Source organism: Empidonax traillii, unplaced genomic scaffold, assembly GCF_003031625.1.
Source record: "Empidonax traillii isolate 1590-97213 ecotype Southwest subspecies unplaced genomic scaffold, ASM303162v1 scaffold363:size828163, whole genome shotgun sequence".
Lineage (NCBI taxonomy): Eukaryota > Metazoa > Chordata > Aves > Passeriformes > Tyrannidae > Empidonax > Empidonax traillii.
Genome location: NW_020955556.1, coordinates 143,517 through 215,605, shown reverse-complemented (window position 1 = coordinate 215,605; position 72,089 = coordinate 143,517). Strand labels below are relative to the sequence as shown.

Below are 72,089 nucleotides of genomic sequence, written 5' to 3'. Positions count from 1 at the left end.
TGCTTATTTGTGGTGATGGCCAATATTTTCAAACCATCTGCGAAAGCATTGCCCAAAGAGATCCAGCAGGAAAGGCAAACAGGCACACAAATGTCAGGGAGTGAAGAATGCCACCAAATACCTTATATATAATTAAAATTACAGTCAGCTTGACCATCTCAGATGAATTACTGACAGCCCTTAGAGTTACCTAATTCAGTGAGTAAGGGCCTTAGCTATGAGCCCAAGAAGGCTCTACAGTTGCTGTGAAAGCCAGAACTGAAGGAGGTCTGGAAGCAAATTGTGAAGACTGGAACTACACAACATTTTTAACAGTGACAAGAAGCCTGTTATGCTTCAAAAGAAAACCAGTGCAGGTATTAGGAAGATGAGTCGTTAGGTTCAAATGAACAAAGATGACAAATGCAGGACAACAGTTGACATGAAGTGCAGAGAGCCTGGGTATGTTTTGGAAGATAAAGGCCAGAGAGATGCCGCACCCGAACAAGAACACTAGTGGAAAAGCTCGTAGCGGCTTGAGAAAGAAGACGAGGTGTGTGACCCCTGTAATGATATTTACACTACCAAGATCTGTCTTAGTAGCTGAACTAATACTGAAAAGACACCTTTTGGCTTCTGTTATATAACTTAAATGATGCATTCTGCTCCTGCAGCCCATGAGGGCTGTCACTCCAAATATGTTTGAGTTTGTTTTGTAATGTAGTAAAGAAATTATTTTCTGGGAAGGTAAGAATTTGGAAGAAGGGGAGATTACCAGTGGTAAAATACTTGGAGGTCCTTAGAATACAACTACAAATATTGCTGGTCTTTTACTGAACCCAAATAATTAACTACAAACTTCAGACCATACTGTATTGAACAAACATATTAGATATTTGTAACCTCTTTGGGGTAACAAAAATCAACAATACATTAACAATGACTTTTTCCATTTTATTTCATGTTTTCTCCGGGAAATGCTAAAACAGCTCACTAAGCTGCTTTAAAGACTTAAAACATGCACTTAAAATTACTTAAAATGTTAATAAAGCTCTAATGTAATGTAGCACATGAGATTAAACTAATGACAAATCTTTAGGGCCAAATCCTTAACTTCCACGTCTACCATAACTAACAAGGCTTTGAACAGCATGTTTAAGACTCTGTGGTGAACAACATGAAAATATTCCTGTCTGCCACTGGTACTTGTGATACAGATCCATGACTGCCTCCTTGATGCCAAAATGTAAACCTCAGGTACCTCTGTTTCGCCCAGATAAAGACAATATGCTATAATATGCCACCACTGTCTCCAGAGAGTTAATTTCTCAGAAACTGAATTAAGCAATTCCAAATTACTTGCTATTAATATCCAACCATTTTTAACCACTTTTATACCTACTGAATATATTTTAACTTCTTAATAGCAAATCACTTTTACTCTGGTATACATCTGAATAAGGATTATTTCTATAATGAGTTCCAGAATTTACTACTCAGTCATCTAGGGATTATATATGTGAAAACAACTCACATATAGATTTGGTTTTAAAAGGGAATAAGAATAACTTTACAGATTTAAAAAAATGAATTTTATTTTAAGCTTTGAAATAAAATTATCCCTTGGCTTGAAACCAAGAATTACAGCTCACATGGTAACTTTGAAAAAGTTCTGAGTATGAGAAGGCTTATGGAGAGTACTGGGAGAGAAAATTGTTTGCAGCTTAAAGTATACAATTTGTTAAGGAAGGAAAAAAAAAAAAAAACAAGAAGAAAGATACAAGATACTATATCTGTAAAAACAATTTTTCTGTTTTCATCCCCAAACCACTATCTCTGTTAATCTCTCTATTGTAGATAGGCACAGATGTGATTGAATTCAATGCAATATATATTCAGACCAAAAAATTAGAAACATTTGTTATCTGCAACCATTACCTGCATATGCCATGTTCTGAGCTCCTCAAAAAAAGCAGTAATGAAAGGATATAATGAAGGAATCCAGAAGTTTAATAGTAAAATTATGCAAGGCTTTAACATTCAAGCCTTTAGCCAGGAAAACACTTTCATTTGTGTTAAAATGTTTACCAACATGGTTTTCTGCACCAGGATGAGAATACAGAGCAGGTGGCAGTATGGAAAGCATAATCCTGGAAAATCTGACAGATATAAGCTAAAAATGCAACATTTGCCTGGAAGTCTATTCCAGTTATGTCCTCTCTTCTAAATTATTTCTTTGGTAATCTGTCTTGGAAAACTGTAGAGCTCAGAATAGCACCTGTTCTTTATTTAACAAATTATCTTGAGGTGTGTTTGCCAAATTCCCCGGGATCTCAGGAGGACAGATTGCATGTAGAAATTTTGCTTTAGTGGCTTCCAATGGAATTTCTTATTGTCAATACTATGCCTGTTATTCTGTATAAGTCTGCCACTCATAGAAAGCTGCTGGATCTGTAGCAAAGGAAACTGAGGATGGATTTATTCATGTGGGAGATATGCTATGATTAGTAAAACTTCTTTACCCTTCCTTAGCCTCTGCTCAAGGCCCCTTAATTTTAGGGGTTTGCACTCTTTCCAAGTTTTCACGTCTCCATCCTCACCTGATAGCCCCATCAGCATTTGCTCAAGTCATGGAAAGACTCTTCTTGTTTTTTAAAAGTTCCTGATTATGCAGTTTGGATAAGATCTACAAAGGACCAATAAAATCTCTGAAGCATCATGGTGCATTCTCTGTACCCATAGAAAATGAGGTCTGAAACCATCTGCACTTTGTCAACAAGCTTATTCTTAGTTACCACGATGCTCTGCGTGGCTGTCCTAAATTCCTTCATGCATCTTGCTTCAGTGCTTACACAGAGTACTATGTCCATAAATGACACCACAGATAGCTGATGCTTACATCTCTTCCATGGAGACCCCACAGGTAGGAATGGCCTAATTCAAGTAATGCCAGATGGGAACCGCTGCCTATCCCTGCTTGATCTTGAATCCATTCACCCTTAAAGCTTATTGCTGTCCTGCCATGGGGAGTCCTCCATAGAGCTTTTGAGGAGGAGCCAAGGAAACCTCCTGGGAAACTGGACATTGTGGCCTGAATATACGGACATTTTGGTTTCATCTGAAACAGTCTCTGGAGCACATTTAGTTGGTCCTTTTGGCTTAGCCACAGTACACAGCTGCAGTGAGGAGGTGAAGGAAAAAAGTCTTCTCATATAATCTTTCAAACTGAAGGAAGCAATTTCACCTGTATCTGTTTCTGGACTTCGTATCATTCTGTGTAGTATCTTCTGCACTCTGTATTATTCCATTGCTAAATCTATTTTGAAAATCTAGTTACATGAGTCAACATCTTGTAGACCTTAATGTGGTTTCTTCTCTCCAGGAATTTCAGAAATAAATCAGCAATAGTGCTGTATAAACTTGGTTCCCAAAGCAGTGTTTCAAAATACTGCTTTTGGAATATGTCTGTGGTTACATCTACTGCTATTTCTGACCCTTGTAGCCAGTTGCACACATTAATCAAACCCACTCTCAGCTTCTGCTTGTACTTGGTTATTGTTCTGATTCTTGCCCTTTCTTCCAGTTACGAGGAGCTTTCTCTAGCCCAGAATGACATCTACTTATAAAACAAGTTTCTAGTAGTTTTCTATGTAGAAGTGTATTTACTTTTACAAAGACAAACTTATCTGACCATAATCAGAACAAAGACAATTTATAAAATAAAATTCTTTTATGATGACGAGAGTCAAAAAAGCTATGCCAAAATATTTCTGGGAGAAGAAGAAAAGCCTGGCAGATATATGTTTCTATGTGTCTGGAATAGAAATTACTCCTATTTTCACAGTGTTTTGACTAGTCTTAATAGTCACATTCAAATGTGAGAGATGGGAAGATAGGCTTTGCAGTGATCATTATGCCTAACCCACTCAAATACCGAAAACTTCAGAGCTAGGTAGGATTTGCATGTTTGTGCTTTACATTTTACTTACTGGAGACTGATAGAAAGGCAAAAAAGATAAATAAGACACTGAGTGAACCCATGCATGATTTCTTCTTATTAAAATAAAGTTCAGAGCCACCATATTATTTATTAGTCAGCACCTTTAAAACAATTGACCATTTTTCAGAAGAAGATTTTCAAATTCTTGCATAAAAAGTTCAACATAGTTAATAGTGAGATTTTCCTTCTATGGAATAGATATCTTATGTATCTTTTTTTTATAAAGTTTTTTGGACCTCAGCATTTCTTCTTGAAATTGAGTTGGAAAACATTTGTCATAGTGGGGCATAAATAGGAAAGGAAGATGTAGCAGCTTTGCATCCCTATTTCTTGTGAAAGGAGAGTGGCAGTGGGCAGCCCTGCCATGCAGCACAGCCACTGCTCATGACAGGCCCTCCTTGCACTGATCCTGCAAGGCCCCAGGACAGAGGCTTGGCTGCGCCTGAACGTCTCTTGACCTGCCCACAGCTTTGGTCTACTTAGTTTAGCTGTCACAGCAATTTAGCTAATTGACCAGGCATCTCCAGCTTATTTGTTTGACTTTTTGCATGGTACAATCAGGGTTTAATAAAAACAATAGTAACAATCAATGGCTCTGTGGAGAACGAGGTATTGGCATGGCTATTGTGGAGAAATAATACAAACCTGGTACAACATCAGAGGCCTTGAGGAGTGGACAGGGAATGCAGCACAGAGGGGGAGAGGCACAGAATTATATAATCATTAATGCTGGATCATTGAGTCCCACCACTAACCCAACACTGCCGTGTTCACCACTACACCGTGCCCCCAGGTATCACACCCACATGCCTCGAGCACTTCCAGGGATGGGGACTCCAGCACTCCCCTAGGCAGTCTATTCCAATGTCTGACAACTCCTTCAGTGAAGAAATTTTTTCCTAATATCCAAGCTAAACCTCCTCTGATCCAACCTGAGGTTATTTCCTCTCATGCTATCCCTTGTTACCTGCACAAGAGGCTGATCCCCATCTGGCTACAACCTCCTTCAGGTAGTTGTAGAGAGCAATAAGGACTACCCGAGCCTCCTTTTCTCGAGGTTAACCAGGTACGGGCTGACAATACCCGTGGATAACCCTGCCTGGGTGCATTTTACAAGAGAGGTGCCAGCAGTCCTTACCAGAAGCTAGGATGTTTATGTCCCACAGAAATAAGGAGACCCTGACATGAAGCCATTCCGATTGTAACAACCACCAAGGAAACTCCACCAGAATTCTACAACAAACGCACCATTTTATCAAAATAAATTAAATTCATAGGAGAATTACAGGCACACTTGTTGACAATTTTCCTACTCAGCTGACACAGAGACATTAGTTTGCCACTTACATTCTTAATGTATCACACGTCTACCCTGTTATCAGAACTAAATTCCACATCCACCTCTGCACAGTCTGTTTTATGAGTATGAGTGCAAACAGCGTCTTGCATGATATAAGTTGGTTTATGTGGGAACACATGGGTTACTATTGGTTACCATGCATTAAAAACGAAGTTAAATCAGAAGTGTTGTTTTAAAAAGAAACAACAAAAAACCAGTTTCATTTTCACTATTTGCTTACAATCATTTTGTGAATGAGTTAGCTGCATGATGATGTGTATTAAGTACCTATTTTCTGTTCATTCAGCTCTTTCATCAAGGCACATTTCTATCTAACAAACACTCCGGTAATGACACTTCCCTGATCTAAGAGAAGTAAGATTTATTAATATATTCCGAATAAACCCATATTGGTTTCACATTTAGTTTTGACTGGTTTTCTAAATATTCAGGGCTTATCTGACCCACTTACTCTACCAAAGATATGGGCTTTAACACTGCTGATAAGTGCAATGCAATGTCATTTCCTAAGGCGTGGTTAGTGGTTGTTTCTTCCTAAAGAGATGGTTTATCATCATACCTAGTCTTTATCAAACACAAATAATAAGGGACATTTATGTGCTTATTTATGTTGTAAAAATAGTTTTCACTTACATGCAGAGATGGTATCCTTGGCTTACCATAGCAAGGAGAAGCTCACTAGTCCTTTAAATGGGGTAAGCATTCAGTGTTCCTGTCTCCCAGCCCAATACTGGGAACACCTCATTATAGTGCTCTGCTGTGTACCAAGACAGAGACGACAGGAAAAAAGACATTCCATGACAGATTTAATTCTAACGAAGATTTATATTCAGTTTAACTTGAATTTATAGCTCACATCAGTACAAACACACACAAAAAAAGTATTTTAAATCTAAAAAAAATGCTCAGGAGTGTTACTCATTAAGCGTAACTGCTGACATTTCTAGCACCTCACATGTTTGTTTTTAAACATTGAGAGATAGTGATGAGAAGATGACTACATCATGAATGATTGATTCCAGAAGTGACTTCCTTCTGTGTGAAATTACTATGCAAACAAAATACAGAAAAACATTGTGCGAGAATTCCGAAAAGCCACAAATATGAGTGCCTCATAGTTTAGTACTGAACAAGAACCTATTTTTTTATTTCTCAAGTCTAATTGATCAATAGGATTGGGTTTTTTGAGCTAATGTTGTTTAGATGGCTGGAGGGCATTGATGTTTTCCTAATCTTACTCACTGAGAACAGAGTTGAGCTTTTTGCTCATCTTTTTAATTTATAGTGATATTTTAAGGAAATTTTTTCTAAAAGCAATGTACATCATTGGGGAAGAGAAATCACATATAATACTAACAGATGACAATTACATACAATAAAAAACAGCCAGGAAAAATGAAGTGGGATCACACTAAAGCAGACCCAGTCAAATCACATTCCAGTAATGGCCATTAACTCCTTCTCTTGAGATTTCCCAGCTATATTGGAAATCTGCAGGAGCTGAGTAATAGCAACAGGCAAAAATCATGCTCCAAGTGCCTTAGATTTCACATGCAGAGATGCATAAAACAGTTTCAAAGGAAATTAAATTTATGTAAAAAAAATGAGGAAAGAAGAGGAAGATAAACAAAAAAGCTTTCTGAAGTTCATATAATTCCAAGGTTACACCTTTTACAGTTAGATAGAGCCAGATAATTTCAAATAAAATAGAAGATAACTGTGTGATGCAGAAGAATATCTGAACCTATTTGTCCCTTTTTTGTTTGTTTCTAATGCTTTTCTTTGCCACTAACATGAGTAACCAGAACCATAGCGAAAACAGATATGGGAGTAGATTGTATAATCTCCAGTAAATAAAATGTAAGGAAATATATTCATACAAAAATCAAGCTCAAAAAAATGGAAATAATCATCTTAAGTTAAGGAGGCTTATCTGAATCATCTGATCACATCTTAGACTACTCCAGAATTCTAAATGCTGCACTTCAAGCTCAGGCTGTTCAAAATGAATGATGTATGTTTGTTTCTATAATTATCTCTCTTATTCCTTACTAGCTAAACAAGTTTGTTTCAACCCTCCACACTTTGTTATCCTCCCTAGGAGTAGCATACAATTCCTATGCATACCCAGAGGTTTATACTATGGTATTCAGCTTTGATTATTTACATCAGTCTGTTCTGATAGATCAGAGGATGGAAATCCTTTATCAACTTATTTAACAATGGACCTCAACTTTCTGCTGAAGAAACAGATCCTAGACTAGGTGCTACATTTCAGCTTTTGGTTCTTTTTCAGGACTGCTAACACTGGTCCCCCTTTCCAGGAATTTTTGTGACAACTGGCCGTGACCCATTTTGTTGCTACTAGAAATATTTTAAAAGGAATAATAATCCTCATGGTCACTCACAACTTGAATCCAATCAATTGTGCAATGCAAATATTGCACTACAATATTTCAGTATAGTGAACTAGAAAAGAGAGTAAATACAGGAAACCAGAAGTTTTATTGTTAGAACTCTCAATAAATGCACTCCAAAGGGCTTTTCAAATAAGTGTTTTGGTGAATATACAGGAAGGAAACAAAACTTAAACCAACTTAAATTTTTAATTTTCAATATTTCTGTATAAACACTTGCTGTAGCTACATTCAGCTGAATCTGAAAATATGGCAGATAGATGCTTTAACAATACCTATGAAGAGCTAAAATTTATTATGTGTTATGTGCAGTAGTTGATGTGAGTGCACATATTGAGGAAGATGTAAAATGGCTGTAGGATAAACCAGTCTGCCATGATTGACCGTTTTATAGAGACTAATACAAACCCACAATTGTTATGTAATATTTTAGAAGTCTATGAAAAAGTTTAAGAATTGGACTGTTTTACTCAAAATGTCTGAAAAGTACCAGTGAGATACTGTGAGTTGCTGAATGACTAGAAGAAAGCTTGTAAAATCCACAGTGTGATACATAGGTCTGTGTTGCCAGGTGTCATCTCTTCAGCAGAAAACAGATGAAATGTTCACAGGGATCCAGGCAGCCTTTAAATCTCAGGGTAGGCATAGTTTTCAGAAATGACTGATTGCTGGCAATTTAGGGCCTTCATGCTCTATAAAGGTGACTGAGAAGTCATCTGCTGGGAGTACTCATCTGTGCTCCTCAAGTGATTTCTGGGCCTTGAATACCCATTCTGAGACTTGTGTGCTCAGTCTCTGTATAATCCTAATGTTTGAGTTTATGAGAACTGGAGTATTTTAATAATTATTGTCTTGTACACTTCAGTACCTCTGACTTAGAGATGAAAGAAAACCTCAGCTTTGCTTTGTTTTTAAGCAGTAATCATTTCATGACGAGGTTTTAAATACTTTACATGATTTGAATATTTCATGGAATGACAGCTGTAGCAGAAGTAGTTGCCTAGGAAATAAACCACCTTCTACAAGTGACCTACCTAAAATCCACCCTACCCAAACCACTGAGTAGAGGTCAAAACTATTTAGTTTCTTCCTGTGAACTTCCTCATCCTCCCTTACTCCATGAATACATCAAAGGGCTAAAATACAGCTTATACAGCTTCTGGCCAGGTGTGAAACAAGTTTTGCTGGAAACTCTCGGAATCTGGGATTTCAGGCTCTTCAGCATAGCTCCATCCAGAATTGTAGTTGCCCCAGCACCACAACTCTAGGTGAAGGGACTAGGACTACATGATTTCTATGATTTCTTAGTTCAAATTTCTCAGCATAATTTTTTGCTAAATGACTGCATCTCTTCTTTTCCTCTCCAAGCAAAGCATTATTCCGAGTTTACATCTTTAAAATAAGACATTATTTGGGAAAAGATTAATCTCCACATTCCATGATTTGTAGTGCTGAGGAAATTGAAGGTTGGGTATTGTGATGAACATTTAGCAGTAAAAGAGAAACCAGGACCGATTTTTGTGGTAAGGATAGTAGCACAGTCCTGGGCATAGCCCTGGGATTTAAACAATACAAATGGACAGCGTAGAAACATCAACAGCGTGAGAGAATCCAGGACACAGTTTTGTGAAAACATGTTCTGTTTCAATCGAGATGACTTTACTTAAAATGTGATTGGCAGTCCCCCAGAGAGAACAAAGATACTGTTAGACTGCCAGAGACACTATTCTCCTGCAAAGATGCAATCCTTTTACTCATGTGTCATATCTGCATACAGCATCCCTGCATCCACAGTGGGGACCTGGAATGTCTTGCCCTCACAGTGACCTATTACCAGCATGACTAATGTATGACCCATAGATTAAGGCAATTCTTTATGCACATCAGAGAATGACTTTAATTTGACTCTTCCTTAAATAAACAGTGCTGTTATGTAAACTAGCAAGCCTTGTTTCAGTCCTTCCCTGAGAGTTAGAACAGATTGGTGCCTTCAATGGACGACTCATTCTATATGCAAGTAGTTTATTAAATCTTTGCTGAAGGCTTTATAATTTCTATAGCCTACTTTGTATAAAAATGAAATTGGCCAGAGTTTTTTGACAAATAAATTTAAGTTTTTAATTGTATTTAAACTAATTAATTGTTAGCTATTCAGTACTGCTACAGGTCTTTTCCTTTATGCACTTTGTGGCTACTCTGATTATGCCTGTAAATGGTGATGCAACAGCAGGCAGATATAATTTTTATATAAATTATCAGCAGTGATAATTGACTCTTGGGTGAAGGTTCACAAAAAATTCTCGGGAATAGTTAAAATTAATTTTCACTCCTGTTTAACACTCGACATGGCAAAAACTTCAGTGGAAGAATGAGGTTTTTATGCAAATGTAGAGTGAGATACCAGTTTACAGATCTTTGCATGTTAAAAAAAAAATTCTGATCTAAATTAATAAATGCTTATTAGCATGTAGTGATTGCTGCCCTTTCTTTGCTTTGTGAAGATGCATTTCAAGTAATTTGAGACATACAAAGAGCCCCCTGAATGTTAAACACTCGTGGTTAAATGTATATGTAACTAATTAAAATCATAGCTACCTCATGCAGGCTTAGCTGGCCAATTGAGCAGGGATTGGACCAGATGACCTTCAAAAGTGCCCTCTAACTTCAAGTACTCTTCGTCTTGAAGTTTCAAGTTTGGATTCTGACTCTCTTAAGCCTCTTTTTCAACTAGGGAAAGTGGATTTATGTAGAGCAGTTTTGCACAATCTTGCAATGGCATTAATGTCAGAGTGGGAATATCTCAACCGTTGAGATTTCACATCAGTGTCTGAAACATTAACCTTCAAAGAATTATAATGTAATCTGCAAGGAGGTAAATAGATGTTTCTTTTCATATCTACATTACTAGATTTGAAAACTTTTTGTAGTCATAAAAATAAAAGCAGATTTCAATATGCATTTGGGTATAATCTAGGATTTAACAAATTTGTTTTGGACATTAAAAGCTCTTGAAAAATTTAGAGGATATAATCAGAAAGACTTATCCTAAAGTCTCAAGGAGATGAAAAGGACTTTGTCATTATAACTTTCATTAGTATTAATAGCATTGCATAGGTAAAGTCCTGGTCATGTGGATAGAGATGCACCTCAGATTGCTCTGGCTGGTGTGCAGGTTTACACAGAGACACATTTAGACAATAGCATACCCATACTAACTTATGGAATTCTGATAAAAGCTGGAATTCAGTGGCATTTGCCCCTAACTACATTGGCTGTGTTCTCTCTCCTCTGTCTCCCACTAATCTCTTGAAGTATTTGCTGGTTTTTGAGATGTGGAGTGCCAAAACGACTTGAAATGAGAGATTCGCAAACAAATAAGTAGGTATTTCTTTCATGCAAATAATTTCCAAGAAGAAATGGAAGTTTTAGTGACTTTTGGCCACTGTTCAATAAGGTTGTTCTAGATCTGAGAAAACCACTAGACAAACCTACTGCTAATCTTGCACTGTCTAGGACACCAAATTCTGCTAACTAGCTGTTTTGAAGTTTTCTCATTACACTGATGTTCAGTAACACACTGCCTTTATGAAAGAATGCATTTGATTTACTTTTTCTTTTCCATTCAGAAATTTACAGCCTTTTCAGAGAATGAATGTTTAATTGGTTATAAGACAGGAATGTGCCTTTCTATACATAAAGTTTTATTTCTTCATTCTCTTTGCATGGTTTGAAAACATATAATCTTGTGCCTTCTCTTTGCAAAGACTCTATTTAGAAAGGTGTTTTTTTTTCCTTCAAGAGAAAGAACTTGGCTTCAGTTATGCTCCTTTGAATTACAGTTAGAACTTTGAACTCCACACAGCTGAATAAACAGATTTCCCCAATTTAATTATATTGGCCTGTTTGTCAGTACGAGCAGAATACTATGTGGCACATATCCAATTAAAATCCTGCTTTTCACTGTCAGTAAAAGGTTCAGGCTTATGCAGCCGGAAGGAAGAAGTTGGGTTGCCAGTTCTTGACCTGGGAAGCTGAAGCTCCCAGGTTCATACCACTGGTGCTGGGTGGCTTAGGGCGCCTGGAGGCTGCTCTCAGTGGTGTTCAGTACATGTAATGAAGACACAGATTAATCAATCCAAGCTCAGCTCAATGCAGTGCAAGTCTGGCTGCCGCTTCATGCTACACATTCCCTGTGCACAGTCTCAGGCTGCTTCAAGTGTCACTGTACCAGGGAGCAGAGTCTCACATGGAGAGGCCCAGATGTGCTGTGGTTCTGTCCTGTTAGGTTGCACCCATAGGGAAGAAAGGACCCAAACCCTCCTTCATAATTCAGTTGTATTTGTGCAGTTGGTTTACAGCTCCCAAAGCCCAACACGGGAGAGCCTTCAGGCCATCCATTCTGAGCAGGTCCAAGCTGAATGCAGCAGGATAACACTGTAGGAAAGAGTGGGCACAACCTCAGCTGAGATTGCAGGTAACGGAGTGGTGCTCTCAGACTCTGGGACCACTCCTCCCTACACTACTGTACCCATGACCACAGTCAGCTGTGCCTCTTTCAATCTCATGTGCCAAGTGTAAGATGCAGGCCCCATGAGAATCTACTTCTCTGAGCTCTTTCCCACTCCTGTACAGATTCTGGCTGAGTGGGAAAATAAATTTTCTGCTTTTGACCCATTTGTATCCAAGTTCCACCCACTGGTTTAAGAAATTTGTAGTATCATTAAGATTTTTCATATCCAGCAGTGGTCAAACTTTGTCACAGAAGCAGGTCAGGAAAGACGGACACTGGTATTTTATGCAAAAAACAGTTGCCTAGCACTGTTCAGCTGATTACCACTGATATCCTGAAATTAAAATATTCTGTCATATTCTAAAGTAGTTTCTATATTCTCCTCTAGAACTGAAGGCACAGATTTTGAGAAAACAAAAAATCCATTATTCTGACTCCTAACTTGCCTTTTTTTTTTCTTTTTTTTTTTTTTTTTTTTTCCCTGTGCTAAGCAGGTTGAATTAGATCTGCTGTCATCCTGCTCAGTAGCAGAAAAAAAACAGCAGACAGACTTTTTATATTCTCTGGGTTCTGGTTAGCAAAAGTGAAAATGAAAACCCTTGGCAAAAATTTGTGCTGAACTTTCCAAAATCACAATAGGCTCAAGTTCATCAGAGTGGAGAAAAGCTGTGTGACAGTTAGTTTGAATGAATCTAATTATCAGTTGTGTCAGTTATGTGGTGCATCGAATCATTCTTTCCAAGAGAAGTAATGCAACAACCCTGTGTACATAATAAGTGATATTTTGGGGGAGAGTTGCATAAGCTGAGTGACAATTAGATTTGTTTCATAACAGGTCCCACCTGAGGCAGGGAGAGAAAAAATAGGCACGGCAAAGGTGATGAGCACTGATGTTCCTTCGAGTAGACAGAATATGGTATCAACTGTACTAGAAGGAAATGCTGCTCAAGTGAACTGTAACCTCAACTGTTACATGGCACCTTTACTGGGAGTCTCCTTTTATAAAGCAGGCAATTTTTCAATGTTTTGTACAGTATTATTAAAGCCTGAAGTGGGTGTATTTTGTCTCCCAAAAAAGTTACCTGCCAATTTGTATTTTTCAAGGCTATTTCTTAATTTTTTAATTCTTTAATTCTTTATCAGTTCCACCCAAAAGGGAGATGATGATTATGAAGATTACACTTCAAATAAGACTTGGGTTTTGACTCCTAAAGTCCACGAGAGTGATGTGACTCTTATTTTAAATGGCTTGTTGGAAGGATATGACAACAAGTTGAGACCTGACATAGGAGGTACGTTGGTTTTCTTTCTAGACCACTTTGGATTAAGCAGTGAGGAGAAATAATTTTCATGTCATATGATTGCACACAGGAAGCAGAATCCATTCAAAGTAGTTATGAGAATGAAATACAATGCAGTAAAACATCAGAGGCATGAAAAGTAGTCATGAATTTGGAAGCCGACATAACTTAAGATTGCTGAATCTATCCTAAAACATCTAATAAGACTGTTGTTACATTGGTGAATCAGGTTGCCTGTAGTAATCTGCCTGCATAGGAAGTTCTAAATTTAACTTCTGGGGACTGAAAAAGCAAGTTTTTATTTCCTTTTTATACCTAAGTGAGGGTGTTAGAGAATCACAAATAATATATTGAAAAGGAAGGTCAAAAAGACGATACCACAGCCAGATGCTGGTATGATGTGATAAATACAGAGCCTCCAACGGCAGCAGGTCTGCACTGACTGATGCAGCCTGGGCCGTCACTTGCACAGCAGGGCAAGAGGTGATGGAAATGAATGGGGCACAGAGAAAGAGGTTCACAAAAAATAAATGCAGTCAGCCAAGGCCAATCTCCCCAGATGTTTCCCACAGCCAGTATAGGTATATAGATCCAAACCTTGACTCGTAATGGAAGTCTTATCTGACTGAATCACATTTCACAGGAATCTTCCTCTCCGCTGATTAGTGAGGGAACTCAAAGAGAAAAATCTGCCTGAATTGCTCCAAGTCTGTTTGAGAAGCCCCATGTGTGCACAGCACAGGCAGACAATACCTCTGGAGAAGAGGATGCAGCAGTAATAAGATTATAGAAAAAATGCAGGCAGATTTCATGGCTGAGGAAGCACAGGAAAGCAGAGAACAGCAAGGTTAATGAAGGAACCTATTTGAAACAAGTTTACAGAGGCTTGTAAAGCAAGGAATTTTTCACAGTGGGGGATAACATGAGTCTTTAACCTTCAATGTACATATACAGTGTAAATTAGCAGAGGAACTCACCTTATTCTCCTAATCCAAGACTTCAGAAACAGAGAGGAAGTAGACATTCTTAAAAGCAATTAGGAAAAAAAATCATGTTTTAGTCGAGGTTATAAGAATAATAAAGCTACAATAGATTAATTTCCAAATAAATTGATTCTAACAACTGTTCTTCATTTCTGTTTGAGAATCTTGAGTATTAATTTTGCTTTGGGCTCCTGAAATTGCTACTTGCCTGCAGCCACCTCTGCAGGCAACAGCAGTCATGTTGCATTTGGCATTATAGAGTAAAACAAGTGGTCCAAAACATCATGAGAAAAATAAGTTTGCTCTCATTGATAGCGTTTTGTCAGATGTGTTGCTGTGACCTGACACAAAATATACATCCTCTCAGTCAGATATGAGTTGCTCTAAGCTAACAACATTGGTTTCAGTATTTGTTCTCACAGCATAAGGGAATTAGTTCTGATAGAATAAGTGATACAAGAATTTGTCTCAAAGTGTCTCCAGCTAATTTCAAACTGAAGACATTGTTGCAAATTTATATTTATTGTATATGCACATTTAAATGTGAGGCAACCACAGCCATCCAGAACAGGTACTATAGTAATATGACTGTGTTTGACTTCCATGTAGCTGACTTTGACTTTCATTCATTTTAGTGCTTCTTATACTTTTCTTCCAGTTAAACCGACAATAATTCACACTGACATGTACGTAAATAGCATTGGGCCTGTGAATGCCATCAACATGGTACGTAAATGATTGTCAGTTTTCCTTGTTACCAAGTCTCCATCATTTTGACGTTACAAAGCTTCCATTAGTTCTGATGTTGTGCTGTATCTGTATTATTTCTAAAACCTCATTGTAATTATGAATGTGAGGACTATTATGAGGTATAAATCTATACGAGATGGGAAAACTGAGCTCTATACTGAAAGAATGTAATAATAATAGTTTTTAACATACCCACACAGTTTCATGTGCTCTGCTTTCACATGCTTTGGGACAGTTTAACTCCTGTAAAACTAAGCTTCCAGATTGTTACAAAATAAAATTGGTTTTTATAAATTCTGGGATCATTTTCTGTAGTTCAGTTTTTTCATGTGAAATTAAGTAAAACATATCAGGAGCTAGGTAAAATGGTGAGTGCTATGTTTTCATCAGTATTTCTGGTTAACACAACAGGAATATACAATTGATATATTTTTCGCCCAAACGTGGTATGACAGACGTCTGAAGTTCAACAGCACTATAAAAGTGCTCAGATTAAACAGCAACATGGTTGGGAAGATCTGGATACCAGATACATTTTTCCGAAATTCGAAGAAAGCTGATGCTCATTGGATAACAACTCCTAATAGGATGCTCAGGATCTGGAATGACGGCAGAGTCTTGTACACATTGAGGTATTTACACATAACATTAATTTCAGTTTCTCTAAGGAAGCCAGAGAAAGACCCACTGAATTCAGGTCATTTGACACTAACCTGAAGGAAAAAACATTGGGGTTTCCTGTTTATTTATGCATAAAACTTTGAAAAAGGAAAGTATTTAGAAGATAGTCATTGCATGAAATTTATTTTATATTGGCACAATAAAGAATTTTATTTCTTCCTATAGATTGTACTGTCTTGCTCCACAGTTGTCACCTTCCTATATTAAAATGACTACAGATATTTTTTTAGTAATTAATCTTCATTTTCAGGTATGTTTTATTATGTGCCACTGATTTGGTCCGTAATGTCTTTTACCTTTTTATTGCACTAAACTGATAAATTTGAATTTTCCTTGAATTAAGTAGATGGTATAAAAGGAGATACTATATACATCAAAGGTGTCTTATTCTGAACTGATTACAGTTTAGCTAGATGAAGCTCCACACTGCAAAAGCATTTTGTCCCTCAAATATCTTGTGAGAGTAAGGTTTATCATTTCAGCATTGAACATTTAAGGTTTTATCCCAACCTATGGATATGCCCCATTCCACTAAAATTTTCATGAACCTGAAATTGATATGCTCATGTCCAGATTTCCCAGTCATGTGTAGCTTCCCTTTGGAGACAGATTCGCTTTTCAGTAATTAAGTTATGTGTATGCCTACATTTAAGTGTAGCATATGCCATATGTAACAACTCAAATACCATACTAAAAATCACCATATTTCCTAAATTGGAAAATCATAAGTGTTTGAGGTTTGGGGTGTTTTTTTACATGTGATACAATAATTGGGTTTGTGTAAAATATAGATAAATACAGCATTTTGTAAAGATAATCGATAATTTTAAATGAGAGAATAGAATCATAGACATAAGATCATCTGAGTTTTAGACTGAAAGTTTAGAAGAAAATTATACTCATAATTTTAATGAATAGAGGTGAGGCTTTGGTTAAGACGTTCTTTTAATGTTGGAGCTGTCTGAATTACAAAAAGGAGCTTTATTGCAGAGTTATTTTACATTCATTACATATTGCAACACCGGAATAGTTAAGAGAACATTCGAAATTGAAGTCCAATGCAAATCAAAGTCAGTCTGATAAAAATGATCCCAGATCCACTTTGGAAATGTTAAATTTGAACTTGGCTACACTGTTGTCTCTTTGGGTTTCATTACCTTTCTCTTCAAATTCCTCTCATTCTCTAATGAGAGGTTCTCTCATTAGAGGGAGATGTACCTGATAGAACTTAGAAACAGTTTTCTGTTATGAGTGTATACTCATTTGTGCTAGGGAGCCACAGTAAGCACCAGTAAGGATCTGACCTGGATTAAACCACAAGTGCAATGTGATTTTATCACATCTGGGATTCTGTTCTGAAGAGAAGAGAGCTCCAAAAGGGCTGATTGAGTTTTCTCAATCACCTCCTCCCAGGCTGACCATTCTGACCAGCAGGAAATCAAGTATCTGTGATACTCAAGATGATGAAAATGAAAAGAAGAAGGGCAACAGGGAAATTAGATTTGCTCCTAAATTCCTAATGTTTCCCTTTGACTTCATTAACTTGGTGGTTAGTGGTCACAGCATCCCCCTGCATCCCACAGTGTGAGACTCAGGGAGCCATTTGCAGGCACGAACACTCAGGATCCCGGAGACAAACCCTGCTCACAGACTGATTAGCAAAGGCCAGAAACCTACAATTTTCCTAGAGACTCATGGAACAAATAAACATTTTCCCCCCTCCTTTTCCTTTTTTCCTCTCTTGCCCTACCTCCTCCCTCCTTTCCAGAGTTCAGGTATCCCGCTGCTCATGGCAAGGCTGGGACCGAATGAAAAATGGTAGATTTTTTAGCAGGCACATCAGGGGGTATATTTAATCTAATTTTGGATTTCTAAAAGTACATGCCTTCACCTGACCTATAGCACCTATGCTACCTGAGTTATTATGGAGATTCTTCTAATATTCAGTGGAGAGAAACACCTTTTGGTTCATTGTTCTTCAGTGTTAATGTAAATGTCATATTTTGGGATGAAATAAAGTGTATCCTTAGAGCACCTTTGCATCAGCTAGAAGGGAGTCTAGATGGCTGTCTTGGATGCAAATGTCTAAATCTGGACTGCCATCCATAATTTCTGAAATAGAATTTTTGTCACAGAAAATACATTTCCCTAGTGCATTATGGCATGTGGTGACACAAAGATTTGTCACTGGTCATGAGATGACCTGTATATCTACTTATGGATTTGTCAGTCATGAGTAATGCTGCCGTTTCAGATGCACAGGAACAGAACTTTATTACCTTCTTCCGTTACCCAGTCTGAAAAGATGATTGGGCTCTATGTAAGCAAAAAAGAAACAGTGGTTATTGGTAAACATGATGTCTTCCTATGCTTGGAATATTCAAACAATTACATAATTATCAATAATTTACTTCTGCTCTCTCTCTCTCTCTTTCTCTCTAATATTTACATATTTCATAGTCAGGATCCATATTATGAAGAATCTTATTTTGCTTGCCATGATGTAGCTTTCAGGACAAACTTCTCAAGTGCATTCTGTATATCCTGATCTCTTCTCAGGCTGACAATTGATGCAGAGTGTCAGCTACAGTTACACAACTTCCCAATGGATGTGCACTCCTGCCCCCTGGAATTTTCAAGCTGTAAGTAACTTGCTTAAAAATATCCCTTTTCTGACCCACACTGAACTGCTTATTATAAATTTATATTTACATTCTTAGAGTCAGTGAAGATAATGTTCTTAATTAGACATAGCCCAATGGTTTTCATGTTTATTTTGATCTTATTTTCAGTACATGGGTCACATATGTTCACAAATAAAACTGAGGAATGCTATGTAAAAACCCCCCAAATTTCTGGACCCTATGTGATTAGTTTATGTTTATATCTGAGCATAAAAGTAGAAATGTTTACTTTCAGCATCAAAGTCCCATGGCCTTACACTTTCTGTCTGTGCACAGGTGTTTTACACAGGTGTTTATTGCACTTGTTGGACTCAAGTTGGACATTTTGCAGTCAGGTCAAGATGTGAATTCTTGGTCCAGCTGCAGACTTTTTTTGTGTCCAAAACTGAATAATGGGAAAAACTGTATACTATAAGGTCCACAAAAGCGGAAAACCTATTTTTGAAAAATTTATCTCAAATGTGATTTCAATTTGTAATTAATAAATTAAATGTGACATTAAGTAAAAGGCACTACTAAGTAACTTGGGGAAAACATATCCATAATTTATTTGCAATATGCTTCTCCAGTTTTTTTCAGAAATAAAAAATAGTATTTTTACTACCCAAAGTACACCCAAACCCTAGCAATGACTATCAACCAAAGCCTTCTGTATTTTCCATTGCAATAAGATGGCTATCCAAGAGAAGAGATCATTTACCAGTGGAAGCGCAGCTCAGTGGAGGTGGGGGACACCAGGTCCTGGAGGCTTTACCAGTTCGCCTTCACAGGATTAAGAAACACAACTGAGGTGGTGAAAACTACTTCAGGTAAGACAACTGATGTGTTTACCTCCAGGTTCATTTCAGATTTTATTACCAGAATCAAACGAAGAAAGATATCTCTGCTTAGATCTTAGCATTGGCACTTCTCAGTACAATTACAAGCTTTTAACTATCTGTGGAACCATCCAGGCTTTAGTATTTCTGAACAGCTCACAGGAAGGAAACAAGGTATTGCCTTCTACCCATTCCTATCCCCCCAAGAGGTATGTAGGACTGCTGGGAGAAAGCCACTATTGCAAGGGTGTGTGGGCAAGGTGGGCAACACTTCTACACCGCTCCAGTGTAGAAAACAGCAGAGCTGAGCCACTAAATGATAATCTGATACTGACTGGAACATTTTATGATGCCTTCCAACTTCTAGACCCAGAAAGTAGGCCTGTACACAAATGAAATGGGAAGTCCCAACCCCTTTACTACAGAGGCCTCTAAGTTAATTTTGTTCTTTAAAAAAAGACATATTCAACTCTCATTAAAGAGAACAGGCTTACAAATAAGAGCCTCCGATGATTTTCCCACATATTCCTGTTTCCTTGGAAACAAGTAATGAAAATTAAAATGATAAATGAGGAAGTACTCAGCATTCAGTAACAATAAAATTTTAACTCTACTAAGAAGAAAAATATATTATTCTAGAAATATGTATTTTTTTATTTCTTAGCGGAAAGAGAATCAGTGACTACGAGAAAGGAATGTAAAGAGGAACTGCATATTAACATGCTTGTATATGCATGATATCCCTTGTCTTTTATTTCTTACTTTTGAAAAGAAGAATTAAATGTAAGCAGGTTTGGTTTTTTTCAGGTTGCTTCCAATTTTTACCTTATTCTTCTGACAAGTATATTAATTTAAATTCAGACATCTGTGTTAATTCTGGCTTCAGAAATAGCCCCATCCATTTTTTTTCTAAAAGGTCAGCATTGCTGTCCCCGTATGACTTCCCAACTGAACAGACTCTTGAGGGTCAAGTTTTTTTTTCGAGTCTATCTTTCTTAAGGTTTGCCATATCTGAAAGCATAACTTGCCAGAGCTTAAACTGAGCTTTAGAAAGGGCAACTAAAAAGAGTTAAAGTACGAGTAACCAGAAAATAAGGGATAATGTGGGATCTTACAAGTGTTTTCATCAAACCTATTACTGGGTAATTACAAAAGCACAGATATTATAGGCAAGATTGGTTTTGCATTAAATATAGTTTTGTGGATTTATAATATATTTGTTTAAATAATATTTGTTCATTTAATAGCAAGAAAATAATTCGATCTTTTAAGAAATTTAAATTATTTAAAGACAAAGAAAAGCATGAATTTTTATGCATTTAGTTTGATGATAACCATTATGATAATCAGCAACTTAGTAGAGTAAGTCAAGATCTTGAAAACTTTCCTGCAAATAACTAAGCACACAAATTTTTGTGATGCCTCTAATGTCCCTATGAATATATTTTTATAAGTACTGATGACTATTTGAGACACAAAGCATATTAACATCCCAAATCCCTTTTATAATTCCTGTTTGGTAAAATGAAATGAAATCATCATACTCCAAACAATCACTGACTTCCACAGAAACATCACAAGACAAAACATCCTTTCCAGTTGGAGCTAGATGTAATTATAATGAATTGCAGAGAGAAATCTTTGTTCAAAAGGATTAGACACAATGGCTTGGTAGTTAGAGAACAGTGTATAGTCAGAATTATTTTAGCATTAAAATAAGGCTGAGCATGAAGCATTTTTAGGGGAGCTATCTTTTAGAGTGAGTAAGTATGTTTAAATTACCATTCAGTGGTAAAGTCACAAAATAATCTCTGTAACCTGTGAATTGATCAGTCTCAATCTGACAGTTCCTGCACTGATGTTTCACTTCCAGACCCTTTTTATGTACAAAAAAATATGTTTGTAGTACGATGATTAAAAGATATTTTCTTTCACTTTTTTGTCCCTTGGTCTTACATTACTCATTATCTTCCTGCTCTTTTAGCGGAGAAAAATAAATTAATTAAGGATGTTTGAAGATGATGATAGCTCAATGTTCATGACGTGTATAGTGCAGGGATAGTTCATTGAAATAGGTTTAGTTTTGCCTGGAGCACATATATGTCCTAAATAATAAACATATGCTCTAAGGATGTTCTTAGTTAATCCCTTCAATTTGCAAGTGCAATTTCGAGCTTCCCAATCTCCTGTCATTACATAGCATTTTTAGTAACCTGCTTATTTAAGATGCAGTTTTGTCAAGGGAGGTTGTCTCTGTATTTGAGCAGATATAACTGAAAGAGGCTGAGTGGAAGTCAGTTGTTACACACAAGTCTGTGTAACAAGAGCCAGGTAGCATCGATGAGAACTGATAACACTCAAACCCAGCCAAATATCCCATGTAAAAAGCAAATGAAACTAAATTAACACAACCAAGTTTAAAGAGACCTTCCCAGTGAGCTTTAATTTTTATTTTTTTTTAATAATCAAATACAATGGGAGAGTCAAAAAGAAAATGCACTACGGTGTTAAACAAATGTGTGCAGTATGTACAAACTACAGTACATACAGCATGTACAAACTACTTTGCTGTACCTTGTGACTAGAAAATGTTCTACTTCCATTTTTAGATACGTTACCTACACAAGTCCACAAACCCATCCTCCAATGCTGACAACACTTTCTTGCACAGTAGTAGAGTAAAATAATGTTAAGCATGGCAGTAACATTCAAATAATTGCCATTATCATTGTACATTTCTCAAACATTAACTCCCTCATTTTGTATTGTTAAAACAAATTCTTAATTGTAAATAGTGTTTTAACACTGCCATTTGAAACAAGGCATAACTGTCCTCATTTCAACGTACATTACAGAAGCTATAAATATGCCACTTTTCTCAAAAAGTGATACAGTCTATTAAGTCAGTTTTTTGCTACTCTCAAGAAAACTGCATAATTAAGGCTAAAGAGGTATAGGATAAAATTGATGTAAGAATACTTTCTTGTGTCATTTCGTAAATAGAAGAATTTGAAAATATTTCCCAAGATTTAATGCATAAAATACCACAACACCCTTTGTGTGTCTTAATGCTAGTAACTACAAGTGATCAGGAAACTAGTCAGCAATGGCTGTTTGTTCTTTCTTAGAATATAGTTTCAAGAAATGAGAAAATTATAAAAAAACTTGACTATTGCAATTAATGTGTTCTTGTTGATTGTAGCTCAATTTCTTCTACTTTAATCTTGAGAATATGAATTTGAAGAGGAAGTAGAGCCATGCTCTGTAGGTAACAACCAGTGACATGATATTGCTTCCATTTGGAGTGCATAGGTTAAAAAAACCCTGAACAACTCTCTTCCCTTACCTCCCTTAGAAAGTCCTACATAGGGTTCACACCCTATGGGTTCAAATTACAGACAGCAATAACTGTTTGACCTTACTTTACACCCTTTTCTAGTTATGAAAAATGCTAAACCACACAGTCATTAAAGAATTGGAATGATTTCTTTGATTATTTTCTGCTATTACTCAGTAACATTTATTTCAAAACAAAACAAGTTTGAATACTTCCAACCACCCTTGTAAGTTCACCAAAATTCCCTTTCTTATCTCACTGTAGCAAATTACTGGTCCAGAACACAGCTATTAGATTGTTCCAGCTGCAAAGTCCCGAAGTGAAACAGCAATATCTTGGAAGTGCCTATGTTAACTTTTATGACAGCATACTGTCAACTCCAGCTATGTTTGCTCTTGTGCTAAGGATGTGAGCTAAGAAATAAGAGTTCTTGAATAATTCTACTATTTGCTTTGATCCTGGGAAAAGCAAAAGTATTGCTGAATATGAAGAAAAAAAATTTTCTTTCCACTATTATTTTAAAAAAACAAGAATTGTCAAAAACTGTATGACTTGATTTAGAGAAAAAAGAGCAGGCTTTCAGGTATAGATATAGGAAATATATGCTATCCTCCCGTTCAGAGAGAGACAATATATGTCTGGTGACAAGAAAAGTAAAGAACTTCACCAAGAGATTTTATTATTAGTGAATAGTGCAAATAGTAAAAACCAATTATGACTCTGTAACTCAGAGAATTGAAGTGAAAAGGGAAGAAATAAATGATCTGAATATTGGATTATGGCAACCCGTCATTTCTCTGTACTCCTGAACTGGCTCATTTTATACGTCAAGAGCAAATCTCAGCAGTGCCCAGGGTGTCCCCCCACAGAGGGTATGGCATTGCATGCCAGTCGTGCCAGCACGATTTCAGGGCTCTGCCATGGCCAAGACTGTAGCTGTGGAACTCCCTGCCAGGCAGCTGGTGGAGGAGAACTCAGCTGGCACTGGGGGTGGTGGTACCTGTCTGTGTAGGACGATGAACCATTGTGTACTTGCAGCAGTTACCACACCTCTGGAACCTCTTCTTCATGAGATGGCTTTGCAATTAACAGGACCCCCTCAGCATAATGTTGTGCTGGTGAGACTGGTGAGTTTGGAGAGGAAAAATCTTTACCTCATCTCTTTCTCTGTGGCCCACTTCATTCCTACTGACACATCCTTCAAAGTTTTAAATGGATTTTTGTTTCCTGATGTGATGAGAGATTTTCTCTAGGGATAATTAAGAAGGAATGAGTAGATCTGTGAAAAGGGCCAGTTTCTTGTGGATTTGCATCTCATAGTAGAATTCCCTTCTGTCTATTTAACATGTAAATGCCATTTTCAGCAGCTGAAAGCACTTCATAGGTGTTCTCTAAGTCATTTCTTAACCCTTCTTAGGAGGAGGACTGTATGGAATTGCTGATGTTGTGGAAAGCAGCAGCCCCATTATATGTAAATTTCTCTATCTGTCTTTTTGACACTTTACAACTTCTGTCTTAATATTTATAATTTATCAATATTTTCAGAATTTGAATCAAGGACTGCCTGAGATAATATGACCTTGACTTCTCTTAGATGAACAGGATAAAAAGCAATGTACTTCTGTAAGTTTTAACTAAAGCCTAAACAGTACCAGTTTTGAGGCTTATAGAAAAGGGCTATTCATTATTTACCTCAATTTTCAATTACATTTCACAAGCCATTGTAATTCCAACCTCTGGATGGGACTTAAGCTCTATGAGCCAAAATATCCCAATAAGAATATTAGGAATTAAACTGAAATAAGGAAACAACTGAAATAATCTGAGAAGTGTTCAGCATAATATTTGTAGATTGAAGAATGGCAATTATTTTATGCCCAGTTCAGATAAGGACTTTGGATTTAGTGTGTAGAATTAAAGAGAAACTAATTTTCTAATATACACTCAGCTTTTGTAAGAAGATCCTCTAGCAGACTTGTGAGCAAAAATTTTATGCAGAAATGTACTTATAATAATATTTGATTCTAAGACCTTTGAAAATAAGAAAATTCAGGCCAAGATGAAGTTCTTCATAGACAGAGCCTACACTTCAGATTAGGCTAGTTGAATGTGGGAGCTTCATTCCACCTGTACAAGCTAAAATCAAAGATGAACGTATGAGAATTGTTAATATACGTATCTGAACGCAGTGCTTTAGGGACTATCCATGCATATTTTCAGGCATTGGAACGGCCTACCCAGAGAGGTGGTGGATTCACCATCCCTGGAGGTTTTTAAGCAGAGATTGGATATGGCCCTTAGTGCCATGATATAGTAATTGGAGTTGGATCAGGGGTTGGACTTGATGATCTTGGAGGTCTTTTCCAACCCAATCTATTCTATGATTCTATGATTCTATAAAAGTTACAATATAGTATAAAATCAATTTAAAGGAAAAAGTAGTCTTTCAGTAAAGGGCAATGAGCAAAATTATTTTTGATATGGCAAAGCTCTAATTCTGTAATTCATTTGCTCTGGAAATGTAAACTTGGGAGATATTAACTTTTTTCTTCTAGATAAAATTCCTGTTATAGGGGAATTCTATTCCAAAATCAGAGTTACTAGCTCATGCTAAAACAAATAAACAACAAATAAATTGTTTCATGTTGAGAACTGCTTGGAGAACTTTGTTTATGCCTGTATTCATATTTTCAAACAATCACTTGCCTTAAAAAGATGTTCACATAGAAGTGTTAGGATCAAGAAACAAGGAGGAAACTACATCAGTAAAACATGTATTTTTCAAAAACTACCATCAGTCATCTTTTTTGAACTTCTAGAAATAATAAAATGTTTAAAATTGATCTGGCTGGGAACAGTTGGGATGCAATTTTGGAACACGGCTGTCATTTCCACGATAAAAACTTAAAAGTCGTAACAATAAACAAGCCTCCGACTTCAGTAGAGAGAAAAAGAGTAAAAACAGTATTTAAAGGGTCACTGGGCAACTCTTTTTCTCCCACCTGCAGTATGTGCATATGAAGGGCCACATGCTTGCTGGGCAGTGTGGCAGCAGAGCTGAACTAGAAGGGACTCAGCTGCTGGGCACACGCCACGGAGGAGCCGTGCTGATCTGTCTGGTGGGAATGCTGGTTTCTTAAAGGAAACTAGATGGCATTTCCATATGTACATGCCTTCCAGGAAACTCACGAGCCCCCTCAAAGCAAATATTATTTTGTTGGGTGTGAGAAATTAATGCTTGCAATTTTATTGCTTTGCATTTTGTGTTTTGAGTATCCTTCTCTCTTATGGAATCTGAAGTAACATCATGACTGTTTCATAGAGAATCTCTGTAACAAGCTACACATGCAAGGTATGAATGACCACTGCATCATTTCTGCATCTAACCTATCATCTCGCCCTGAAGTCTAGCAACCTCTACAGAAAGATAAAAGCAAAAAGCATTGGAGGACTTTTCGGGGCATTTTAACCTTCTCTGGTGCCTAGCATCTGTCCCAGCCTTATCTCCATGTGGAGTTACAAACACAGCATCTGAATTTCTAAAAAATACTGCAGGAGCCGTCACAAAGGTCTCGCTTTCAGTGACTTCATATTACATCACTGATGTGCAGGGCACACTCCAGCCTACATGGTAAAGATCAATCCACAGCTCCCTCACCATGTTCCTGTGGGACTACAAACGCATCCCTCTCTGGATACCACACAGTGTTTCAGATCTAGAATTGCCAGTTCATTATTAAGAGCTTGCTAGGACATAACATTTTCAAATGTTAAGAGAAGAAAGCCTCAAAAAGACATAACCCATGGGATTCACAATGTCATAACCTCACTTTTAAGAAAAGATTAAGAGGTTTCACTTTCTGGCCTGAAAACGTGCAATGTGATGGTATACACACTGCGACATGGAGTGGAGACTCCCAGGGGAACCTGTGTTGTAGTAGCTGTGAATGTTATCCTGAATGTGCCTATTTGAGAAATAAATAGTTCTTCAAAGGTCTCATCTTGAAAAGAGCAAGCCATTTAAATACCTTGTAGGATTTGGACTAGGGTGATTACATACACCTAGAAGCTCTACCTTTATTCCCATGAAGCTGGTAACTGAAGCTTCAAGATGGTATCTGTAGTCTTTAAAGAATTTTTTTAAATCCTAAGCTTGATCTGTTTGACTTCAAATAGCAACACTGGTTATAAATTATTCATGATTCATAGCTGTCTCTTCTGAGAGATGACCTTCAAACTAAGCATCATCTTCTTCCCTTCAGGCCTGTTGCATGTGGGCCTGTGGCTTATCTTACGCCTGGTATTAAGTGTAATTTTATAACATTATTTAATTGTTTGCCATATTTACTAATTTCTCTCTCTCTTTCTCAATTTCTCCAACATCTCCTACTTTAATTCTACATTTACTTACTATTTCAATCATAGCCTACTTCCTTCTGCTTCAGGGCCTTTATTTCTTTTCTGATTTTAAAAATCCTTCTTCCCCCTCCCCTTTGGAATAACTAAAGACTTACTGGTTTTGAAAGCTTCTTTTTCTTTTCTTCAACAATTTTACTTTCTACCCGATGTCAATAATATCCTACTAGAAAGTTTAACAGGTTAAAAATACATCCAAACACATTTGTCATCTGCTTTCTTTGCATATGAATAACTGTTTCTTCCATTTTATTTCCTCACCAATCACACCTTAGACTATTTTGCAACATCTGCTTTTGCCAGTGGATGTTTCTGCTGTTACCTGTTAACTGTAATTGTGAACAAGATTAATTTGCACATTGTTGAAGGTTTGCACCTGGCTTCTGCAAGACAAAATACTTAATAAACCAGAAACAATTTGGAATCTGCACACAGATCACATCTTGTCCTCAGGCAAACTGATAGCAGGAGGAAGAGGTTAGTGTTTACTGTTCAAATGTAAGTTGACAATAGTGTATTCTAGAAGAATGTCTCAAATTGAAAAACAAATACATTTGTTTTATTTTTGTCAAAAATTGTTCTAAGTAGTCCTAAACACCAACAGACAGAATGAATCCATGAAATCTGTAGCTCCCCTGCAGAAAATTGTCTCCATGCAGTCATGCCTTCTCTCCTCTGGAGAGGAAGTAGAAGAAAACATTAAGTTTTACTGCAGCCTCAGGTTCTGTACTACTGTCTCCTGATTCTGAATAAAATAACTGGAAACATCAGGATCAAAGATTAAATGTAGTATATCCTCAAATTCCTCTTTCCAAATGAAAAGCATTCAGAGGAATTCAAGAATGACCTTTGCTATGCAAGACAATTTACAAAGATGAAAAAGCAAATTTAAGAAGTGTTTTATGAACCACATTAGTCCTCTCTAGTCATTTCAGCAACCAGGTCCTGCACAAAGCTCATTAAACAGTACTAATTTCAAGAGAGTTTTCCAACATATCTATAAAACTAATGTTATTTAGACCAAAAATTTAAATACTTCATTCTTTTTCTCTTGTGGCATTGATCAAATAGACCTGTATATAATTTTTAGTAGCAGTCATTAATCTAGGCCTCAAAGTGTCACCTTTAACTTAAATCCCATTTTTACATCTCACATTTATCTTATTACCCCTGGAATTGCCCACACTCTCTTTTCAGACAAATTCTTTGCACAGTTGTCTAGTAAGTCCAAATATGTAGAGCCATAGTATGGTATAAATATTGTGCTTTACCACTACATAAAACAAGAACAGTCACCATTTGTTTTTTTCCCCCTAGATGCAAAACGCTGAAAATTTCAACATGATAAAATTTACATAGCTTTGACAATTCTTGTGTCATGCTATTTCAGAATTCTGATAGTGTGTTTGATCTAAAGTACCAGAGATGTGTTGTATTTCATGCTTTGAAGTATGGAAATAAAAGTTACTTCCAACTCTTCCTGTAGCAAGCAGGGTTGGATGTTGCCAGCAGGTGGGTATACCATCTGGATATCTTGAAATGGATGAAACATGACAAAATGTATTTCCTGTTTCCTTACATTGGTGATTACACTATCTCAAAATCTGTATTATTATTATTATGGCAATAGGTTAAATACTTAAAATTAATCAAGCCATTACATTAAACATGCACAGAGCCCTGCTAAAGGTGCATAATTTTTTTGAAGCAGACAGCTTTTCTTTACGTATTCAGATAACAACCAGACTTTCAAACGAGCCAGAGACACAGGTGGCTTGACTGTGGCAGGCACAGCAAGATTCCTGACAGAACAGCACCCAGCACGTGGGGTTGCCTGGAAATGGTGATTCTACTTTCTCACCTTACATGAGATTTCCTGCCACCCTCATGTTTTCTCATCTCTGAACTCAATGGACTTTCTAGCACAGTAAGTCGAAGAGGTTATTTAGAAACCCAACCACTCCTAACCATTCAGAGATAAGATGCTGAGCTCTCATCCTTGCTTGATGCTTCCTGCACAGGAGGGGAATGGGAACGAGAGCAGAAGGTTCTATAATCTGCAGATTATTTACACACTGGAGCATAATGGTTCACTCACAGCAGTTGCAACCTATTACACTGTGCTGCTATCACATCTGAACACTAATCCTGCACACTAAAAATCCTCCTATGTTTGCTAATGCCAATGTAGTAGCTTACCCACCTTCAAAAAACAAACAAAAAAGATCAGTTGTTTGTAATTAGGTTGCAAACTAGGAAAAAAATCATGTGGAAGTATATAGGGTCAGTAATGTCCATTTTCCCTTCAGACTTCTGCCATTCACAGATGAAATCTTAGAAACAAGCACACCTAATTTTACATTCAATTCCTCAATACATTTCCACATACTGACATTTTTCAGAAACAAAAAATTCTCAGGCTAAATCTTGTCTCTGTGATTTCAAAGACAAGGTGGGAACAACAGTAATAGATTTTAATTACTGTCTAGTGACATTACATTCTTTCCTCCTATAATTAGAAAATAATGAGAAATGGAACACATTCTGTCAAATGAACTGAGAAAACATCAGTTCAAGTGGAATAAGTGGCCAAGGACTAAAGAAAATCCAGAACTGTTGGGCAGAAAGTCATGTCATATATAAAGAAATTTCATTTGCTTGGATGAGTGTAATGATTCATCTCATTTTGCAGAAGTTTTATCAGCTGAGATTGTCAATTCACAAATGTAAACTAATTGCAGTTCTCTTCTCCATGCTCCCACAGGAAATCAAGGTGTTTGATATCAGACATATTCACACATAGACATTCACCTTACTTTTTAAAAACAGCAGAAGAAAAGCAAATCTCCTTCTCCCATCCCCTCCCCTCCATCCAGCTGTGCAATGCAGTTAGGATTCATCCTTTGGAATGTAAATTGAAAGGCAGGCTTGCAGCTATCTGAATCCCAGAGATAATCTTATATAAATGGACTACAGTGCAACCTTTGTCAAAATCTTAACATTGTTTTGCCTCATTACATAATCAAAGTATAATCATAGCTTCAATTTTTAGGGGAAATCACTCCATCACTCCCTACACTTGCTGTGCTGTTCCAGCAATGACTGTGGCTGGTACAGTCTCTGTGTAATGCCAGCAGCCAGGTAGGGACTGGCATGTCATCCTTGTGCTTCAAGTCTGTTGCAAGCAAATATCTGCAGTGCCATGGCAGATGTTCTTTCTTTGTCCTAAAGACTAAACATTTACAGGATTATATTTCAAATCATGACTTCTCTATGACACAATAGTGATATTTTGCTGCTAAACCTCAGCCGGAAAGAGATTGTTGAGCATTTTTAGGAAAGGAAGAGACTTAATTATTAATTTTTTTTGAACTTTGGCCCTTAAGCATTCTAAAAATCAGTCAGTGAAAGAACAAAAAGTTGTGAAGGACAGAAACTATGAAAATGACATTTGGCAAAGAAGGAGATAAGAAGGTCTCATGGTCAGATATCTAGGGAACAGCATTTTTTCTGGTTTTGCCTTTTCCCCAGGCTTTAATTTCTGGCTATGGGAACCAGTAAGTCTCATATGTATCAGCTTATGATCAGCCCTGTGACCAGATTTCTCTCCTGTCTTGATGAACAGTCACTCACATGCCCAGGGATCAAATACTTCAGCTGAAATTACTTTCCTGCAATATATGTAAAAACATTGCACTGGAGGAGCAAATATCATCTCTTCATGAGATCAGTGACTGGCTTTAGAAGTAGATTAGTACTGAACTACACACACTTAAGAACTTTCTGATCTGTTGGAAGAATTTAAAAAAAAATAGGTCACTAAATTTTATACAGGACAATAATTTGAATAGGTTAAATCTGAATCCTCAGTGTGACAGTTTAGAACAAATATTATATTTTCCTCATGCCACCATAACAGTGCAAGACATCTCACTGAACCACATCTTCAGGCTGACTCAGTACCCAAGCAAGTCACCAAGACAGCAAACTCCAAATATAGAACCTGTCAACGCAAGAAAAGAGACGGGGAGAAAAGCCAAATTAAGATGCATCAGGACAAACCCACCAATCTTAAGATATTTACATGATTTTTCATCCTAGATTAGAGCTGCACTGTACAATGTAATCCACAGTTTGACACTGGCTTGATTTGGGAGAGAGGTCTGATTCCTGTCTCCCATTGTCCCCTTTTTCTGCCTTTCCTGGGGGCAGTAATCTGCATCCAGGCACTGCTGAGCAAAGCAGACACCAGAGCTTTGGTACCATCATCTGATTTGACATGAAAGAGAAAAGGCTTTGTCCATATTCTGTCTTTTTTTGTTTCCTTTTATTTTCTTTCCCCACTTGCAGCAGCGTTTGGGTGACCCTGCTGCCCTCCAGTGTACCAGAAGTACAGAAGGGCACACAATGTGAAGGAAATCAGCTGTTTTACAGGCAATGCCCCACAATCTAATACCATCTACTTATTATTTGTTATTACAGAATAGCTGTATAAAAATGGCACCGGGCCTGACTCTTTTTAGAAGAAGGATCCATTTAGAATCTTTTTGGTCCTGTTTACTATTACTTTTATTGTCTATACTAATCCAGCAGCCTCTAAAGAGCTAGAGAAAATAGGAACCGCCTAGCTTAAAGGAGATCTTTATAGAAATCATATGCTACTACTTTAATGGTGTTTCCATGTACCATGACTAAGCCCTAGAAAACACATCTTTTCCATTAAACTACTATTTCCTTGTTCTTTCTTTTAAAATAAACCAACACCACTAGCTGTGATCTCTGCCTAACAAAAAGGAGACTTTGGCCACGTTAACAGTAAAAGAGAGAGAGAACAAGGATGTATCTATTAGCTATTTATGAGGGAAAGAAGATAAATTCTGCTGCCACTGTTTTTCTTCATTAACAATTTATGAAGTTTATACTCATTAGTTGTAGCACAAAGGTGATGTTGCTTTGGGGATATTTCTACCCTACAAGAGTCAGTTTAGTCCTTCAAAGTGCCCCTCTGATAACAGAGCCGTACAAGTCAGTTGTGCCATTTCAGTGTTTGTGTAAACACTCAGTGGTAAGAATAATTAAAAGTTTTTCAGAGTCGGTTTTCCACTGGCAGACTTGCTAGCGTTTCTTATTTCTCTTCTAAGGTGACAGTGCCCTCCTGTGGTTTGAGTTTTTCTATTTGCCTTTTTCTCTATGTATACTCCGTCTGGAAATATGAACCGGATAGGGCTTCCAATATATAAACATGTCATTTATTTATGTACTTGTTTATATGAGATAATTATGAGAAAAGGCTCCATTTCTATCTATATTTTCATATGGCTCTTACAGCAAATAATTTTAAAAAGTTCTGGCTCTTCTCTGCAGGGTTTCTGTGTAAAATGAGGAGATAAAAGCCCACTGGGGATCTGGACAGCTGGTGCATCTCTGGGTCTGTATGAACCGTGTGGCCTCTATTTGCTGCTCTAACAGAATTGTGCTTATTACTTGACCTACACTGATCCTAGTTTTTAGTCATTTGATCTTTCCTTAAAGAACAAATGATGGCCTGAAATTTTGGGAGAGTTTGGCTCATACATTACTCTTCCATCTGTTTTTTTTTTGTTGTTGTTTTTTTTTTGTTTTTTTTTGGCAGCTTCACAGATCCATCTAGTAGAGGAACACTTAATGTTTTAAAAAGATACAATAAAGATACTTGGTAGCTTTTTCTGCCAGTTAGTGATTCATCATCAATGTTCTCCTACGTAATTTATTTTCTCCAAAGATTTTTATATTTTTGGCACAAAAAGCACTAAATTATAAAAAATATCAGAATTACTAAAACACACATTGATTTTCATAGTAGTAAACACTGTCAAAAATATTTAAGGTAACCAGATATTCAAGAAAAATCCTGTTCAGACCCCGGGATAGAACACATGCAGTTCCTCAGGGAGAAGAGCTCCACAATGAAACTCCTGACACCACGGAGCCAGCATGAGGTGATGAGCTCATGCGCTGTAAACTTTCAGCCCAACGTAGAGAAATTCTGATTTTAGGTGGTGGAATGTTTAATGGGACAAATACAGTTTGAGAAGAAGAGAGCCACCTATACCATCCATCGGTTTTTGCTGTGCCATTCAGAGTGCTGTGTAGCTTTGTAAGAAACTGAGGGAGGAATTCAGTCTTCTTACAAACTTTCAAAAACCTTATGTATATGAACGTGTGTGCAAACACTGGTTGTTTTCCGAAGCTTTGAAGTTACCCATTAAATATTTTCAGAGAAATGCCAACTCACAAAAAGGCCAGCCCTTCATCTAATGGAATTTCCCTGTTCAAAACTCTACTGTAGAGTTAACAGAAAGCAACAGAGCACTGAATGCTCCCCACTCCAACCATCTATGAGAATTAACTGAAGTGATGCATACAATAACTTGACCAGGTGGCCAACATATGATTTTTGAAGCTCTTCTGCAGTTCTTTTAGTAATTTAAATCAAGCAGTGTTTTAAAAAACAGAAAGCAGAATCTCATAATAGTGTGAGACATTCGCAGCTAAAAGTGTTGCTACCTGAACTGTAATTAAGACACCAATTTCCTACGATGTTCTAAAGCTGTTCTTTTCTCTTGCATTTGCACTAGAGTCCAAATCACTTTTGAGTACAAATTAGAGGCTTGTTTCCCCAATACCTTACACTTTGCACAGCCACTTAAACATGCATACAGAGAGCACTAATGGGTATAATTTCCCATTCACTTTACACAGGTAGAAATGATTCCACAACCAGGAAGCAATGAAGAATCACACCCACTGTGCTGATTAAATCAGTTAAGTACAGGGTACATTCCCCTGGCTATGCTTCCTGGCTCCGCTAATTCCTTCTATGGAACCTTTGGGACATAGGCCAGGATGTGCACCCAGGCGGTTCCTCAAATCAGGAATTCACTTCCCCTACCAGCTAACAGAGCCTGAATCCTGGTATTTAAATCACTATATCACACATGTATATTAGGAGGAATTTAACAATTTCCAAAGTTCACATAGACTGCTTTGAGCCTGTATAAAGTAGGATGGAACAGGACTGTTAGAAATACAACCTTTTGTAAGGTCATGATTATGAATACTGATGTATGCATCTCATTTTCAAAGTATCTCCTACTCTGGAAGTGACTTAAGATCCATGCACACTCTCTGTGTGCAGCAGAGGTTATTGCCACCAAAAGAAATACTCAAATTCCCTTTCAGAGGGACAGTATGAAAATGTTGTGTCTCAAGTTAGAACCCTGCCCTACATCTCGTGATCTTTCAAACATTACTGGCAGGAATATACACTAAGTACAAAACATGAGTATTTATACGTGAGGATAAACATGACCTGGATAGCATTTTCCTGAGGGATTGCATTCTGGTTGAAATATATATCACCAAAGAAACTGATTAACTTGTTACTGTATCTTCAGATGACGGAGACTATGTCTATTACCTGTATATGCATACAAACACAGACTGATATAGAAGAATAGGAGAAATACATATATTCAAGAGAGAAAAGGTCTAAATATATTAAGGATGAGTTATTATGCTCTTCAGTGTAATAAGATTATTTTTTCCAGGGAAATTTTTTATTTCTTTAAAGATTGAAAATTATCTAGGTATTATTTTCTAGACATATGTAACAGCAGGGGCTGTAGGACTGTAAAGTCTCTGGTGAATGGCTAAGTAATCCAAAATCTTCTAATTATGGTGTCAAATGTTAAGTCCTTAAGTATGTTGTCTTACAAAGACACTGCCCCATTGAATTTTCATTCATTTCTAGAAAAATCCAAAAGTATATTAGTCCTCCGAAAGGAGTCTGGCAGTCTGAGAAGCTTTCTTGCTGCAGTAGACAATATTGGATAAACAAGAGCCAGAGTTCAGGGAAAGAGGATGAGGTAATAATGAAAAGATTATCAATTTGTCAGCTGAGGACTAATGAATGACACTGTGCTAAGGATCAACTCTCGGCCATTTTTTTGCTAAAATAATGTCTTAGTTTGATAGCTTCATGCAGGCATCACAGCAGGACTGAAAAACCACCTGAGGCACAGAGATAACCTGAAAAATTCCAGAGAGTATTTAAGCTGGTCTTAGCTAAAGAGCTGAGAAGTCCATGAGTGGAGTCAAAAAAAAAAAAAAAAAAAAAAAAAAAAAAAAAAAAGCCAAATGCATTTAAAAATAGGGCTGGGGCAAGATTCCATCATAAAAGCTGTGATTAAAACAAAGGACTGTCAAGTGCATGTTCCACAGAGGAGTTAATGTATTGGACATTTTGGATGGATGTGTTACGACAACTGATAGTAGGTCCTAAACTGCATATCTTTGGCCTTGCATTATTTTGTATGCTTAGAGTACTTTCCTTATTCAAAACATCAGAAGACACACTATAATTCCAACATCACTTACATAAACTAGGCATCCTTCAGCTTCTTCCAAAGGCTCTGTAGCAATTGCAACTTCATGAAAAAGAAGCAACACAGAAACAAAACATCTGATTTTCAAATTCCATTCCGAGCTAATCTTCTGTACTGTTTTATGTACTTATCTATGTTTGAGTTTATATTTCACCTCTTACTTTTGGTAATTTTTTGTCTCATTAAAGTTATATAACAGTGAGCATGAAAACCGCTTCTCCTTAAAAATGATTGCACGGAGGTAATACAGCTCCTGTTTGAAAGGAGCTCTACCATGGCAGAAAAGAGAAATTAAATAGAAAGCTATTAATAGCATGTATGATGGTGAGTAAATAAAAAGACAGCTCCCAAAACTGAAAAAATAATCACTTCTCAGGAAGTTAATACATGATGAAGAGAGATCAAGAATGATTTATATTGCAATTTTGTGGCTTCAGTTTTATAGGGCTTCTGATGAGTGGTGGTTTCTTATTTTCAGGATTTCTTGGTATATGAAGGACCTACACATATAATGCAAACTTATCTGTGAACTAAGGGGATAATAAGACTATAGTTATTACAATTGGTTGCTCCTATTCAGCCATATCTCCTTGTAAACCATATGTATAAAATTTGCCTTTTTTGTGGTTTTGGTAGAGTTATATCATACTATAACTAACTTAAAATCAGTTAATCCCAGAAATATGGACAATCAATTTGAAAAAATAACATAGCAAAGAAGCACCAGCTGAAGAATGATCTCTGAAGTTTCTTCTGTGGTCGGGTTCAAAGTGATTATTCTGGGGGAAATTAAAATTTTAATTATGCCTGAAAAGAGGGAGCTCAATGTTAACTAAAGGTAATGATCTAAGCGGAACACACATTAGCCACAGAGTCTCTCTGACAACGCTGGAAAACTATCTCACTCTAAATTTGCAAATCGTATCCTGTTTCTGTTTGAGACTTATCTGGGTTGCTTTTCACTGAATTGCAATGAAGTCTTTGTAGCCTGGGGTTCTGTAGTTCCTTTGCTATCAAGATTTCCCAGGAGTGCTGTAATCTGAAGTAAAGATAAGAACTAGGGTTGATATTTTGGAGTTGGTTTTGTTTTGGATTGGTTTGGGGTTTTGTTTGTTTGGTTGGTTGGTTGGTTGTTTTTTTTTGTTGTTGTTGTTGTTTTTGTTTTGTTTTGTTGTTGGGTTGGGGATTTTTTTGGCTTAGAAAAGAATACATCAAAAATTGAAGCTTTGCTGTATCCCTGAATCCAGATGGAATTTACTTAATAATTTGAGAGAGGAAAAGAACCTGAAAAGAAAATCACAAACTATTGAATGGGAATGATGTGTTATGTACACCAGAGTAACTTCCAGCCTGGCTTGAGGGGGCATTTGGGAAATGTGGGTTTAAATTATTTTAGTGGAGAAAATACAACAGAAAACCTTCAGGCAAATAAAAAAATAATTACTGACACAGCCTAGCCCTGAAGAATAGTTGACAACATGGATAATCTAGGGAGTACATCTGAAAGCATGCAACATTTGAGAGCAGAGCTGAGTGTGCCAACAGGACCAGCATGGGGACTGGAGATGGCTGGACCACCACTCACTCAGCTGCTGCCAGAGGACTATCCCGGGCAGTTGCAGGTGGTGAGGAGTGACTTGGGTAGGAGAAACCTGTCACACTATGCAAGGGAAATCTTACAGTAAAGTCACCTAAATGGATCCATAAGACTGTTTGCTTTCAAAATGTGGAAAATTCACCAGCTCTTGAGCTAGACCTGGGTTGAAGAAGATGTATAAATGTATTTGTCATCAGTATCTCTGGTGAATCAGTTTAATATATGTGGGGTTATACACACACCCCAACCTCCAGACATGGAATAGGAAAACCATGGCTCTTACATAGAAATTTTATGTTGGGTTTTTAACATATTTTATCTCATTATGCTTTTGTTTTACAGGAGACTATGTAGTCATGTCTGTTTTCTTTAACCTGAGCAGGAGAATGGGTTATTTCACTATTCAGACCTACATTCCCTGCACACTTATTGTTGTCTTGTCCTGGGTCTCTTTCTGGATTAATAAGGATGCAGTTCCAGCCAGAACATCACTGGGTGAGTTGATTTTTTCCTGGTTTTATTCAAGTGTTAGGATGTTTAATTGACACCTCTGCAGATCACGAGTTTGTAGATGTAAGAGAAGAGATAATTTCACAAGAATTCTCCTCATTTAGAGGGATGTAGTGATTTCCAAGGAATAACACAGACAAGCCATATTTGCATCTCTTCCTTTTTACTGTGTCAGTTTCTGAGTATTGTAGATTGTCAACACTAAAAGCTTTTCCATTTTTTCCAATTTCAGCAGTACATTTTATAACCATCAAGATGATGGAGAACATTGTTGGATTAGAGGCAGGGATGTATTAGTTTCACTTGTTCTCACCGTGACTGGCAATACAAATAAAGAAGGAATCCACTATTGAGAAGGAATCCACCTTTCTGGCTGCCTGCATGCCATAATGATAACAAGGGGAGAATGTAGTACCCTGACTTCTACTTTAGAGGCCGATAATCAAGTGTAGACTTCAGGCCAAAAAAACAACTGAATTTGGTGGTAATCAAAATCTTATACATGAAAATGTGACATGCAACTAATCATCAGAATTAGAAATGTCTACATATTTAGCAACTGCTCCACAAATAAATGGAGACCAAATTAATCTTGCTTGTGCAAAGCAGCTGTAGCTATAAGAAACAGCAAAGTAGAAATATTCAACTAGAGAAACTCAAACACATTTTCTACTTCTGCATTAAATCCACACAAGTGAGGATCATTTTAGGTTTTCCTTCTGCATTTCCATTTCTTCTGAGAACTACAGCATTGGAGTGCAAAATGAGGGACTCAATTTTCATTCCAGACTCTCTCTCGAGAAACACAAGAACAGAGGAACAGTGGTTCCCATGACAGGAAGTTTTAACTGTCCTTTTCACATCCTCTCTAAAAAGAGGTTATAAAATCTGCTTTAAAGAAGTAGAAAATTTATAAAGGCATTCAGATACACAAAACACTTATCCCTCTGTTGAGAATTAGTCTATTTGTACCTCTAAAAAGGTAAAACCAATGGTATGAAATTTGCCATGTACAATGTGATGGATTTTAACTGTCCTACTTAATTTTTAATGTTCTTCACATCATAGTACAGGGAACAATGTTCTGAAAGGGGAAGGGGTGGCGAGGCATGTCACAGTGCTTCACAGTTACAGACCTTTTCTAGCTCTGTTTAAGGGTTTGAGCCCAAAACCTAAATTTTTAAATAAAAATCAAGGCTCCCTAGAATTAAACTACCAAACCAAAATCCTAAATTAAATTTCTTAGAATCAGAATCCACCTAACCAAAATATTCTACAGAGCAACACTGGCAGTGGCCATGCAAAAATATCTCATACTGCTGTTAATCCCCTAAGCTCTCGCTGAATCCACATTTCATTGCTGGGATGTACTGTTTAATATCTCTGCTATCTGTTTGAACTCCAGGCATACTTCAAAAGCAGTCAGAGAGAGGTAACTGGCAAAATCAGTTTGTTACTTGAAGTAATAATATTTCTGTTGTTTTCTATCTATCTACCAGGTATTACAACTGTCCTGACAATGACCACCCTCAGTACAATTGCTCGTAAATCTCTTCCCAAGGTCTCCTATGTGACAGCAATGGATCTTTTTGTGTCAGTCTGCTTTATTTTTGTTTTCTCTGCACTGGTGGAATATGGAACTTTACATTACTTTGTCAGCAATAGAAAGCCAAGCAAGGATAAAGACAAAAAGAAGAAAAACCCAGTATGTATCTTTTTACCAGCAAGGCCTAAAATTCAATTACTTTTTCTGAGAGAGCATTTAAATCTCTCTTTATAAATGTCCTTTTTTTCATACTTCGCTATTACATAAATACTCTCCCTTTGTAATTGTAGAAATGCAAACATTCACCTTGAGAATGAAAAGCTCATATATTACAGTTGTCTGCATGCCAGAGAAACTAATTTCTTAGAATAAAGATCCTTTTAACCAAAGTGTTTGGCAAAGCACAACTATGACCAAACCCATTATTTATGCCATAGAGAGCTCTTGCTGTGACTTTTGTAGAAGTTTCTCAGTTTCTCTGTCTTAGCATTAGCAATATTCTATGCCACTAACTTACGTCCATATTATTGACATGACTTTCTTTCTTATTATCAGGACTGCAGTTAAACTTTTATATTCAAACTGCAGTGTGTGCTTTTTCTAATTTCCCCTTAAGCATCTGTTTCCATTGTTTCCTTATCTTCTTTTTCTTATATTTCTCACCTCCTTTACCTACTTCTCTTCCTTAGAAAGTGATTTGGCTAGTAGTTTATGATGATATTTATGGATGCATGCTACCCAATAATAAATAAAATGTATATAATACCAACAATTAAAAAAAAAAATCCTGGACACACCCTCAGTAGAGATTTGGGCTTTTGCCCAAACAGGGAAAAAAAAAGTTACTTATTTTGAACAGGACAGAATTCTCCTGGCTTTTAGCAACTGAACTGACAAGTCTGTTGTCTACCATCTCTAAAATACTTAGTTTAAAATCAGAGGGTGAAAAGTAGCATGATCATCTACAGGAAAAAAAAAGTGAAGAACAAGTGTTTTACATTAAAAGAGAGCATTTTCAAATCCATTTTAGGCATCTAGCAAAGAATAAAGTGATTTGGATTTGCTCTGCTAAAATATTCAACAACTTTTGAAGATACTCTCTTTTAGTTACAACACAGAGCACAGAAAGGATATAGAAAAAAATAACAATTAAAGAACCTTTTACTACACATTATTCCTGTAATTTCAACTTTAAAAGCTGTTGAGAAGAAGACTGTAAAAAACCGAAATAAAATGATAAAGCGAAGTGTCCTGTCTTAGGTGGAAATAAAAGGGAGTCTCTGTGCTTATATGTCTTATGCAGTCAAGTAAAGGAACAAAATCTAAATACCTCAGATTTAACTGTGTTCCTTTAAAGTGTTCATGTAGGAGCAGATTACTTATTCTTTACATTGCTTATGTGTGAGCTTCTGGGAAGAAAGAGAGCTAGAAATGTTTGCCTGGATCCTAATCACAGAGCCTAAAAAACTTAAAAGTAACTCTACTCTGTTCAGGTCACCATCTGCAGGTAAAAAGACTTCTTTCTAAATAGTGATTTTATAAACTGGGAGTGGTCTCTTTCAAAACAGTTCAGCATAACAGACTGGAACCTCCTCAGGATGTGAAAATCTAAATGAAGTTTGATATCTTACGTCCTTGGCCCAGCTATAGCTACAAGACAGTGACAAGTCAAAAATGTGGGGATTTTATGCTACAGATGCTTGTTTCAATTGCTGTTATCCCAACCTTTCTATAAATCTAGTTCTTTAGACTTACTATGTTTTAGAGACATATTTTTAATTTACATTATTTTTTCTCTTTCTTTCTTTTCTTTCTTTCTTTAATTTAAAACAAAACCCTCTGATTCTCTTTTCTGTCTACAAAATGAAAGCTTCTTCGGATGTTTTCCTTCAAGGTATAATGTTTTTTGGAATGGAAATTCACTGCATGCAACTGCTGAATTTAACTGTTAGAACTTGGATAAGAGTGGTGTTTTCTTGTTTTTTTTATAATGAGGCTTCTAAGCATTCTACTCAAGGTACTACCTAATTAAGTAGAATGGTTACATATTTCTAAACAAATTGTAGAGTTGATTCAGCAGCCCAAATACTGATTCACTATGGTTCTGAACTTAGATAAGTTCAGCAATGACCAACATTATTGGATCACATGAATTAAGAGAGTTTAATGTTAAAACATTTCTGCTCCTCTCTTTCTTAATTTGGCATGGGATCCAATAGCACCAGCTACCCTACAATCCTGCAATTTACCCTGTTGGAACTCAGCTCTGACTTTTTAACCTTTGTGATTTCACTCCAAATTACAAAACCAAATCATGTTGACCTGAACAAAATTCAGTGTCATCATCAATTACTCAAATGATGATCCTTATGCAAAAAACCCTGGAGTTTTGAAAGTGTTTAAGAGGCATATAGATTTCTAATGCTGTCCCTGGATCAACACACTCTTAGCAAATATATCTAGCTGTGTTCTACATCTAAAACTTATCTGCATTCAGAAATGCAGAGATTTTATTTAAAAAAAAAAAAAAAGAAACTACAAAAAATAAGAAATTTCCATACTTATAGAATGGAATTGTTATTTCCTCCTAATAACTATCAGCAGAAAATTTCAGTGCCTATCATGCTAGTGTTCACCAAGTGCTCAGATGTGTTTAAATGCTTAATGCTTATTTTGCTCAACTGATACTAAATATATATATATGTGTGTGTGTAGATATATATGTACAGCTACTATATAAAATTTGGAATATGTCAAACTGTCTAGTTGGTGAACATTAGTAGGTGGTGAACTGCATATATTCAAATAATTGGAGAGTTTTATAAAGACTCTCCTAACCCTACTCAAAAGACCCAGTTTTTGCCTTTATTTCTTGTGTATATGTATTTGCTCCTGTCTCAACATAAACCAGCCCTACCAAAATCCTGCATTTCCAGTTCATTCATCTCCTTCCACATGCAATACACAAATTGCCTTCAGATATCAAGCAGCTATGTAAAATATAAACCAAAAAAGAAATTCAAAATACTATCAAATTACATTCCTGGATGTTTCATTTAACCTTTAATTTTACTTAGTCTGGCTTTGAAGCCAATTGGCCACAGCTGTTAACTTTATTAATTTGTGCTGCTTCCTTTTAAAGTTACAGGGTGTGATACAACTGACTTTAATTAAAGTTCAAGGTAATATTACCATTAGAACCCCTCAGCACCCACGTGCCCCACACAGATCACCATGCACATGCTACCCATTAGTCTCCCTCTCCCAGTTGCTCTGGTGATGATAATAACAGAATTCTTTCTCTTTTTGCTACTCTGCCTTAGGCACCTACTATTGACATCCGCCCCCGATCAGCTACAATTCAAATGAACAATGCTACACACCTGCAAGAAAGGGATGAAGAATATGGGTACGAGTGTCTCGATGGCAAGGACTGTGCCAGTTTTTTTTGCTGCTTTGAGGATTGTCGGACGGGGGCGTGGAGGCACGGCAGGATACACATCCGTATTGCCAAAATGGACTCCTACGCCCGCATCTTCTTCCCAACTGCCTTCTGTTTGTTCAACCTGGTCTATTGGGTATCGTATCTTTACCTTTGAAGGCAGAAGGAAATCAGTGATACGAGCCTTACTCACTGAATTTCTTAGAGAGATGGTTTCCTAAATTCACTTGAAGTATTTCTGATGCGCTTTATAATGGTCTGAATTCTTTAGTGCCATAATCCCGTAAATATCAGTCACATCATTTGTCCAAAAATTGCCATCTGGTTATTGTGAGTTATATGTCCATTCCACATGCCAAAAATAATTTGGAAATAAAATCATATGGACAGGTAATATACAGCTGCACCTTCTGGAATAGAGAGAAATGAGGAGCACAGCAACACCGCTTAACAGCTGGTACTGCAATTTTAAACAGGAGAGGGAGAGAGAGAGAGGAGATAAAGTGCTGTACAGTTGGCTAACATTGGCTACAATTATGCTATAGCTTTATTCTCTGTGGGCTTTTCTTTTTGGAAGAGTCATCTCTCACTTTGAATAGGTATTATTAAGCTAGGAAAGTTAACTTCTACTCCTACCAAGATGAAAATGCCATTCCTTTAAGAGCACATGTATACTGCTGTAAATATTTCAATACCTTGTAGTACATAAAGTCTAGTGCATGCATCTTTTGGGGGCCAAAATAAAAGAAAAAAGGTACCATGAAGTTTTGTCTTTTGTTTTGTGTCTCTGGATGTGCTATTGTAATTGAAATGTGGACAGAACTTTTTTTTTCCTTGAAAAATTGCCCCTTTCCCTCATGCATGGAAGATCCAAGCAGACAGCACTTTCATGTAAGACATTAGAGAAGCCTTAAGGATTCAAATAAATAACATGTAGACAAATCTGTATGGCCAATATAATAGCTCACAAAGTGTAATGTATGTGTCTGCTGCAGTTGTAGCCTTCATTTGCCATTGATAGTTCAACTGAATCTCCAGTAATTATACATTGCAAGATCAGCTTCCGAATTTAATCCACGTGCTTCTATTGTTCCTTTTCCTATGTTAAGCTCTACTTTTTTCCTTACACAAGTGTTTGTGGGGGTCTTTTATTCTTTAAACCAGTCCAGGAAATAGCTTTTATTCTAGACATTATTTTTACATAAGAGCTTCAAGTTAATTTTGAAATATTAGACTTTGTATTATATATACACACACAGTTCTCTGCCCCTTCATGTCCTTGATTAGCAATAGTCGTTGTCAGTGCTGCTTTCACTCAGTGAGTACCTTTACTAAAACAAACCTTTCCCATGGCTAGCACAGTTTATAGATAGCCTTGAAAATAAAAGGGACCAAAAGGGTGTCTTGGCTACTAAACCATGTGTATGCAGTTATGTGAATTTAACACCTTCAACCCACCTGGGTGAATCTTGAAAACCATTTATCCACTGGTTTTCAGATCTTGTATGATGCTCAATTATGCAACCTTAAGCACATGTAAATAAGACTGACCTTTTTTTTTTTACTTGTAAAATGTCGCCTCCAGGAAAGTGGGCTTGCAGCTTGAAAAGGGAGATCTATAACCTATCATTACAGAATTACTACTAGTTAAAACGGAAGAAAAGGAAAGTTTTCAAATGTTTGTATAGTTCTGGAAATAAAAATGTATAAAAAAGGAATATCTCTTCATCGATTGCTCCTTGTCCAATGTATTTGAAAACATTTTAATAAAGGAATTGCACACACCTGTGGACTTTTTCAATAAAACTGCTGCACTCAATTCCAGTTTTCCTGTGATTAGTTTATTAAAAGCATGCTTTGAGAACTAGACTGCTGGACTAGTTTGATTCATCAGCTGCCTAAATATAAGTGATTATAATCCTCATAACCTTCTGCATTGTCTCATTTTGTAGTCAAATGGATTACTCACATAATTTTCAAGGAGGAAGATTAAATTTTTTGAAGGTTATCTTGTTCTAAATAATAATAATAACAAAAGTATTTAAACCAATCACTGAATTGGAAATACTGTAATGAAGAGAGATAACCTTTCTTTATCTACTTAGAGTCTCCACTACCTGAATGTGTGTCAATCATCTTTCACATGGAAATGTGTTCCAGCTGGTGGCAGACAGATCTCTAATTAATTTTTTTCCCAACAGCCAGTGATTTAACAGCTGTTAGTTCCTTGCAATTAATGTGTGACTGATGTTATACATTTAATGTCTTAATTTTTACCTGGATTTTTCCTGCTACCAAATAGGTTTTATACAGACCACTGCGAAACTCACCCAAACCAGCCCTTTAATTTCCTTAGCCCAGGTAAATTTTGGTTAACATATTTAGGATTTTTTTGGTCATGGTCTGTGAAATTAAGGATTCAGAGACACTAAGCATTTTACCCTAATCCAGGTCAGGTTACATGTGCCTGTGAAAAGCCTGTGACACTGATGAATTTGATGCAGTAACAAGGAACAAACAATCAGATCTCTCACTTGTGCAAGGTGGGATCTCCTTCCAGCAAGGGAGGGGTTTAGCTAAAGATTGATATAACCCCCATCTCAAAAACACAAACCACACAAAATGGAAGTGTACCATGTCTACCTAAAGGAGTTGAATGAATTTTTCTCACCACGACTACACAAAGAGAATAAGCCCCTAATCAGTCATTACCCAACACCCTGGCTCCTGCTACACTTACTGAGGTGATTCATCAATTCCTCCTGGGGAAAATGGATGAGATTCAAAAGGACAGTTCATGGAAAACCACAGAATTCCAAGTAAGAAAACGACACCAGAGCACAATCTGGTACTAACTAGAAGCCCAGTGTTCCTCTGAATAGAGATTGTATTAGTTATGCAGCACAGAATCAAAGGATGACCTTTGTACTGTAAAGCCAGGCCGCCACCACAGCAAACAAAAGAGCAAACAAAGTAGCATTTGGGTGTGATAAGGGTTATTATTCAGAAAAAGACTGCCCAGGAACCTATCTATTATAAACATTCAGGCATACATATTATATAAAACATTATGGTAATATATACATTATACATACCAACTCCCCCAGTTATATTCTAGGGAAGAAACTCCTGACACGCCAAATTACTAAAATGTTTTCAAGCTCATCACACTGCAGATAGCTATTACTGCTCTGGGATATGTCTGAGGATGTTCAGATGGTAATTAAAGGTCATAAAGTATACACTAGTGGCACAATCATTTACTTGTTACTTATATTCCAAGACTATGTTATGCCCTGACCAAGACAGGACACTGGTTTTTCCCAGGGATTATACCAAAACAGAACACTCTTGAAGCATTTATAAATCTTTCTACATTTATAATATTTAAAACCCCCAGCTTACATAAAGAGCTGGTATTTAGGGAGATTATGTGACTCAAAAATAGTTCTCCTATTTTCTATGTTAGCCAAACTCAAAAGAGTATATTTTAACTAGCCAGGATGGAATAATTGTAGCCTCCATACAATACAAAATGATAAAGCTACACACACACACAAAAAAAAAAAAAAAAAAAAAAGGTAAAAAAACCCCCAAACCCAAGGGGGTTGGTTTTTTTTTTAATCCCTTATTTCTACCTCATTTTCCCGCAGTCACATAATTCTATCAAACATAAATGGATTGGTCTCACAATTATGCATATCAGTTTCAATGACAGAGATATAGCAGCAAATATGGGCATATATTGGAGGTCCAAACAGTTAGACCTTCTTCCATCTGTGCTGCCAAAGCCCTTCAGCCTTGCAATGTGTAGAAAAAAGTATACTTATAAAATATTCAGGCAAATTAATAATGTCAGAAATGGAACAAGAAAGTTTTGTTAACTGCAAAAATTTTAGCAGATAGCATTACTTTGTGTTGAACCAAAAATTAATTGGGAAAATATAGTTTTACTTTACCTGCCTTACCACCAAATCTGGGCTTTGTAGGACTGTGGTAGAGATGAGCTGCAAACTGAAAGATGATAAGTAAGGATGTTTTAGGTTTGCTGCAGGGTTTCTCATGGTTCAAAGGAAAGGCAGGACTAAGTAAAAAAGTCTCTGTGTGAGAATTTGATAGTTGAGGAATGAAAATGTGGCTCAACTGCGACACAAAGGCTGCAGTGAACATCGAGTGGAGCTGCTCCTCCAGCCTGAGCTGAGAACTAATCAGAGACACAGATAAAGAATTTGCACCTTAATGCACTAAAGAGGCAGCCCAGAACAGCAAGTTCAGGAGAGGAATTCAGATGCAATAGGATCCACAGAAGTTATTTTCAAGGCCAAAATAACAAAGGTTGCAGTTCTCTGAACTTAATAAACCATTTTTAGAGTTCAGGCTTTTAGTGATGCCACGGCAGAAAGCTGATATTATTTGGAAATTAACAGCTACATCCAAGATAAGGACTTCATTAAAAATAAAGCTTGTTCATGGGCTTCTGGAGTTGAAAGTATAAAACCTGTTATTTTAAGCCAAGAGATCATCCAAGGCAGAATCCAGAACCCAAGGCAGTATGAACATAAAAAAGTAAAAATATAAAGAATCTATCTAAATGAGGCTTAATTACAACCCAGGGGAAAAAGCAACACTTTAAAATGCAAGTGTTATCTTTCAAACAAGATTTCAGTTGCTTTGCTGAGAATTTAATTAAATCTTACTAAAAGCTTCACAGATAAATCAGTTTATTATACCCATGAGATATCTATTGTTTCTTTTATAAGAATTAAAAGCCAATGCACTTGGCCTCCTTATTTAGAAGGATTTTGCAGATGAAAAGATTTAGAATTCCTATTTACGTATTACTGAGTTTTTATTTTTAAAATCAAGATTTACAATGAAAAACATACCTGTTGAATATGGAAAAGAAAGCTCATGAACTTTAAAAGATCTTGAATAACAGACATTAACTAAAAGCTTTGCTTACAAGTCAGCAAACATATTTGACAAATACATTTAAATAATTCATTCCAGAATGTCCAGAATGTCAAATTAGCCCACAAAAACATATTAAAAAGGTTGTCTTTCTTGAGGGGAAAAAACCCCAACACAGTATGTTAGACTGGGTAAGATATTCTCATTTGTACTTGCATAAAATTCATATTATCAAAATGAGAAAAGGGAAATCAAGAAATACAAAACGATTAATACAGCTGTAATTCAACCAGTATGAAAAACATTAGAAATATTGATCTTTCCACCAGACACATGCTTTTTAATACTGGCATATTGAAGTGTGTATCTGACGAGATTTAATCAGCCACCACTCTCTTTAGAATTTTCTGGTACATGCTATAGGCCTGACTATAGAGTCAGTCATTTTGCTGTGAGAAAAACCCTCTCTTTAAAAAAATCTCCAAATCAAGATTTCTCATTTAATTCCTAAAATGAGATACAAGCACATAGAGACATCCATCCAGTTAATATATTTAAAGATATCTATAAAAATAGCAATTGAGGTTATAAACTACTTGAAAGTCAGATAGACCTGCTAGAGAAGATTTAGCATAGTTGGATACTTTGCTGTATTAAAGAACTAAAAAAACCCATGTAGATTTACCATGCCTTTATTTAAAAAAATAAATTAATTTCTTCATGTTTATATTCACATACCAATGCATAAGAATGCAACAGACTTCATTAAGTGTTTCCCTTTAGACTAGAAGTGAAAGACTAGACCAACAGTTTCCCTAATTCCACAGTCTTAAATATCTGTTCAGATTTCAGAAGCTTTTCTGCTTGCCATTCTTGTTCTATTTATACAAGTGCTCCTTAAACTGCTGCCACAGTGAGATTTCTTACAGAAAAGGGCACTTTACTTTTGCTCTTTCCAGTTCCTTCACCCTCACACTCACCTCAAGTTGGTAGCTTTCCTGTTGATTTAGCAGTTCTGGGTCTTTCTTGCCCATATGCTTCTGTCCCACAAATCGCCATCCTCACAGATTCACCCAGATAAGTGATCCCATTTCAAGTCTGAAAAATTATTGTAATTTGAAAACTATTGCTTTTAAAGAAACTAAGTGATGTCCCAAAGTTAATGGACTCAATATCAGGAGGCAAAAAAGAGCTAAGACAGACCATTTCTAACTTCAAGCTTGCCTGTATTTTCCTTGCTTTCAGGGGAGCTGATGCCAGCTCTTGTCAAGGCCGGTCTCTCTACAGTGAATTGTAACCACAACTCACTCCCACAATTGTAATAGCTCAGAGAGAACCCACCTTGGCACCATCTGCAAACCCTGACATCTACCAGGTGTGGCATAAATCTCAACCAAAATGTACCCTTCCCACACAGCAGCAGCAGTGCTGCTGGCATCAAGTACCTGAGGATACTGTCTTACAGATGCTGAAGCTCCTCGAGGATTTCTGGAAAGCAAAGCTGATGGTCACATGGAAACAGATGTCATTAATTCTTTCAAACCGTGCATAACACTTTGTGAGCAGTTTTGGCTGCTCTCCCTGGTTCCAGAAGCTTTGCCAGTCTCTTAAGACTCTTCAGCAGTTCTTTTGGAAAATTATACACTGGCTGAGTGTACCCTGGATGGCCCTTGGGAGAGTCCCAGCATCCAAGAATCACAGGTACACACCATACAGGGAGGAGAGCAAGTAGTTTACTAAATATTAAACTTGAATCAAAACAAAACATTTGTTCTTCAGCTCAAACATTTGGGACATAGAAGAAAAGCAAGTCTAAAGAATGAAAACACAAACTGAAACCCCAAAAGCAGCTGAAGAAAGGGTCATTTAATTATAACAGGTTTCTACAGATTATTCTGTAAACAGACCACACTAAAAGGAAAAAAAAAAAACCCACAAAACAAGTGCTATGAAAACAGACTACAGATAAATTTAAGTACACCTGTAATTGCGATTTCTTAGAATAATTTGTTTACTTTTAAATTTACTGTAGAAATACCCTGAGCCAGACTTTGTTACAAAGGGGACTGAGCAACGGGGAGGGTGACTATCTATTTGTTCTGCTCCCTTCTAGGCCCTACAGAGCATTTGCACAAGTAAGTCCAAACCACCAAAATGAGTATTTTCCTTGATGGATTGTTACATGGAGAGACACACTACCACAGATCAAAAATTTATGCAAAATCTGCACAATAGAAAGCAAAACTCTACCAAACAAACAACCTTGCAAACTCTTAGAACACATGAAGGGATTTGTTTCAAACTACTCTGTATGATCTGCCATAACTGATCAGAACTTTCTATCTTTCAAGAGTCATTTTGTTCTCGTACATTAGTCTGTGTTTCATTAACATAACATTCTTAGGCATTGGAAACCTTGAGGGCTCTCACTTTGAAGAAAAGGTAGGGCAGTTCCAGCTTTCATTGACCTCACACCCAGCACTTGCATGCAAGGAAGCAAATCTGAGTCCCAAATACATCTGAAAGTAGTACTGAACAGAACTTGAAAAATTGTGACTTTCTTTTAACCAAAATCATATCTTTCTTCCAAAATACTCTAAAGAACCTTCTCACCTGCCCATAAAGGAATTTAGATCACAGGAAATGGATTCTCATTAAAAATGCTTTAGCCTGTGCAAGCAGTTGCATGTTCCACTGGCATGTCCTCTCCTCTGCCTTTTTGAGTTCTTACTCAAGTGCTACCGGTGGTACCTTCTCCCTCCTGTCTGATGGTCCAGTGTTCTTAAACCCCTGCACTGACAAGTTCTGGGCAGAATGTGAAAGCATAATGTGAAAAAAGTAATGGTTAGACTGGTCCAGTATCAATGATAAACAGGAAAATTTATTAATGATTCAGACTATTTAGTGACAGTTAGTCACAAAGTGATGTCAATCTCTGCATAAAATTTTAGGCATCATAAGTTTTTGGTAATTTCTCTACAATGCTTCCGGCTGCTCCATTTAGTAAAGGTATCAGATGGGACAAAAACTGCTCAAGTATAAATAGTAGCATACATCGTTTCTGTAACTGCATAATTTAGAGCTATTGTGAAGCAAACAAAACTACATGATACCTGCCCAGTAAAGTAGTGCAGTGGTTAGCTCTGCTCAAGATCTCTGAAATGGGAAAATCATCTGAGCCACTTTTGTGTGTGTGATTTTATCCTTTACAGGTAATTTAAGGATAAATCAAGAAATTTAAGGATAAAACCCATCCCAAACATGAAAGAAGATCTGCTATGGTAATATTTTGTAGGGGATAAGTTGGATACAAGCTCATTTCCTGAACATGCATTTTAGTCTCCAGAGGTTGTTTTTCCTACCTGTACACAGAGGAACTGATGAGTAACATGAAGAATAATGCTGAGCAGTTAATGCAGACACACGGGGGTTGATTATGTAAACAGGTTGAAGTTCACATCCCATGTACATCTGAGATAACTGTAAAAATTCTTGTGAGCCAAATAAATGCTAAGTACTCTGTTACTGCTCTTTCTACCTTCCCATTCTCCCAGGCACACAAGGAACCCTCCGTACTTTGAATTCATATGTGGTGCAAAGGAAAAGTACCATGTGAGAAGATGCTCCTTTTCAAAGATGCCCTTATTTTATCCTGTCTTTTATTTTGGGGGGTTGGGGGGTGGGAGTGGGGAGGCGTAGGACTGAAAAGTGGTATTTGGGGAAAGTTCAACTAAAATAAAAACTTTGAATTAACCTTGCAATAAACTTTTCTGGGTAAAGAAATGGACTGGTATTGATTGGCAGCTTAGTTTCTGTTCTCTGTCTTTCTAAAAATCATAGAAAAATTAAGATAGTAATTTAGTAATTGTAGACCAAGACCGTCATGACCAATCCTATGAGGAGTACACCAGATCCCTACATCATTTTGAGTACCAGTACAATTAAATAATTCTACTCTGCCTGAATAAATGGATTGACATTGTCATGTTGCCTAGAAAATGTGTTCAGTGAATATTTTGAAACAGAAAAAGTATCAGTTTTTCCATTTTAGTAATAAAAATCATATTAACTTCTACAAACGAACAAACACACACAAAAAACCAACCAAACAAAAAAAGACTTGGCAGGTTGGTTTAGTCGGCACTTAGTCATCTGTGGGAACTTCTGAATCCATATTTTCACATATTTTCCAGACCTTGTAGAGAGAAAACACTGACATTTCATTTGCTTATGTCAGAAAACTGGGGGGGAAGGGCCTTTAAACTGATGTAGGACTTAGTCCCTTTTCGAGACAAGCCCACTCCTGTAATGAGCCTATGATCCCACACGCCCACCTTATGAGGTGGAGGTACCAAGAGGTACCAAAGAAATCCCTGCTGTGATCTACCACACAAAAACACAACTGCAGAACAATATTCTAACCTGTGTTAGCAAAAATGCCCCCCAAAACTGCAGAACCTTCTGGTAGCTGGAACTTGTTGCACTTTGTCAGGGATTTTGCTGACTACACCCAAGCTCATAGAGATATATAGATGGCAACAGACACATAGATGAGCCTAAGAAAGTAAATGCAGGAGATGGTGACAAGGTTCTTCAGAAGTTAATGAATATTTTCTCCTCATATAGCTGAACAGGTACATACAGAATTAAAAAAAAATTCAAATCAGTGATACATTGTCTCTTTGCCACATTTTCTTATATAAAGGTAAATATTGAGGTGCAGAAGAATCCAACAGTATTCAATACTGTGTGGCTCACTTGTATCACAGTGTTTGCTCTACCATTTCCTATTTTAAATACCATTTGGGTATACCATCTTCTGAAGTAATCTTGGGTTTAATCATACTGCACATTTTGCAGTAAATATTGAAAAGAAGAAAGTGGTCCATTTTATGAGATTCATAAACATTACCCAAATATTCTCTGTGCAATATCATGCTACCTGGAGATAGGTGAAGCGTTACTTTGCATTTTCAAACTATCTGGCTAAATGCCTAATCCTGTTAAGGAGGGAAGCACTGTGAATGTCACCTCTAGACAGCAGCAGTGATTTTTGGTTTGCCTTTTTTTTTTTCTTGCAGGTTAGAGAATGACATATAAAGATATACTACATTATTCCTTCTCTTTTGAATCTAAAATGTCCCTTTACCTAATAAAGCAACCTATAGCCTACATTCAGGCTCTTTCAGCTTATTTATTAACCTTAATTATCTTAGTTTTGGCTGCTGGCAGGCAAATATGATCTTGCATGTCAGAACAATACCACCCATAGGCAGTGAAAATCCCAGGAATTAGTCTCTATGACCCCATAATGATTCTCTAATCATCAATTAATAATGCTACATATAATTAAGATTTTCCCATTTCAAGAAAGCAGAATCCTCCTCTAAGCAATTGCCCATAGCTAGTAACAGAAATTGTACTCTGTATTAACTCATGCAGGAAGAAATTCCCTTTGCTACCATAGAAACCAAGGATGAGTACTCTGCCCCATCCCTTGAGTTTAATCGTTTTAAGACTGAAATGCATATTTGGAGGCAAGGATAAACAGAGAATTTGTTTCTGAAGGCTTTTTCTGAAGGAGAATAAAAGCAGGAAATGAATGTAAGTCCACTCAACAGTAGGAGGATGACTCAATTCCTGGATCTTCTCAGACAAAATGACAGAAGTCTCAGGGAGACAGAGCCATTGCAGCACTGTCAGACATCTGCACAGAACTCTCTGTACTCCTCTATAGACTCCACGATTTGCAAGAAAAAACAGGATAAATTATCTCATACTGCCAAGCAATTATTCCTACCAAGAACTTTTCTGGTGGTATTACTCTTGGGGGAAGTGGCAAATGAAATGGTCATTTGTTCAAGCCTTTCCTCACTTCTCTTTTTCCATTCTTTTAGTTGATTTTCCTCCTCAACCTATTTTACAGATGAAGTGAGAAATGAGCTTGAAAGACAGTTCTCCCTTCTTACAGATAATGAAATTGTAAGAAAATGACATCAGATGGCTTTCGAGGAGCATCTAAATGGCTTAATGTGCAAAAACCCCAACTTGTTAGTTTTATGAGTTGGGAAAAAACCATCAAATTCATTTATTTTACCAGTGCAGAAATCTTCACTTGACTGAGAGAGTAAGTCTAAAAGATTGAATATCACATGAGGTGCTGTACAGCTTCTCCATGCACAAACCAGGTTAAAATAAAAGAAAGCATTCTACTCTCAGCTGAAAAGAAATCTTGTTTCATGATGAGTTGAATAGCATAAAAGTCAGATGAGATATAAATCTACAACAACGAAATATGAACATAAAATAAATTGCCTTTATGCCAGATAACATGAGTAAAAGGTAATAGCTTCCAATAAGAATATTTTAAAATGTTGATATGCATTTCAAACTCTACTGGAGTTGCCCCTGAAATATCCACTTCTGTCTGTGCAGCATCAAAAAGATGAATATTCTTTTGTGCTTGTAGTGCAGAGTTAGCACCAAACTGATATATAAACATAACCCCAGTACTAAAATTTGCTGGGTGTTTGTACCACGCAGATTTCCTGTTGCTAAGAGATGCATTGTTTGGTACACTGAACTTCTCTGATTTGTGTTCCTTCTTCAGCATCAGTTCAGGTGAGTGTATGGAGACTAACGCTGAGCACACTGTTAGTCTGACTTTCCAAAGGAATTTGGCACATGCACAACTGCACCCCTGTACTGGAGACCTAAATTTCACACAATAGCTGAGTTGCTAGATGCTAATGGTTCCAGTACAAAAGACAAAATTTTTGAGACTATGCCATCCAAGTAGACAGAGGAATGCTATCCTTACAGAGAGGAGGGGGAGCAAATGAGATAGGCAATGTGAAGTCTAAAACGACACTCGTACAAAGTTTATATCAAAAGATGTAAAATGAATCCTTTGAGACTCAATCTATGCCTTAATCACAAATCTGTCCTTCTATGCCATAAAATGGAAAATCTCACCACCTGCCTGTCAGCCAGTGACAGCATTATAAGAGGATTAAAGATGAAAGGTTTTAGAGTTTTTTTAACTGCAGATCTTACAGATTCCCTGCTTTCTTTCTCATGAAGATTTTATATTTGTTCTCACTTTGTATTTCAGTTTTCCTAATCTAAAATGAAAGTCATTGAGACTGAAATATATGTTTTGCTCTTTATGCAGTGAAAACACAGCAAAGCAAGCTGTCAGTGAAGATCCAACTGTGAACAACAAACTGCTTAGAGCAAAGAGAAGGTAAAGAGAATTCTTCCATAAGAAATAGAAATAATTAAAAAGAGTAAAAGGACTATGCAACCAAGCGAGCAAAGTAGCCTATTATGCAAACATGGAAGTTTTCAGCTTAATTAAAACAATGTGAAAAATCTTACTATCCCTCATAGAGAATCAGTTCATATTTCCTACAAATCCTCCTGAATAAATGAACAGATTCAGCAGTCCCTGTAACTTTCCCTGGGACTATTCATGGAATAAAGAATCACATAGTGCAAGTCTTAAAATAATTCACAATTACATCAGTTAGGCAGTACAAGGTAATTTCGCTTTTCTCAGTATCTTAAAGTCATACAGAACTCTAATAAATTTTGTAGGAGGGGAGAAGAGGGGTTTTCCTGTGGATAAAAGTGCATTGGGACTTCCCATGTCTAAATGTGCAAATCTGCAGAGGAAGTATTGTAATGGCAATGTGATACAGAGCCTTGTACCCCACCTAATGCACTCACAAACTCTGAGGAGCTCCCACGTGTCTTAGACCCATGCCCCAGTGCATGGAAACACAGGCACCCCCACTTCCACCACTACCAGGTCTGCTCACAGTGCATTTCAATCCCACACGTGCCCCAGGTCAGAATGGAGCTGTAGTAAGTCTCACTAATAGTAGAAAATGGATCAGGTTATACGATATGTCCACCAGCCAAAATCCCTGATATGTTTTTCACTCAGAATCACCTTGAAGCTTAGAAGATGCAGCAGAACATTAGCACTTGTGTACTATGACCACACAGTATAAAAGGTGAGCTGTCTCAAGGCAATATTTTCTGTCTGTCTACAGGAATTTTAATTGTTTGGTTCCCAAGCCCCAGGTCTTGTTGGTTGCTTCCTCACTTTACAGCAAAAGCCCAAGGTGCTGAGAGGTGGCAAGAATTCTACTGCATCCTATTGCTATATTTTCTTAACATACCAGCTGTTGCCTGAGATTGGAAGGGTTTCCTCCTGTTCCTTCCTCTAGGATTTGGAAAAGATGGTGCACTGTGGTATCCATCTGCTTGCTGTGACAAACTCATGTAACTGGGAGAAAACCTTACATTCCCCACCACTGTCTCAAATACTGCTTCCTTTTATAGGAATATGAAGCTTCATTTTGAAAGTAATACTTCTAAAGACCCCAAGATCACACTGTGGTTTTGTTTTACATCGTCCTTCCTCATTATACTTTGCACCTCCCTGAAGCTTTGACATCAGTTTCTAACAGTGCAGACACATTTTTCAGTTTTCTCTTGAACAAAACGTCAGCAGGTCCTAGCCATCGCTCCACTGTATTGCATTTTGACAGCACTAAATACAGAGTGGTCTGGCTCCACATGCCTTTCTGGTTGAAGTAGCATCCTGAACCATCATGCCCATGGAGCACTCTCTAAGACATCCTAGGTTTACAATGGGCTAATGGGAATCACACTATAAAGCCACATATGTCTCAAAGTTCTTAGCACAGACAACAATCTGATCTTTCAGTAGTAATATACAAATTTGCAAACCTTCTACTAACTGCCCATTTTGGAGCATTAGTGGATTGTTCTTTATCTGTTTCTCCTTTTTGATCTCCAACTCTGCCATTAGGAGTCTGTACATTTGCATCTCTAAAATACACAAGCGCCAAGGAAAAATACTACTATAATCAACATATTTTTCAGATTACAATGGGTTATGTTTATATTGCATGGGACTAATGATTGAACTAAATGGAATCAGTTGCCACTGTAAATATAATAATTTAACACATTACTATTGTGACAAGAAACTGTAGGGTGTTCTAGCAGCAAACGCACACTAAAATATCCATATTGCTTATTCTGGCATCAGGAAACATTCTGCTCCCTATTTAACTTCTCTAACACTCTTGATTAACCTAAAAATCTGCATTTATTGCATATTTATTACTGACTTTGAACTCCTAAATAAATTAATTTATTAAAATCATGACAGCCTTTTTTCCCTAGCTTCTTAAATCTTGATGTAGCAACATCTGAAAATCAAAACTGAAAAAAAATTAAAGCTTCTTTCCTTAAATACACATAATTAAAATTCTGTGTTTATGTTATGAACAGAACAGCCGTACACAAACATTGTGGTGATGATGAATTTAATTGAATTACCCTTTTTCTCACTCAAAACTATCTATATTTTATCAATTTATTACAAGTTGTGCATTGCGATTCTCAAAATGTGTATTGCAAGATTCAAGTATTCAGTCCTAGCACTGTGATCATTTAACTCAGATTAAATTGTGTTCCTGATTGTTTAGTTTGAACATTGGAAATTATTTCTACTTGTTAAAATCAGGTTTTCGTCATGCACATTCTGGTACTACATAAAAATTTGCATTTAATCAGCATTTACACAAAACAAATCACCTTTCAAAGAAAAAGATTATGAAGAGGCAGTATGTGAGGGGCAAGTATGGTAGATATAGTTAGTATTCTAGTTAAAAGTCAATATATTTAGAAATTAATTTACCCCCTCGCCATTTCACTCCTGAAGCTCCAAATTTCCTTTCTCTGGAAAGGGACATGTACCCAGAAAGCCCCATTGTCTCCCTGCTCCCAGGCTTATGCCTCTATCAGGAGAGCAGCTGTTATGCCAGAGAAAGGCAGGCAGTCAGTTGGTATGTGACATTTCTCTCTATCCTGTAAAGAAGCTAATACCTTTTTTAGAAACTTCTGAAATACTCAAGGTAATCTAGACTGGAAAAATACACAATACCTATCCAATTTTAGGACTTCGTTATCCATCCCAAAATTGCAATTCAGTTGATGACTTTCCCAGTCCATCTATTGTTACAGCTGTTCAGAAACTTAACAACAAGAGAAGTGGCTAGGGGGACTCTTAGTAGATGTGAAACAAAAACACTAATTCTTAACATTTAATTTTTAAAGAACAACAGCAAAAAAAAACATTTCCTAAAAGCAAACAGGGAACACTTTAAAACTTTTGTAACAAAATAGTTTGTCCAACTCCCAAAGATAAATTTTTTTCTTGTGATTATTCAGGTTGAAATTATGCAAATTGTATTAACAGCTAAATGTAACTGGTAGACCTTAAGCACCTGTGACTATTAAACATTTTGTATACTTCTTGTTTTCTCTGTTCCAAAGCTCTAAAGCACCAATGAAAAAACCCCAAAATTTAAAACTCCACTTCCATTTTCCTCAGAAGAAAAATTTGTGATGTTTCACTTGAAAATGTTGATGTTTTTCTATTTTCTCTATTTTTTTTAGTTTCCTTAAGCCAGAAAAAACTTTTTTTTTTCCTTTTGAAAAAACTTTGTTCCCAAGTTTATTCATTAATTAATTCAGGAAAAGCATATGACCTCTTCCACTGACTCTCTGTAGTCCATTCTGCCTCTAAAATCTGCTACTTATTACTTAATTGGGTAAAAACCCCACCAAATATCAGAGACTGATTTAGAGTGAAGAAGTGCAAGACATGGATTTACTGAGAATTCATAATTTACAGCCTGACAGTAGCAGCATTGACTTACACTAAGATCACAAGGTTACTCAAGGATCACACTCATCAGCAGGGAAAAGCTTATCCTGGGAAAGTCTCCTCTTTGCCACTCTCTGCAAATTTCTTTTCCCACTGCAAAGACTTTTCAGCTGTTTCTGAGGTAACTGCTGGGTCCCCACAAAGTAAACAGGCACTGACGTATGCTGTGTCAGTGTGCTGGGCTGCAAACCATGGCTGTTCTGACCTAAACAGTGGGTCCCCTCAGGACAATGAAGATGGGAATCTCAGCAGGAAAGTAGGAATGCAGCACAGGACAAAAACGTCTTACAGCCATCATAAGATGAGTCACGATTATATTCCTGTCAGAAACCTCAGTGAACCGGTGTTATGTTCAAATGAGAAACAAGTTGTAGGGAGTAGCCAGTTTGGTCTTATCTCTCCAAAATACTATCATATTTTTTAAGCAAATAAACAGAATACAAACCTATTATTACTTATTTCTCCATATTTAAGCTAAAAATCATACTTAAAAGAGTTTTAACCATGGACTGTTCTTGATCTGTACTACAGACAATGTTTTGCTGACACAAAGACATGCCTCTGCAGTATCTCTGCCAGACTGAAGTTGCCTCACACAATGTGAAAATTTCAAATTTGGAAGCTACTTTTCACTAGAAAATTGAAAAAAATAGGTCTAGCTGACGTGCAGTCTGACTCTCACACATTTGAAAGATAATGGAGATACCTGCTAAGTGCTGCTGCAGGCAAATCAGCTTTACTCAAACTTGCAGAGAGACTAAATCAGCACTATCATTAGAAAAAGTAGGACTCAAAAGCATAAGATATTTAATTACTCTTTCATTTCAAAGGACTGATCTTCCATGTCAGGGTTCATGTAAGCTGGTCCTATAGAAACTGTCACTGCTACCATTTGCTCTGTGGATGAATACCAAACTTCACACTTCTCACCTTTTGGGAGCCAGAGGTTCAAATACTCATAGAAAAGGCGTTTTCAGAAAGCTTTACACTCTGGTTATAACCCAGGAAAATGGCCTTTTGTAATTAACTGCGTATGAATCCATTAGAGAGGGACTGAAAATCACAACTTACTGGGTTGTCAGTGACCTAGAAAGGTCTACTGGTACATTGCCAGGAACTCTCACTACAAAACAGACTGTATTCAGAAAGATCAATCAGTGCCATGTTTTTTGAAAAAAAAAAAAAATTTTTTTTCCAACTGAAAGTCTAAAATGACTGTGTTCAAGCTACTTAATTTTGTCTTCATTTTTCATAGCTTCTGAGTCCCATAGCTTCTACTGCCTTGAGATTTGAAATTCAGGTCACTACAAGTGACCAAAGGCAGTTTTGGGCCAAGTGCCCAGTAACAGTTAGGTATTAAATATTAAATATTATTACCGAGGCAGGATAGAAGAAAGGGATCTGGTGGTGAAATTATGACTAATAAGCACTGCCAAAATATTCAAAAGATTTCTGGAAAGTTGCCTAAAATACTTTTATAATGGAATGGATATGGCTGAAATTGATTAAAATAACAGGGTGTGTTTTTTTGGGGAAAAGTAAGGAAGCAATGAGAATATTTAATGGAAAGAGTTTTAAAATGCCAGAAGACTAGGTTGGAAGCATTTTGCCTTAATTAAGTACAGTGCCCTTACACATCAGCACAAACACACTGACAAGAAAAGGGCTTGTAGACCTAAATGAAAGCTTAGAAAAATATACTGGACTAACAAAGACAGTTTTCCTGTTTGCTTCTCTACAGACAAAGCTACTGCAAAACCCCAAAACAAGTCAATTTTTTAAACTTGTTTTTCAAGTTCTCTTTTTATATGATTCTCCAGAACTAGAACAAGCAAATGAAATAGATTTAAAACCAATTCATGTGGAATATGTATTTTTTAATGGTTTGCTTTGAGAAGGGAGGCATATTTAGATGTCTTCCTCTATGCACTGATATACAGTACAAGTATTTTCAATTCAAGCATCTATTCTTATTTCTGCTTTCATAGCCAAAAATGCTATGACATTACTCAAAAAATTATACTAAATTCAACTCAACCAAACCTCTGATATTTTACTAGAGCTACCTTCTCAAAAAGTGGAGTTTGCTGCTTCTGGACCTCTTCCGACCAGTTTCTTTGCCCACTCTGTTTTCGAAGTCTCTTAAGAAAACAGCAAATAAAAAAAAGATACCAGCTTCCCAAATCCAACCCTTCATCCTTTATTGCTTTTCCTGACACACAAGAAGATTTTATTCTCTTGAAGGTGACAAACTATACAACCCAGTCTAACTCTCAGAAGATATTTTTTAAGAGAGTCATTAAACACAGAAATAAATAGAAAGAAAGTGGCAGCTGTGTAGGAGGAACGGGTGACAGAAAATATCTGAATGGTTGACTGGAACCTCTCTAAGAGAAGCATTCAGTGAAGTCGGAACTGAATTTTGAAGAGGTGTCCATTCTCAAACATTTTTTGGACATTATCCAATAGACTTTCATTCCCTCCTATGTTTGCCAGGTTCTTGTTCCTCTGTGTGCCCAGACCTATTTTTCAAGCCCCTTGTCAGGGATTTAGGTCCTTCGATGCACCTGGCTTATTTTCAGTCCAGACAACTCTACAGGAAGGCATTTTCCCAAGCCGTTACACTTTATTACCATAAAAGGAATCTTTCTGCCAGTGCACTCACATCTTCCCACCTACTGCCAAGGTGACTGCAGTTGGTACAGGGTATCGACAGACAGCTGTAGCTGCCAACTTCAGAGAAGTTCTGTTTGCGCTCAGATGCACATACTGGCAAACTCACATATCATTAAGAATGCCTGAGCATCTTTACTGCTGTTGTCTCATAAATATCACTATCCACTCAGGAGAACAAAAGTCTTTGGGAATGCTGTTTGCCTCTTTTCAAACTATCTGCATCTTCCTCCAACATAGAATCTGTTCAACAGCAGGCATTTGAAAACCTTCTCTGTATGCTTGAACAAATACATATTTTCCTAACTTATTGTAAAGTTATGCTTTGATATTAAAGTACTTCTGCTGACAGAAACCAACCCACTGTTAAAGTTTAATAGAAACATGCCTCCTTTAAGACATAGAAAAAGCTTTTTGTTGTTTTGATAAAGAATCAAGCAAAGCAAGGTAAAAAATGGCCTAATGTCTTTCCTCTCATTTGGGCTGAGCAGAACAATGACAACTATGAACAAAATCAACATTTGAGTAGCAAAAGCATAGCATAGCAAAAAAAGTAAGGGAAGAAGGGATTCCTTTAAGTTACATGATCTATGAACCTGCCTCAGTGCAGGTTCGGATATGCCTGGCCATGGACTTCCAAGACATTTTTATCTAATTTGTTCTTAAAGATTGTCAGTGATAAAGAATCTGTATCCAGTGATGCAGAGCTGGTAGGAACCGTACAATCAGTTACTTTTCCCTCTTTTCATTCTCAGGCTGCCAGTGGTTTCCTTTATCAATTGAAATGTTCAATCCTACCCCTTAGCAAAAAATTTAGAGTCCATGAATCTCATTTGGAGTAGTTATGACAAGTGCTTCATGTTCAAAATATGTATGAGGTATTAATAAACTAAGTAATGCAATACCATCTTTTTTTTCTGATTACAAATACTCTTCTACTTTTCCCTCTTTTTCTCAACTTCATTACTGAGCTACAGGTCTTACCCCCATGTGACAAAGGCAGGTTTCCTGTAGTTCAGTCTGATCATAACCAGACCGGCAACTTGGACTGTAATTGCAAGTAGAAGCAGATTTTCATATTACTAATTAGGAACAGAAAAACAACTATTCTGTCACAAAAAGAAATACTGTGTTTGGAAAATAGATCAGTAAAATTCAAATGACAGCAGTGCCTTGCATTTAATGGATCACAACCCTTAAATATAGCATTTTGTTGAATCTATGTGGTATCAGCATTTCATAAAATAAGGAAGAAATAAGCAAGAAAAAGCTTTAGGAAAAAACAGATATCTACCCTATATTGGGCAGGATCCAATGTTTATTTTTAATGAAAACCAATTGCTAAAACTGTCATGTAGTTCCAATCATTCCAACTTTCATTATTCTCTGTAAATTCCCACCCTGTGAGCACTTCAGCAAACTAAAAAAGTCTACACAGCTTCATATTCTTATGAATAAAAATGTAAGACATGTATTTTATCCTATTACATGCACAGTATGACAAAATTTTTACAACTCATGGCTTATCAAAACATTGAGTTTACACAGATATTGAATAAAGTCACCAAAGAGAGCTATTGACTAATACTAAAATCTCCTCAACCTTTGGTGCAACAGACAACGCCTCTAAAATACACAAAGAAATTTTTTATTGCTAAGTCCTTGAAGCTATCTTTGACTATTTTAGAAGGTGACTATAGACAGAAAATGAGGCAGAAATTAAGTAAGTCTCACAAGGTAACAGCAACCCTAGGGGTTCCAGGTGATGGCTTCATTCTCACCTTATACCAGTAGTATCCAGGTGCTTCTGATCTGCTATGCAAGGGCATCCTGAGGTATTCTTTGTGTGAGTGTACAATTTCTTTAGTTTTATGCTGCTCTTTCAACATGATTTATTTAATAAAGTCTTTGATCTGTATCAGACTGCCAGATTACACCTGAGAAGTTTGGATTCTGTTTTCCCTTCCAGTTTAAGACAAGAAATAAAATGGAATCACCTAATTTGAACTGTGGGCATTTGAAGGCATCAGACAGGAATTTGAAATATTCCTGGACATACCTCATACTAGCACAGAAGAAAACTACTTAAAAACTTATTTTAACGTACTTTTTCCAAAAGTGTCAAAAAATCCGGGGGCCAGTGCTAGAGTCAGCACATTTTGATTTGATTGCAGAGCCAAGTTCTCATTTTCTCAACAACAGAACTGAAATTTGTCACTATAAAAACCTCTCTCTGGATGGTTCAGTTTGCCTACTTAAAGGCATATTTCTTGTAGTAAACTTGTGTGCAAGATAGTTGTTAAGAGAAAATGTTTTATAAAAACATTGAAGCCTTCCTGCCTACCATATTTCACCTTAAATTCAAAAAATGTCCTAGTTTAAAACTGATAGACAGTTTAAAAGATTTTGATGCATACAGTTCTTTTCTCATCTACCCATATGTAGCCCAATTATCTACAAAACATGTACAAACAAGTTGTGAGACTTTTTGTAAGTTAAAGCCATTTCATAATGTGCACAGGAGAACGCAGAGAAGCATCACTGTTCAGAACAGGACAGTTTTTGCTGATGCATTTTCTCATCTATATCAAGTGTGAATCTTCAAATGTACTTGCTGCTATCAATTTGACTGTGCAGGTGAGTCATTAGTCATTCCAGCTGGTGCTCCTGCTCACTTGCAAAGCACAGTTCACCCTATTCTCTGTCAAGAACTTCCAGATATGCACGTGTATCTACCACCAAATGATAGAAAAAACACATAAAATAAATACAGTCAGTCTCTTAATTGGGAATACAACTTCACACAGATGTGAGGATGACATCCATATACTATTAAGGTCAACTTCATTCAGTTTTGGGCTGCCCTTTATGTCAAATGACTTATTTTGCCACATGTAAAAAGCAACTATAAAGGTTAAGGACTGAGAAACAAAACAAAAATTGGACAGTATTTGGTATAGTCTTTCTCAAATTGAGCAATTATGAAATTCTGGTAAGTATGAAATTCAAAAGCAAATTGGCAAGCGAACCATAGTATGCAGTATTCATTAAAAATAGGTAAAAAACCATCAAACATTATGAAGCAAACATTGCAAACTATGGGCCTAGAGAAATAGCAAGCACTATAAAAGTTCTTTTACAGTGATGAAATAAATATGCTAATTCATAATTTATGCTCTGCAATTCATCATTGTAAGTATGATCTTCGCATAGTTCTGGGTTTGTATCAAAAGCATGACTAATCACTTATTCACCACTTCCAGTAATGCCAATGCCAGCTTGGTCCATCCTCACACACAAATGGACACTTTGATTCCAGCAGAAGATTCCTCCAAGCATTAGAGAATGCACAGGGTATTTTTCATGATCACCTAAATTGTGGTTTTGTAAGGGTTTTGTTATTTTTATCAGGAAAAACCAAAATGAGCAAAAAACCAAAACCAGAAGAAAGAACCCAATCCAATAGGCAACAATTTTTATCAATCAAGACAGCAATATAAGCCAATTAAGCACATCCTAAGGGTTACCTGAAATGAAACTAATTCTGTACGTCTATTTGAAAACAGAAGCAGCAGTTGGTCTTGTATTAAGGAATTTTGGACACCTGATTTCTTTTAGTGTCCTTCTCCTTTGCCAGCTTATTCAAATATTCAGTATTGGCAGGCAGATATAAGTATACCTGGTACAGGTTCACCTGAAGCAGTGCACCCTGGGATCCAGTGAGTGCCCATTTTTCAGTCATTGTATCAAAAAGCAACTGAGAAATATTTGCAAACAGGCATTAAAACAAATCAAAACTGTAAATTGTGTCCATCTTCAAAAGAAAAAATCCAGTTGGTCTTCAGAAAACAAAAAATATTTAAAAACAAAACAAAAACCCAAACAGACAAACAAAACAAAAACAACAAACAAAACCAAACAAAACCCCAAACAACCAAACAAATCAACAAAACATCCCCAAACCCACTTTCCTGCATAAACTACTAAACTTTTAAAGGCACTGTTGGCTCTTTGAAGAGCCTCCAGTGATAACAAGCTACTGCTGTAAAGTAAAGCCAATAGTCCTCCATCTGAAAACTTGAATTTGTCTGGGAGCAGGCACAGACAAGAGAGTCTAAAGGTCTAATTGCAAATCTGTTCAGTAGAGGGAAATTGTCATAGACTATCAGAGTCCTTCCTTGAAAAGCAAACTGTTGGCTCCTATACTTAAGACTATGTGTTCAGAAAGCCCTAAGTCAATTTTCTTGAAGTTATATAACAGACTGTACAAAAAGGTCATTAACTGTGAACACAATGAGATTGTTAATATCCTGAATTAAACAGTTAGTTGAAAAGGTCAAGGTTGGAGTGAAAGAAAAGCAACAAATATATAATGAAGATTTGCCTCACAGGAAAGAAGTCATGGCTTCGAAACAGTAGCTCTCCCTCCTCTGTTCTCCATTCTTAGGATTCTCCAGAATTACCCAAGACATCAAAGTTTTTCAAAGACACAGTGAGAAATTCAGTCAATACTGATTCCTGGCTGCTTCAGTGCATCTCAAAGTACAAACTGAGCTGCCTGTAATTTAACTTCTCAATCCACCCTACATTATTTCTAAAGTAAAAAATGCACATCATGTACATTTGGTTAAAGAATGTGCTAGAATACTATAGCAAGGAAAGAATTTTGGAGAATTATGAAAGTCCTTTATTCCTGAGTTCAAAGACAAGAACATATCGTCAACTACTTTGTAATATCTTATTGTGTAACATGCACTGAGTAATAGGGCAACAAGTATTTAAATTTGCCTATTCAAAGGAATTTTCATGGGGCTAGTTTTTTCTTTATGAAAGATTAAGATGTTTTCTAACATATATTGACTGAAATACTATTAAAGACACTAAATTTCAAAGTACAATGAATGTCAGGTCAGCATGTGCTGATGTATGATCACAGATTACCACTTAAACACTCATCAGAATATGGTTGCTTTCAGGAGCCAAATTGTTGCAAAGAAAACCAGCTATTTATCAACATTGAAATGTATTTGCCAGCTTAGGAGGCAGGAACCAGCAGAGGGTAAACACAACAGCAGTAATAGCAGTGGAAACAAAATAAATATTGGAAGAAGTGTCAGTCATTGTTAGAGCAACTTAAGGACCGTGTTAAAATCCTCCAAAACAGTTCCTGTGTTCAGTAGGAACATGTGGCTTCCTTTCCAGAGGCAGCACAGGTATCCAAGCTTCAGTCAAACACGTTTCCTGACGGAGTCGTTCCACTGAGTTAAGAATCTGACCTCATGCTTTTCAATTCGAATTGTTCAATAAAACTACCAGGATATGTAGTCCTTACTCTACACATGATCTTACTTTTCCATACACTGTTTCAGTGCCTATGTCTGAAGCATTATCAATATTATGCTTTGCCTTCAGGATGCAAAAAAAATTCTACCTGTAGTTGACTCTGCAAGACAGTGTTTCAGTGTTCACTTTGACACATTTCTCACTGTAGCTCTTTACCTCAACTGCTTATTATGAACTTCGGACATACTCAGCAGATCGATGGCTAGGCCGCAAGAGGGGTTTCCTTGTAACTGTCAGGATATGATAAAAGTTTTTGTTTCTGCAGGCCTAAAATTAAATCTGAATAACTGGCAATTATCTTTCTTGAAAAAGCCAAACTGTGCATAACATGTTTTGCATATTCACAAAGCCTTTTGAACCATTACCTTTTCTTCTAGATATGGTACCTGGTTTTGAGTTGGTACAAGATGAGAGCTAAAAGTTCTACCTTCTCATACTTGTAGAGCTTCAGAAAAGAGTCAGATACTTTTTACATGTTCTTTCAAAGCACATTCATCAACTGTAACATGGAAGATTTTCTTGTGTAAGGAAATTTAATTGAGCAGGTACACTGAAGTAACTCTATATGAGTTACTTTTTTGTGTACACCATCAACAGTTACTTTCTTGGGGAGTTCAGAAGAATAATTATGCCACTTAAAGGTAATAGTAAATCCTTAAATTTGACAAATTCTTGTCAAAACAAATAATATACTGAATGTTCATATATTGAATTATTAAAGATTTCCTGCATTATTCTCTCCTATCTTGCCTCCTGCAAGCCTGAAATTATCTTTCAAGTACACTTATGTTCCCAAAAGTGTACTTTCAGTGCCTCCAAGGGCTCTGCACAGCTGAAGTTTTTGATCACAGCCTGCTCAGAGACAGCTAGAGAAACAGAACTTGGATTCAGAATAGTTACAAGGAGACAGCAAAAAACCTATAGAAAACACACTCAAGTGATACTGTGGACCTTACAATTCAGATCCTGCTGGCAGAACCTGCTCAAGAGTTTTCAGCAGTGCACCGCTCCTTGTTCCTCCTGCTGCTGCTGGGAGAATCCCATTGCTCCTGATGCCACACGGGCAGCTGCTGGCAGAAGCCAACCCTCCTGCTCTGGGCAGTAGCTCTGGCCTGGCTCTGCCCTGCTCACACTGGCGGTACCATCCTCCCTTCTGGAGACTGCCACTCTTGATAGGCACTGCCTTTGACAAAGCTTTCCTTTCATTAAATCCTACACTGGAAGCTGAGCTAAGGGCCTATATTTTGAGAGATCAGAGAATTTAGTTTTCGAAGGATTGTGCATTCTACCTGTATGATTAAAGCTGAAAGGGCCATGTGATTACATTTTGTGTTCACTGGAATCTTTAAACGTCATCCCTCCCAATAAATAAGACAACATAAAGTGACTCTCTAGCTTCATAATAGTATGATTTAATTTAACATTATATTGTTTTGTAATTTTTGTTAGAAATAGGCAACCATTCTATGACTACGAGACCTACATTTTTCATAGCAGCTTTTGAAAGAAAGATTTTCTGTGAAAGAAGTTAAATGGATCATTTTTTTCCCCCAGTTACTTTCAGTAAATACCTGCTGTTCCAATATTAAATAAAATTTGGTATTAATGAATTCTGTCTGTAGGTGGCCAATTGCATTTGATATCACCTAAAAATATTTACAAGCAAACATCTCTAACCTCTCACTACCTTATTCTCCTCTAATTATCATATAAGTGATTGTTCCAATGTAAAGCAACTATCTAGAGCATGAATTGTTCCTCAGGATGCTGAAATTACTACAGCTTTTTCCTTATGCCAAATATTAAACATAGATTTCCTCCTCTCTTCCCCCCCCCTCCCCTTCCAATCCACAAAAAGAATAGAAATCTCATATTCTGATAACTCTTACGGAAGACTGAATGCAAGATTTTGGAAGGCTCTTCAACTATAAGCAGTGACACTGGACCAGAACAGCTTAAGAGCTCACAGTATAGCTGTCTCTTGGCAGTAATCATTTAGTTCAGCTGAATGCTAACAGCAATCATTTACTCTGAACACTAAGAATCCTTTCTTGAGTCACAGTGCTATTTTCCTTCTATCTATTGCCTGCAGCAAAGTCAATATAGTGTTTCTAAAAGTAATAATAACAACAATAAACCTTTCTTTTCAAAAAAATTAAATGCTGCAAGCTACTGTAAAGTTGTACATTTGGAGAGGCCAGGGAATTTAGGATGTGAAGGGCTATGTACTCCTACCCCCATGGTTCTGTGCCCGCGTCAACAACCCTGAATGGAGCCCAGTGGCCTGTGTCCCTGAAAACCCAGAGCTTTACTGCATCCCTACTTGGTGGATAGTTAGCTTCTGACCTGACCATGCCACTTCCTTTTGCTCCATACTCTGCCTTTTGTACAAAGCCCTACTCTCAAGAACAAGACTGCTGTGAGCTGCATCGATCCCTACTATCTGCTGGTTGAAACCAAGATCCCTGGAAGTGTTCAAGACCAGGCTGGACAGGGCTTGGAGCAACCTGATCTACTAGAAGGTATCCCTGCCCATGGCAGAGAGGTTGGAACTACATGACTGTTAAGGTCCCTTCCAACCCAAGCCATTCTGATCTCAAAGCTTCAATATATGCCAACTACACAAACACATCAGAATTTGGTTTTGTTTCTTCATGTCTTTTACCTTTATCTTCTTTTCTTTTTTATTTTTTAAAAGACACTTCCAGATAGAAATTTCCGTAGATGAATTTCCACCTTTTAAGCAGCAAATTCACCAGAATAAACATGGGAATTTCCCGTAACTTTAAGCATCTCAGAGAATGTTCTTAGTTTAAGTGATGTACTTCATTACTCATTTTATCCTGGGTATTTCTGAGAATTCATGAAATAAATATGTTAATGAAATAGATATTAGTCACCATCATTACCCAGTAAAATTCAAATTAGAGCTGCAACTGTAAAATAGTCAAACAGACCAATGAAGAAGCAAAAAAAATGCTTTCACATGAGTGAAGAATTTTACATAACTGGTGAAGCAACAGTTTACTCAATTCCCAGGTTGGTCATAGGTGGTGTAGGGCAGGTATAATAGACACAACATGACATCCTCTACATCCTGAGGCATTACAAGTAATCCTTAACTGACTGACTTATTTACCAGGTGGAAAAAGACTTTTCTGTCAGAAAACAAACCATTGTGTTCTGCTCTGGCCCTGCCCAAAGTTTAACCAAGTGTAGCTTCTATTGAACATACCAATTAATCTATTTCTGCTATTGCCAGCTATAAATCTCATTCACAGACTGGATTACCAGAGAGAGAAATACTTTTGTTCTTATGCCTTTCAAAAATACAGTATGTTCTACACTGGGTGGTGAATAGCTCATTGCCTAATTAACCATCCATAAACACTGATATTTGTCAGCATTCCAGGCAGATAGACATGCCCAATTCAGGGCTGTTTGAAAAAGATTTGGAATAACATTTAGCAAATAAATGCAGCACTTCATAAAACATTAATGATTGTCATAAGCGATAGAAAACGTTATCACACAGAACAAAACAGTATGTTTAAAATGCCCACAGAGAGAGATTCAACACCAGTTTCCTTTGCAAACTAAACATGTTTTGATGATTTATCTTACAATGGTTGATAAAGCAAGAGGTTTGACAGGTGGCCAAGTTAGGGCAGCCTTTTTTCATGTCTGACTGGGAGCCAGGTAGGGAATAGCCTGCTTCAGGAATGAGTGCTTACCTGCAGGAGTGTTCCCTATAAATTTGAGTTACCAGTCAAGAACACGAATAAGATCTTCATAGTAATGAATTAATGTAAATAGACACAATGGTATATTCTGATTCTATAAGAAATAATTGCATTTTCCCTTCCTTTTTCTGAGTTAAAGAACTTGTTAAACTATAACTTGTTTAGGAAAATCAGTTTAACGTCAGTTTCCTGGGAAAGGGAAAAATGATGATCAGTTAGAAATTAATAGCCGTATCAGGTTACCACAAACAACACCAGTGTTATTATTAGTAATCATACTTGTAAATTGTAACTGGGGGAAAAAAAAAACAAACCCAAAAAACTCCACAGCTGCCACTTCTATTTCATTGCAAGTTTCTCACTGTTCCTCATTCCCTGATGGTTAATGGAGAGACTCTGCAACAAATCACTACAAGAAAATGCACTGCCTTTCATTGATTACAACATTTGCATCAGAAAGGGAGTCTGGTGTTTGTAAAGAGGGTAAGGTTTTGACATGGAAAGCTTGTTCTCCACCTAATGTTTTCAAGTTGCAGAAAGGATTTCTACACAACCTGCATTTAAAGCAATGCAGAGAAAAGCACCTTTGTTTCCAAATTCAGGTATCGTGTTTAATTATTCTATTTCATTTTCTTCAAGCAGAAGTTGTGCAAAACTGCAAAACAGACAACTGGAAGGATGCAAATGTTAGAGTTTAGACTGTAGTCAAAATGCATTAAGACAGCCACCAGAAGCAGGGCAGTTCTCTCAAGAGCAGATGGTGGTGTTCCTCTACGTCTACGAGGATTATCATCAGGGAGTATTCCATGCCATAAGGTTGCACAACACCTTTTTGAAATCAGGCATCCTGTTCTATGGCCTGTATTATAAATTGTTAAAAAACATGAGCCATTGCCTCATCAATATTTACTTGTCAAGCACAGATTTGTTTCATTAGATCTGGTAACTAACAATCTAACTAGTAAACGGGTGACAAAGTGATACGGCAGGTTGATAAAACTAGGTCCTGTCCTGTTCATATGCACATCACCAGGCTGACAGGCTACATTTCACTCACATGTCTTTTTTTAGGTCCTTACATTTATTTATCACGAGGCTAATTAAGCATGCATTCAAATTAATGAGCATAATTTTGTCAAGGTCAATAGGTTTCAGACTGTAGCCTAAATGTTCTTATCATTGTTTTCCCTATTAAAATCTGAGTTTAAATAGAAGCTCAGCATTTCAGACACTTGAATCATAACCAATTTCATTCCCCTTAAGGGTGGATCATCCACATTTAACACTGGCTAGCACTGACTCATTCTGTACTTTTGTCATTCCTACTTTTTCCCTTCTTAAAAACATTAACTTAATGTGAATATTGTTTAGGCAGAAGTTTTTAACTCCAAGAACATTCACATGAAGCTACAAATCCCACTTTTATGGTGACATTTTTTCTTTTGCTTTAATTTATTGTACTTGCTTTTATGGTTTGAATTTAAGTCACTAAGTACTCCAAGCTTCTTCCTTCTTACAGGTTATTTCTACAGTAACATCTAACTAACTGCCTACTCTGGTTCTACATTGCTCTCAGAAACTCTGCGGAGAAAATTAAAATCTACACGTTGTACAATTTACTCTCCATTTTATATGGACGTGACTTCCCTCTACCATCCCAATTTTCCTGCTTCTACTCACAGGTCCCCTTGGAACTAATAAATGTTACCTACCAAAGCTGAATCTTAATTTAACTCCAACTATTCTGTGTGAGACACACAGTAATTTCAAATTTTAATAGCTTGTTTTTCAGCTCAACTTTACATCCTCAAAACATTACAAGATGTGATGAAAATCTCATGTCTTTGGAAAGTCTCAGTAGGTTCCATTGCAGGCCTCTGGCACTAAT

The 72,089-nt window shown here is 36.8% G+C and overlaps 1 protein-coding gene across 1 annotated transcript; it reads left to right on the top strand.

Annotated features, from left to right (window-relative positions):
* Positions 1-13,401: 13,401 nt before the first annotated feature.
* GABRG2 (gamma-aminobutyric acid type A receptor gamma2 subunit) lies at positions 13,402-44,576 on the top strand (the record flags this gene model as incomplete). Its single annotated transcript, XM_027892690.1, has 9 exons — positions 13,402-13,558; positions 15,209-15,276; positions 15,712-15,932; positions 18,541-18,623; positions 19,337-19,474; positions 37,602-37,754; positions 39,269-39,474; positions 41,186-41,209; positions 42,639-44,576. Coding segments are annotated over 9 exons (1,326 nt in total), but the record flags the coding sequence as incomplete, so codon positions are not given.
* Positions 44,577-72,089: the final 27,513 nt, after the last annotated feature.